The 66,666-nt window shown below is 44.0% G+C and overlaps 2 protein-coding genes and 1 long non-coding RNA gene across 3 annotated transcripts; 2 read left to right on the top strand and 1 right to left on the bottom strand.

Moving 5' to 3' along the window:
- Positions 1 to 5,995: 5,995 nt before the first annotated feature.
- LOC146268219 (sprouty-related, EVH1 domain-containing protein 2-like) lies at positions 5,996 to 20,894 on the bottom strand. Its single transcript, XM_084667151.1, has 7 exons — positions 20,675 to 20,894; positions 20,319 to 20,573; positions 13,362 to 13,563; positions 12,970 to 13,138; positions 11,750 to 11,811; positions 9,426 to 9,587; positions 5,996 to 9,272 (listed from the first exon to the last, which is right to left on the bottom strand). The coding sequence occupies exons 2-7, from the start codon at positions 20,342 to 20,344 to the stop codon at positions 8,490 to 8,492; spliced, it is 1,404 nt and encodes a 467-aa protein (XP_084523277.1). The 5' UTR covers positions 20,345 to 20,573; positions 20,675 to 20,894; the 3' UTR covers positions 5,996 to 8,489.
- On the top strand, positions 18,666 to 19,565 carry LOC146268220 (uncharacterized). The gene is made up of 3 exons (XR_014724665.1): positions 18,666 to 18,894; positions 18,988 to 19,071; positions 19,164 to 19,565. It is a non-coding gene; the product is annotated as an uncharacterized LOC146268220 (long non-coding RNA).
- An 11,565-nt stretch (positions 20,895 to 32,459) lies between the features above and the next one.
- LOC146268218 (GTPase IMAP family member 8-like) lies at positions 32,460 to 35,997 on the top strand. Its single transcript, XM_084710111.1, has 6 exons — positions 32,460 to 32,566; positions 32,914 to 33,594; positions 33,722 to 34,498; positions 34,773 to 34,913; positions 35,035 to 35,181; positions 35,313 to 35,997. The coding sequence occupies exons 1-6, from the start codon at positions 32,536 to 32,538 to the stop codon at positions 35,450 to 35,452; spliced, it is 1,917 nt and encodes a 638-aa protein (XP_084566237.1). The 5' UTR covers positions 32,460 to 32,535; the 3' UTR covers positions 35,453 to 35,997.
- Positions 35,998 to 66,666: the final 30,669 nt, after the last annotated feature.

The following is a 66,666-nucleotide window of genomic DNA, read 5'->3' as shown; positions in this document are numbered from 1 at the left end:
ATTAATCAGAAATTGTTGGTTGAACTCCCGGATGTGCAAAATGACGTTGTGTCCTTGGGCAAGGAACTTCACCCTATTTGCCTCGGGGGAATGTACCCTGTACTGTAAGTCGCTCTGGATAAGGGCGTCTGCTAAATGACTAAATGTAAACACTATGCCAGTGTTTGAGTAGGCCAATACATATTACCATGTTAGATTTGTAATATTTGTATATCTTTATCTATTTAAAACATGTATAATAAATCTGTTTAATATACATTTTCATACTAGATGTATTTGATGGTATTCTTTATTTTTGTACATTTACAGTTTTCACTCATTAGTCACAAACCTTATGAAGCTGAGGATATCTTCAAATCTCATGCTGGCTTTATATCATAAACATAAGTTAAATCCTGAGGACATTATTATGATACACATTCTCAAATAAATGACAGTTTGTGACTCCATGAGTTGTCAACATAACCAGGGCATTATCATTGTCAATCAGGCCACAAGTCAAATGAGATGAAGTTATTTTCTTTGACTGCAACACAGATTATTGCCTCCAACGGTCCTTGACTGACATCTTGTGGTCAAATGACCACAGATCCATCTGACAAGCTTGTCCATTAAGACAGCTACACCCCCTCCCATATTATAGGATATTAGTAGTTGTAGTAGTTGTCCAATATTTCTGTTTAATGTAACTTTACACTCAACAAACTTTCTTTTTTTTTTTTTTTTTTACAAAAGACTAGTTGTAGAAAAGAGTAGGCTATTTTTATATTTTTGTTAGTTTACCCGTGTTATCCTTGGTTAGTTTACTCTATAACATATAAATATTATCTTTAATGTTATCAGTTAAGTACTTTACTGAACATTTTGCTGATTTAGCCAACATAAAATATTCAACCTGCTACAAGCTACTAAAACATTCTCAGTAGAATTACTTTAACTACCTTACTGTATCCTGTTGACAAAACAGTTTGCTCCGTGCCATTTTTATTCATCGCATGGTGTTAGTCACTGGTTCAATCTATACTGTTTCAATCGTGTTTCCATCTAAGATATGACCAAAGAGTGACAATGTTGGTTGTTTCAAAATGGTTTCTTTATTGATAAAATGCAATATGAGTAATTGCTGGAAAACATTAGTAAAAGGGGAAAAGCTAATGGGGAAGACTAAGTCATCGTACAGTTTAGGACTATTTTTACAGTTATAGTTTTGAGGAAAGCACTCACAATTTTTCCAAAAATTGTACTTTGGTTCTGTAGTTCATATAGGCCTAGATTAAATGTTAGGCTAGCCTAATGCTAATGTAATACTTTAATAGAAAATATTTTCTAGTAAAGTAGCCTATTTTCATTTTCTATCCAAGTATTGCATTAGCATTAGCTTAGACCCTTAAAGTTGAAGATTGATTGATGGGTGAATATTATATTATTGGTTGAAAGTTTGCATAAGCATCCACCATTTTACGTTTCACGGGGGGGGGGGGGGGGGATTATTTTATATAATAATTCAAATAAATGTTTTGACAGATTAAATATCCGTACAATTTGACAGGTGATCTAAAAGGGTTCAAAAAACATTTTCATTTAATCTTGACTTAAAAGAAGATATTTATTGCCGCTACTCTCTGTCACTGTCATTAAATGTCACTCTCTTGGGTTTCCACTTGTTCCAGGGGTGCGTTTCCCGATAACGATATGGGTCGTAGCAACGATCGAGCAAAAACCTAAACCATCGATATTTCTTACGTGCGTTTCCCAAACATGCTGTAAGGAGTCGATAATCTATGCGCTTTAAAGAGCTACGAATTTTCAAGAGACACTTTAGCTTCGATGTCTTTGGGAACGGCCCGTAAAACTAAGATTTGTCCTACGATGGATTCTACGATCGATTTAGGCTTTACGAGTTACGACGCTTTCGGGAAACGCACCCCAGATTGATATCCTTGGTTTAACCATGATCTGACTTTCTGTTGAGCTCTTGCCATTTATTGAGGATCAAGTTTAGAGGGGTTATCTGCTCCTGAGAAATATGCAAATTACATGGCTGATGTACACCATACTGTATGTTAGATCAAAAAGTCAAAATGTCTGTTTTTTCATGGATTCTCAAAGTTGTTTACCATAATTTTCCCGTTGAATTTTACACTTGTTTACGACAGTATATATCAACACTTTCTCTTCGACTCCACTCCTTTTCAATTTTAAAATAATAACATAAAGGTTTGAACTGAAAAACAAGATATGGAGGGAAATGACATTGATTAGAGACCCAGCAAAAGTAGACAGCAAGAGTAGAGTGCAATTATAGAGTAGAGTGCAGATTAACTTCTGGATATTCGGCAGCGTTGCCATAACGGACCGAATGGCTTAGCTAGCATCTTTCTCCGCCGTCATTACGGAACTGCAACTCAAACAAGCGCACAACATCGACGTCATCGTTCTCAGCCACTCCCTCTGTTCGCTGATTGGACCGGTAAAAAGTTTACCGGAGACATCTGACTAATATTCCGAAAGCCCAGACGCAGTACAGAAGCACACAGAAAATACAATGTTTTAGTTTAAGGTGTGCCATTTCATGAGATTTATGGTACCACAGGCTTACTTTTGGTTGCAGATACAATTAAAAGATACACCAGTAGGTGGCAGTAGAACCCTATGGAGAAAATGATGTGGCTCATTTGTTAAAAATCATTTTGAGGACAGTATAAAAATAAGTCCAATGTTAAAGGTGTAGAAAAGGCAAGCAATATGCAATAAGCAATCTTTTCAAAATCCTTCTCTTCATCCACTCTTTAATACAATTCATTATGTTCCTCATTTAATCATTACATTTAATCTGGAGGGCAGTGGTGACTGAAAGGAGGGCAGTCTCTGTGGCCACTCCACAGAGACTGCCCTCCTTTCAGTCACCACTGCCCTCCAGTCTGCCAGAGCGGCTTCGAGGTCATCCGTCATCATTCTGCTGGACCTTTCTGCAGCGTTTGACACGGTTAACCACCAGATCCTGCTCTACAGACTTGGAGAGATGGGCATCACTGGCACTGCACTCCAGTGGATCTCATCCTACCTCTCGGGAAGATCCTACCAGGTCTCCTGGGGAGGCAAACTGTCAGACCCCCGCCAGCTCTCCACCGGTGTCCCACAGGGCTCCGTCCTTGGACCCCTCCTCTTCTCTCTGTACACCACCTCACTTGGACCAATCATCACCTCCCATGGCTTCTCCTACCACTGCTACGCTGACGACACCCAGCTGTACCTGTCGTTCCCCCCGACCGATCCGGGGATCTCTGCTAGGATTGAGGCCTGCCTCGCAGACATCTCCGCCTGGATGACCAAGCACCACCTCCAGCTGAACCTCGCCAAAACAGAACTTCTCATCATCCCGGCTAAACCCTCCATCTCCCACGACCTGTCAATCACCCTGGGATCTGCGACGGTGACCTCCTCATCCTCTGCCAGGAACCTTGGGGTTACAATGGATGACGAGCTCTCCTTCACGGCCCACATCGCCGCAGTCTCCCGGTCTTGTAGATTCACCCTCTACAACATCCGAAAGATCAGGAGATACCTGTCTGAGCACTCCACCCAGCTGCTAGTCCAAGCACTGGTCCTCTCCAAGTTGGACTACTGCAACTCGCTGCTCGCTGGTCTCCCAGCATGTGCAACCCGCCCTCTTCAGAGGATTCAGAATGCAGCGGCCCGCCTGGTCTACAATCTACCCAGACGCTCCCATGTTACCCCGCTCCTCATCTCCCTCCACTGGCTACCCATCAACGCCCGTATCAGATTCAAGACCCTGGTACTGACCTTCCGAGCAGTGAACGGGACTGCACCCATCTACATCAAGTCTCTCCTGCAACCTTACACCCCCACCCGTCACCTACGGTCTTCTTCAGACAACCGCCTGGTGGTCCCACCGCTCAAGACTGCCCGGTCCCAACACAAGCTCTTCTCCTGCCTGGCGCCCCAATGGTGGAACCAGCTCCCCAGCTCCATCAGGGACACTGACTGTCTCCCCACCTTCAAGAAAAGGCTCAAGACGCACTTGTTCCGGGAGTACAACGGCACTTAAGAATGCATGGCTGGATTTGTTAGTCTCCTCCAGGATCACTACGACTCTTATTGAGTGACTTGTTGCTATTGTAGGTTAGATATAACGAAGTTAAGTCTTGTACTTGCTGTGTAATATTTTACTGTTGATTGTTCTTTTACAGGTACAGTCCTGCACTTTTGTGGTTCATGTTGTTTTATTTTTAACTTGTATAACTACATGCTCTTATGGGTCTTCCCTTTTGGCACTTGTTTAGCTTTTTCACAATGTATGCTTCATGTTTTGGCTGCTTGCAATGTTTGGGACTATCTCGTTGTTATGTTCAGTGACCTATGCTCTTTTGTAAAGCTCTCTCTTGGAAGTCGCTTTGGATAAAAGCGTCTGCTAAATGAATAAATGTAAATGTAAATTACAGTTTTATTTTTATACTTCCTATTATTGTGTAACATGCTTCATTGGATGTGGAATGAATAGCTATGTATGAGCTATATGTATGTATGTATGTATGTATGTATGTATGTATGTATGTATGTTTTGCATGTTCCCTTTATGTAATTTGTGGTCAGTATGTCTGTATGTATTTATGTTTGTGTGATTGTGTGTACCCCTCTTGTAATATGTTATGTATACTTTTCCATCTGGCCCTTGAGTCTGCAAAATAAAGTTATATATTTAATGGACAGGAGTGAAACCAGATAGCATGAGGTTCCCCCATCTCTACTCAGACATAACTGGAATCTTAACTTTCAATAAATGCTCCAATAACTAAAGGAGCCAAATAACTAAGCAGACTGCATTGAGGTTAATGTTTTTCCCTAATTTAGGGTAGTGTGTGTCAATGTGACACCAAAAACTTTTTCATACAGAATATTTTGGGCCAAGTAGGTGAACTAAAAGATAGCCTAATGTTGTTCATAATTTTAGCCAACAAGTGACACCATCACATGTGCATGTACTGTAAAATGCACAAAAGTTTTCTATATGATCTGAAAGGGCCCTAAACAATCATGACTGCACTGGAGACTATCTGGATCAAGCGAGCCAAAGTTAAATTCAGTAACTCCCAAACTCTGATTGCCACCAAGGATCTGCTCTGGGATTTTGTGATGACCAGAAAGCACTGCTTTAGTAAAGTGGGAAACATTTAATAAAAATGAGATGTTAGGATAGTTAAGAGTCAGTAACAGGTTGGAGTGACTAACATAAAAACAAAACTAGCGTTAACTGGTAAAGCCTTAGGGAAGCACTAATCACATCGGAAACAGAGAGGCAATATTACATCTCAACTGTCGCGCCAAATAGAAAATAATGGATAAAGGTAAGCAAGCTGACTTGAGCTTTAGTAAACAGCCGGAAGAGGTTAATACCATATTGCACCTACTGACTGAGATGAATGTAGTTCTGGGAGGAAGGGGCTGGAATATGTTTCCGGTCAAGGTTGAATTGAGCTTGTTACAAGAGTAGATAATTGCTTGCACATGTGGACTGGTATATTGTTTGTAACCAGGTTAGCAGCTAAGCATGCCTAGTCTTCAGGGATCATTCTCAGTTCTTTGTTACTGTCCTTCTCTCCTCCATCTTCAGCACTGGTTCACCAGAAATTCTGAACAAAACAGCTCTATGATAGGTCTCACATGACACAACTGTGGAGACAGCCAAGGAAGGACAGAAACAATAAGACAAAATGGATTTAAAGATCCAAAGTGGGTTTTATATGTCTATCTATCTATCTATCTATCTATCTATATATATATATCTATATCTATATATATATATAGCACGTACCACACACACTTCAATTCATTGGACCAGTTTGCTTTAAAGTTAGTTTGTGATATTGTAGACAAATACCACACAATGTAGTCTGCATGGTAGACGTACTTCACATCATAACCACGTTTAGATTTCATCAGGAAGAATTAAGACAAGGTTTCACGGTTGTTGTCGTTTTGTTTTTTTCAATTTATTGGAGGCAGAAGGTAAGACACACATGACTTCCTTCCCCCGGGCCAGGCCATCGTTCTCTATCTAAAAGTACTTTCAGTTCCTTCTCAAAGCAAGAGCAACATCCATGTTAGAATCAGTTTACAAAACATCAACAAAACAATTGAAATCAAAATGTACAACATAAACTGGATTTGTGTGTGTGTATAAATATATATATACAAAAATACACACACACAAAATGTTTGCTCTTTTTTTTTTTTACATATTTTAAGTATTTGTTTTGTTTAAATACATAGATAAACGCTACACTTTTAGGCACTTGTAAATAGTTTTGGCGTGAGGAGTACATATATTTTTGCCCTGGACAAACAGAAGAAAGCTTTTCCTTTAATGAGTTTGATGATTATTACAGGTTGAAGACTAGCACAACACTTCTCAACCAATTGGTATGGACTACAGCCCTGTCTGAACAAAACCCTTTTCAAATCTAAGTATCTAAGGTTTAGGAGCCCTTCAAAGACAAAGGTAGCATTTCAGGAGTGAAAAAGGGAGTGATAAAACTTGGACATCATAGAGACAGAATGTACAAAAGAAAACAACATATCATTGGAAGTAAAAGCTTGGTAAAATTACATTTTCCCACTCATTGTTTTCGCAAAACAGTACTCAGCGCGAGTACACTTAATGCTATGTCTGGTATTTTATTACATTGATTTAGAGTTGGAAAGACTATGTAAACATAATGTTGTACCATTGTTGCATCCCCCACAAAACAACACGTAAAGCACTTGTTATTTTGTAGTGTTGTGCTTTTCAGTGGAGAGACAGGATTGGACAGCTGCAGTGTCATTCAGGAGTGTCACTCACGAGACTGTGGATGTGGGTGGAGCAAAGAAGAGTGAAGTGGGTGTGTCTAAAAATAGAACTGATTGTACATTGCAGATAGGCTGGAATCTTTATTCCCCCAGTGAGTGCAATATAAAACCGACTGTGTTTCATTTGAATCTTCTGCATTAGAGAAATACTTTTAAATGCTGCAGTCCGGTTTCCAGCTTTGAGATGGTCAAAAAGAAAGATTAAACAACATATCTTATAACCTTATAGTTAGTACCTTTGGCCTTAAAAACTGAGATTTCCACCAGCATTTTACTGTTTGTGTGGCCTACTTTGCAGTGATTCATCTGATTTTGTAAAATGTACAAATTGTAAAAATTCACAATGTGAACCGGACAACTGAGTTTGATGTCACTCATACAACATAAAAACATCAAACCTTACCCCTTCAAATCCTCCATCTCCAAAATGATTCTAAAATTGCCAAGGGATTTCCAAAAACTGCTGTGTGGGCCAGTCGGTACAGTGGATTTATGCACTGCTTTGATACAATAAATCATCCCACATCATTATCTCAAACCTAACATGATGGGATCATTGTGATTCACAGGACCCCTGCCTATTGTTAGATCAGGGATGAGAAAGTATGGACAGTATTGTAGATTGGCCCTGGTCACTGTTTTTCTATCAATACTATATACCAGGTCCATGCCTGCTTGTATCAGTGAACACTTTCATAGCACCCTCTGCACTCTTTGGCTGGTGTTTCAATTCAGTGAGATATCTAAATATAATATAAATTAATAACAAAAAGAAAGACTATCTTTGGATATTAATGTATAAAACCTTGGTGGGTTTTTATTGAACTCTGAACGTCAGTGTAGGCTGGTAAATGTGTTTTGGGCTGTTTCAATGGGTTGATTGTAGCTGCGTTTTCTGAGTGGATGATGATAATGCAATGGTGAGGAAGGCATCACAATGGCCTTGCAAGGCTCAGTGAAAATACACAGACTGTGTATGCATGCACAAGCACGCACACACACACATACACACAAACACACACACACAATCATACCACTGTTTTAGTGTTAGGCTTTCATCCTAGATGTTCAGCTGGGTTTTAGTACTTGGGGCAGAGTGTCAGTTCTGAAGAGTTGGATGTTGAGGAAGAAGGATCTGAGCTAGCCGTAGCTTAACAACATAAAAAAAAAAAAAAATACAACAATGCAACAAGGAAAAAAAATAATGATTCAAGTTCTTCGACACCGAATCAGTGTGTAAAGTATAAAGTACCTGCATATGTGATACATGACATTAATTGGCTATAAAAAAGGCCCCCTGAAAAAGAGTGTTCTCTCAATGCAAACACAGAAAGAGACAGCTATGTTGAGAGGGGAGGGAGAAAAAGAGAGAGGGGGAGACAGAAAGAGAAAACAGTACAGTACGGGATGAGCTTATCTTCAAGGCAAAGACCGTCCCAGCTTACTTCCATTGTCATTTTGGAATTTGTAAAAAAAAACAAAAAGAAAAAAAAACCTGCCCGGACGAAACAACACACTTTTCCGGTGCACTCTGCCTCCCTCCCTCCCTCCCCCCTGTGCTGGTGTTTGGGTTGGGATGTATTTAGCGTTCAGGGGTGTTTTTTCCCGGCCTGACCGGGTCACCACGCGGCTTTGTGCCTGCCCCCGCAGCACCCGCACGCCAGTCCTGCCCTGTGGCACGCGTGGAGCGGCGGGTAGAGGCACAGGCACGGCGCCACCAGAGACAGCCCCAGCAGAGCCGCCCAGCGCGTGCCCAGGCGCCCCCCGCCACCGTCGCCTCCGTCGCAGGAGCAGGGATCGGAGTAGTCCCCCTCGGGGTCCGACATGCAGTGGTACAGCAGGGTGTCCGCCAGCCACATGCAGCTGGCGCGCCGGATAAACGCCCGCACCGGGTCCGGGGCGTCCTGGCACCCGCCTCGCCTGTTGTCCGTGTGGAAGAACGTCTCTCCGCAGTACTCGCAGTGGGCGCGCTCCGCCCCGTTGCCTATCCGGCCCTTGTCGCCGTTATTGGAGGAGGAGCCGGGAAGCAGGGGACGTGGCTGGCTGGAGACCACGGAGCCGAAGCCGTGACTGCCGTCAAGGTGGCCCTTACCGGCATAGGGTCCGAGGGCGGGGTCCGAGTCTGAGTTTGTGAGGGCGGCGGGTGCCAGGGGGTAGTTATAGTCGTGTTTGTGAGTCTCGCTCTTGGTGAAGTCCACGTAGGACTCCATGTCGTCCGAGTGGATGAACTTGTCGCGCACGTTGGCGTGGCGGTAGTCCTCGTAGCCCGTAGCCGTGGAGCGCTCGGCGAGGCGGCCCGGGCGGGACTCGGACACGTGGCCCCAGGTGCACTCGCGGGGGTTGATGCGTACGATCTCCTCGTCTTCCTGGAAGGTGACGTGACGAGGGCCCCGGGACGGGGACTGTGAGGGAGGAGGAGGAGGAAGAGAGTGGGACACACACACAGGGACCCGGTTTCAACTCGAAATACTGACGCTGAGAACGTGCGCTCTTCACGTCAGACTTGCACATGCTGCCTTCTACTGCACGGATGACACTGTCATCCCACGACATACCTGATCCTGGAAGTAGTGGTCAGGTGAGAACCTGTAGGGGTCGTGGAGGTCGTGGCGATGTCCCAAGACGAAGTTGTGGCGGTGGGGGAGAGGGGAGGAGTCCAGCAGCTGCAATGACGTGTCCAGCCTCTGGGAGGAGTTTGAGGAGCTGTCTGTGGTGTTCTGATTGGGCAAACAGAAACAGGAAGCGTCAAACCTATGCTCTGATTGGATCCACTGAGGCGTTAATGCCAGATTCAAAATGATAATCTTTAAAGACCGGAAACGCAGGAAGAGAGGAATCTGCTGAAACAATCAATCTGGTGAAATCTGGTGTGAGTGCAGTAACAGTATCGCTGTGTTTCACCTCTGCCAATCTTTCCCTCTCTTATCCTATTTCTCCATCCATTCACCACCCTCTTGCTCTGCCTTGCTCTTTGCTGCATGTGCTCTCTCCATCAACAACCCCCCCCCCCCCCCCCCACACACACACACACACTCTTCCCCACTACTCTCCTCTCTCCACCGCTCTTCCTCCTCTCCAGATCCTCTTGTAGCCAGCATGCTGTATCCTGTCCCCTTTCCTCCCAGGGCTTGGCTCCAAGGTAAACCTTGGCCAGACACTAAACACACCCGCCGCCCTTGCTGCAGTGCTAAGACATATTTTAGACAGGCAAAGGCAGGGGGAGACCATCTCTGGGGGGGGGGGGGGGGCTCACAGAGAGAGTACTGGAAGACAGGCAGGACATGGCTCTTCCTTTCCGCTGCTGCAGCACACTGGCTGGCTAGAGAGTGTGTGGCTGTGTGTGAGTCAAGTTGATTCCTCCATGCAGTGGCCTGTGGGGTTCATTGACAGATTTCTGCGTTTCCCCTGATGTGTCTGCACGCTACGGACAACGTTGAATCAGGCGCAGTATGCGTGTGTGTGTCCTGCCTGTGGCCAGCGTTAAGCTAGCCACACACACTTATGTGGTGTGTTTCCCTCGGCTTTCTTAAAAAGCCCTCGGAGTGGCAGGCTAAAAATAACACAATGCAGGCTGCGCTCCAAGCCCCGCCTCTCGGGAGGATACACGGGAGCCAATGGCAGCATGTCGGTCGGCGCTCTCTGACAGCCCTGTTCAATCGCGGCCGGGCCTGGCCCGAGTCAGAGATGACTCAAAACCCAGATCCTTCCATTATATATATTGTATCTATATATGTTTTATAATCGTGGTTTGGATTGAGGGCTTTGGTTGGTGGTGGGTGTAAAGAGACGAGGTGGAGAGAAGTTGGTGAGGGGTAAAAAAGGTGAGAAATTAGGAAGGATGAAAGGAAACAGGGAGAGAGAGAGAATAAGGATATAGGAGCAGACATGCAGAGGAATAATAAGAAAAATGATTGTTCTCTCTCTCCCCGTATCCACAAACACAAGTCCTGGGTTATCCATTCCATTTATATGGTACACTTCAAAACAACTGCACCACACCAAACTGTGTGCTTCGCATGAGAATACTATCCCTCTCTGAACTGGCAAAGTCGCTGTGTCATGTAATATGACAGTATTAAGGAGGTGCAGGAGGACCTCTCCCTCGCCCTTCTCAGACGTTCCCCCCCTCAGCTAGCCTGTCTCTCTCTCTCTCTCTTGCCACTGTGCCAGAACTCCAAAGTGCTCCTGTTGGCCCAGCCCCCTAACAGACAGTTAAAGTCAAAGACGAGCCACGCGGTACTTCCTCTCGTAAATCACCCGGCCAGTAAGCTGGGGAGCAGCTGCCAACGCTAGTTTGGAGCTTGCATTAGTTCCAACCAGGAAGGGTGGTGGGGGGGTGGGAGTGGGGGATGGGATGGGAGGGGGGGGGTGGGGGGTTGGTTGGTTGGTTATGGTGGGGGAGGGCCGACTCAGGAAGTGACCCTGTGACCCTGCCTGCCGCTCTCCGTGTCAGGTTACTGGGAGAGGGTGGAGGGGGGATGGGGGGAGTGTATGCATCTGACAGAGAAGGCAGAGTGTCGGAGGGGCAAACAGCATCGGTTTGCATGCATGCCTGTGTATGGATTCACGCATGTATGCACAGCGCACATGCTGATATTGTAACACTGCCCATTTGAGCAAGCTTCTATACACATGGACTTCACATCAGGTGATTTATAAATTCAAACCTTTGTCATCTGGGCAATTTATTGAGAAATAGGCCAGGAAAGGAAATCATATTTTAAGAGTAAATGATTTCATAAAAATTCAGACACTTTAAAGACACTGTATGAAAGGAAGGACTAGTATGTTGGTTACGAAATGAGAAATTAGAAAGAAAATGAGCTTCGGGTTGATATGATAAATATGATAGTTTTAGACAGAACAAATTGGTGCATACCATGAATACATCGTCATCGCCAAGTTCAGCTTCATTTTGGAGCGTTGAAGAGGTCGTTGAGCCTAAAAAGTGCAAGAAAATAAATAAATATTAACAAGCCATATTTAGGCACATTCAACACACAACACATTACACAGCATGTACTTGATCACAGTGTGGTGATGACTCACCAGAACCAAAACTGCCTATTTCTGGGGAACCATTTGGTTTATGTTAGACTTACATATCACCAAAGTAAATTCCTTGTTTGTGTGCACTGACTTGGCAATTAAACTTTATAACACCAGTATGGTGTTAAACTATAATTAAATGACACCCAACAATGGACATCAGACAGGTCTGAAAAAATCTTAAAAGCTTAAAATGTCCTGTGTTCAGGTCTTCAGGTTGTTTCACAGACTGGGTAGTCCCTTACAAGTTAGTTTGGGCAGGATTAAGCAGAGGCATAGAACAGGGCCGTGCAGCAGGGATGTTTGATGTGGTCATCACAAAAAAGACTTTTCTAGATAGTTCTACAAGCATATGATATTTTCTATATCATATAGCAGGTTGTGGTGCAACCTACATTTTTCCACATATCAGGTTCACAAAAAGTGTGTATGCATCACAGTTTTCTATAGGAGTGCCATGTGTTGTGTGGCCAAAAACATTTCTGAAATATACCCCTAGATGGTGTGGTTACATCTGACTGGCTTCTTGACAGGTTTGTAGTCATAGTATAACAAAACCCTGTCATTGCTTACATTTCAGCTTCAATCCTATTTCAAACTCCAGCAAGCACATACTGCTGAAGTTGGGTGGAATTTCAATTTAAAAAAATAAGTTGCTGACATGGGAAGTTGTCAGTTAATTTTGCAACCGGTAATCTACTTTAGATGTCCAAAGCCAAAACTTGATAAGGTCTATGTAGCTGTCCCACACTATTCAAAGCTGGAACTTCAGAACTTCTCTATCTAAACAATAAGTCTTACAATTAAAACGTTTTATTTATTGCACAAAAATATGACACATTTTGACAAGTGACAAGTATTTTAGCCATTAAGGAATCTGCATGTGACTAGAATGCTGAACTGATAAACAAGCAAAATAAAAAAATAGATATATAAGCTTTTGATGCTTATAAGTCATGAAGAAAGAATTTCCTGGAAGTGTTATGCCAATCATGCATGCTTCAACCTTGCCATCTAACACCAGGTGGGCTTTCATCACAGGGACCGTACCTTCTGCAAGGTCCTCTATGGCTTTGCGTACACCCCGGTCGAAGGCGCGGGCATCGGCTGGACTCTGAAAGGACAGGCCACACCTCCTGTCCTCCACCTTCCAATGGTGGAAGGTGGGCGTGGCCGTAGTGTAGACCAGATCTTTCCTCAGGGGACACTCCAGTATTACCTGTCCAACACAACCGGCCATGTCAATCAAAAGAGACACCTTAGTAATCGACAGTTGTATCAAAGATAGTGTCAATCCACAAATATCGGTTGATCTGATCGGGCAGCTGGTTTCGCTGGGTAAATCAGTCAGTCTGTTTGTTTGGGTGGTGTGGCTCAAGAATGTCTTCACGTGTGGCCGTTTGTGCCTACGGTGTTGGCCTCAACCCTATCGCCTCGCTCACCTGTTTGTCCCGCTCTCCATGGATGAGGAAGTGGTTTCGGCTGGCGGGGGGGAGGGGCAGGGGGAGGGCGGGGGACAGCTCCTGGGGAAAGACCCTGCACACGCCGACCCTGCAGAGAGCCCCCCCGTCCTGGGCCAGCCAGCCCCCGCTCGAGTCGTCTCGCGTCATCACCACCGCTTTCACACGCACGATGTAGCTGTCACTGGAGAGGGGCGGGAGGAGAGGAAGAGAGGCACGACTGTTATCGTCAGCGTAATGGGCTGCTGCTACTACTGCATGCCTCCATTGACGATGGCCATCAGTCCTTCTTGGGTAAATGTTTAGTTGTTCTGGGTTTCCAGCTCATCGTAATAGCAGGGTAACAGGAAACAACCATTGGCCAGATATTGAACTAGTACCCCTGTACGAGTGAGGTTCCATGGGGGAGAGGTTGGCAGACATGGACAGATGGGTGAAAGAGAACGATGGAGAGCTAGGGAGAGACTGGGAGGACAGCGCAGGCGGATGGTTTACTCTCAACATTCACTTGACTTTGCTATGCAAACAGCCCACTTGGCACACCCCGCTTCCTCTGTAGTGCTTACTAAGCCAGAAACCAGCCATATATGGCAACCCAAGCCCTCTGTTCAATAACAGCCCTAGAGAGGGCCAGTGTGTGTCTGATTTTTGAGTGTGATTTGGCTCCATCCCCTAGACCCTGACTCGCGAGGCGGGAATAGAGACAGGACAAAATCCATGAGACCCTACTGTGATGTCAATATCATCCAATTTCCCCTCTTCTCTGACACACACAAGAGATCCCTGAGAATAACACCCAACACCTTCACCCCCACCTACATAAAAATAGGGTGAAAGACAAAGTGGAAGCATGGAAATTAATATGTGCAATCTCCATGCAGACTACCTTCATGTGCAATTCTGGAATTTGGGGGTGGTGGTGGGGGGGGGGCAAACTAGCTTTTTTTTTTACAAACTAGAGTTTTTGCTCGATAAAGTGTGTTACCTTCTCCTTCAGATCCCCATGGTGATGGAACACGGAGTTTGCTAGTCTTATGGCCTTAGCACTGTGACAGAATGTTTGCAGGCGTCTCAAGTCACGACTCCGGTCTGATCCTCACTTTGGTAAGGTGGGAGGTGTTGCATGCGGATAAGCGACACACACACACACACAAGCACACACGCCGAGCCAAATACAAACACAGGGAGGGGAGAATATTATCCTCAACAACAGCGTGCACATAGGGTAGAGTTTGTGTACGTGCTCAGGACGGATGACTAACTGAACAGACAAGAGGCCTATCCCCACAAGAGTTTAGTCTATCTGATTACATCAGAGGATACAATACAGAACAATACACCAGCGGACCACGAGTCAATACAGCCTGGCACAATACAATACATTCTCAAGAATGATCATAAGTGCCTCCGCCCTCCCCATGGCACGATGACTAGGGGCACAAACCATGAATGATCTGTGACAACAACAGGATGCAGTTTGTTTGCATTTTACAGCGGCATGGCAATTTGACAGAGAGTGTGAGAGCGAGTGTGTTTGTGCACGGTTGGGTGAGTAAGAGAGGTGTTATATAATTACTTTTGAGAAAGGGATTTGATAGCAAGCACCCCCCCCCCACACACACACACACACCCACACACACCCACACACACACACACCCACACACACACACACACACCCAAGTGGAAGAACTGGTTCACCTGCTCCCACCTACACACATTCACAAGCTTGAGGAAAAACAGAGAGACAGACAGACGTGTAAACTCAAATTGTCCAAATGCATTTCATGTCAGTCGCAGTGAGGAGTTTGAGATACACACACGCTAACACGCCCCTCTGCCAGGGCCAAACTCCGACAGACACTTATATAACATAGCCTGCAGGTGACAACTGTCCCCTGGTGGGGGAGGCACCAATGGCAGTCTGGTACTATTACTGGCTCCTTCTGCAGGGAGAGTCTTGTGAAAACAGAAATGTCTCGCAGGCAACATCCACAGACATCAGGACACGACACATTCTTCGTGTTGCTTGAACAAAACGTGGCCCCACATGACCCAACTGTCTTGTTCTCAGGCTACACCACAGCTCCTTATTAAGAACACGTTTCAAAGTACGGTAGACCAAACCGTCTTAGCTACAGGGCTGGAACAGGTGCGATGCCTACGTCAGTAGGGTTAGCGTTGTGCGCGTGGGTGATCATGAGGTTTTCCTTTTCTTTCAAGGCTTTTCACAAACCCTAACTCGCCACACTGCATACTTTCAACTCTCCACTTGAACAAAGACACTTTGGAGCAGCAAAGTCATTTCTAAACAAACAAAATTGCGTGGCTGAATTCAAATCTGTTATCTTAGTGCCTTTCTGGTATCAAACCTCACTGGGCCTTGCAGGTGCTTTAGGTTTGTTTTTATATTGGTCTGAAAGGCCAGGTGATTAGTAATGACCCTTCCATATTGTGTCATGTTCCATTAATTTCAAGGTATTCATGAAGGTTCTTTAAAAACATGTTAGACCTACACAACTGTTGTGGAGCTTTTCGCCAACAGTGGTTGACATTAGTAGTCCTAACGACCCCACTGAGAATACAGTCAAAGGTGAGGCAACTCCTTACACAAGCAACAATCCCCGCATTTTTAGGTCACCCCCAAAAATACTTGAGTCCAGCCCATCTACTAACACTACTACACAAACTAACTAGAAGCAGAGGGGAAGAGGGGACAAGTTATCAGGCTTGGAATCCAGCCTGTGTGTGATAATAAGGGCAGTATAGGGGACAGACCAACCGTGGGTGATAAGAGCTCACTCACTTCCTCTGATAAGGGCCACTCTGCCCCAACCCACCCATAAACCACATGAGTTGTCTATGGATATGAAATTGCCATGTCAGATGCTACTAAGTCATTTGTCATTTGGCTTGAGTCATAGTAGAGATGGTTATAGCTACACATTAACAGTGCATCAAACACACACTCGGATAATTGGTGGAGCTCGGGGCTGTCCTACCTCCTGCTCTTGTATCTAGCACCATGAAATAGTCAGTAGCTCCAATTATAATTGACGGGGAGTTAGAAGAGAGAAAGACAGTCAGCCAGAAAGAATGAGGGAGGGAATGAGACAGAGAGATGGGGACAGAAAAAGAATGAAGAGAGTGAAAGAGAAAGAGAGTGCAAGATGTATAGTCGTTAACTTGGGGGGTGGAAAAGGAAAGTTCATTCAGGACTATTGACAGTTTAAGGCCCCAGAGGGAAAGTTATTTATTGGCCACCCACTGTCCAGGCAGCTCTGTGTGTGTGTGTGTCTGTGATAGTTAACATCACAGAGGTAAACAAAGGTCACCCCACAGGACGTTACTAACCAACTAGTCAGTGTGAAAACAATTGTTTCCCTATTCTGTTCACCACAGCACACAGTGACACAAAACATTTCAATTGAAGAGCCAGGAGATCCTCCTCCAATGTATGATGGCTCCTGTGTTTTCTACACAGTTGCCTGCATAAAAAAGCAGACTGTTTAGTAACACAGCTCCAAAAAAACTTGCAACTGCAACCTTCCCCAATGAACAGGCCTGTATCTGTCAACTTAATACAATTCCACTCTTCCCAACACTGCCTGCCAGAGAGCACTCACTATAGATTCCCATTTGGGAAAGGGGAAAATTAACCAATTATAAACCTGCATTCCCAAGGTGACATTGTGTCCTCACCATCTACATGGGAGTGAAAATCTGATACAATCCACATTGAAAATAAGCTGCTTTAGTTTTAAACCTCTTACCGCCATGGCAAGAAGACAACAGAATCGATAACAAACTTTGTAATACGGTCTTACATCCACTTAAACACGGCATTAGAATACTTGTATTGCAGAGCTGCCTTGACAGAGAACTAAGTATAGTTGACTTCACAATCTACTGCGGATATTTGACTAGCTTTGGGCTGACGTGCCAGACATTAAATCCCAACTCACTGGTTTTTCAGACTATGAATGCTATAGGCTTTTCAAGGTTCACCTGCCAGGTTCATGTTTACACAAACCACAGACACACAGAGTCAGTTTTCACTCCTGAGGAAACAGACCAAACTTGAGATGAGCACTGGGGGCCATTACTATTTTCAATGTATTTGCCATACTTTTTAAATTTATTTTTGAGAACTCAATGTCTTAGGCAATGACTTTGTAGGCGTTGAGAAACGCACACCATCACAGTTTGCATCCCACTCGTTTGCACTCTCACAAATAGACTCTCACCCTGGCCTACCCAACCATTTTGAATGCCAAGCTTGTTCCAGACTAGTCTGCTGATACGACAGCCTTCCTCAGAAAACAGTCGACTATCCGAGGCTGTTGTTTAGCGTCTTAGATTATATTAATGATACAAATGCTTTATAAAGCAACCAGTGAAAAGGTGCCCTGGCTGTGGAGAACTTCCCCATGGTGGTGGGGGGCTAAACACAACATGATGGGTGCTAACTCTCGAACTTAGTGGTCTGGAAATTCATTCAACTGACACACTAACAACTTTTATGACTTTTTAAAGAACAAGTTTTCCACCCTAGCCTTATTGGTAAGAGTACCATTTGAGGCAGGTCATTCTAAATCGGTTGCATGTTCATCTGGTAGGCCTACTCAATCAAAAACCAGCCTACCGAAATCTAGAGAAGGTTGGTAAATTAGAAGATGCCGCCTCCCCTGACCCAAAACATGCGTCAACTTGACTATCTGGAGTGAAGTGGAACTCACATGGATTGTCTCCCGTCAGTGAAAGCCATTAAATGTTGTACAGTGGGTGTGAAATACAGCTGGTAACAATCATATTTAATCCAAGTGTGCGCAGAGATCTAGGATGATTCAATCCACATTATGCTGCTTAGTGTTGCCTAACCTATAACTACTCTGACCTCTGCTTAATGTCACTGAGCATCACGGTCTAAAACTGATAGTACAGAGCACATGGTTCAATAGGAGCCCATGCTACAAAAAAAAATCTATGCCACTTCCAGTGTGTGTGTGAGTGTGTGTGTGTGTGTATGTGTGTGAGAGAGACAAAATAGATTTAACTAATCCTACTGTTTGTCAAAAAGAACAACACAGAGAGTGACTGTTACAAACTTCCAAGAACCATACGACAAATTCAGATGTATGGTTTCACATGAATTTGCAATACCCTCTATTATTATATGGCAACGACGGTACGAGCTTTCTGATTGGCTAATGGGTAGTCATGCCAGCCGCATCTTCTTGAGTATATACTTATTGCCCTCTGACGTCATCTTCAAAATGAGCATATCGACTAGTCAGATGCTGAGTTTTACTATACAGATGATGCTGAAAATATTTGTCATCGAAAGTGAGGATGAAGACTAGACTATTTGATTCACTTGTGTCGTTATTTTGTGTTGAAATTAAAGCCATTTTAGCAGAACCATGTTGTCCGCTTTCTATCAAAAGTAATGAGTTGCTAGGCAACCCATGAAACACACCGTGAGAAGACTTGAGAGCTAGCTACAATTAGCCTAGAGGTACCATTCGTTTTCGTTTAAAAAATGAAAAGAAGCTAAAAATGCCATATAATAAACTACTTACTAACCTCGACCGTTCGGTCATGCCCACAGATTGTTCGGCTTTGCCGTATCAACCTCGCTCGGTCGATACGTTCCAGCCTCGGTTTGATATTTCCCGGCATGACCTCACTCTCGGTTAGTAAGTAGTTATTACATGCACAAGCACTGTATTCACGTCAACAATCTGGTGAATAAGGTGACCGTTTCCCATTGAAATACGTTCACAGGAATGATGTGCCCTCTTGACAAGGTAGCTGAGCGCAGAAGGCATGAATGGGAAGCGCTGAAGGTTACGGATTTATGAATGAGCAGGCGTCATGCGACTACCGCACAAACATCCTCTCCTTTGCCCTTCGCCCTTCCGTTCTACCGACAACAATTTGCACTACTGGCATTCTCCTTGCATTCTGCAGAGTCTATGCGTGGTATGACAGAAAAGCAAATGATTCAATCTGGTATATTGCTTAAGGTATTCGATGTTTGAAACAGGATACATGTTAAAATAGCATTTTTAATTGGTTCAGACGACAATATCCTCACAATAATAGCTAATAGGTACTATAGACGTTATATAGGCTAGGCTATTTTTAAGGGTCGGCGTAATTTAGCCGTCTTTATTGAATCAATGTTGAGAATTGAATTACTAAACTTTCGATAAATCACCAAACCTGTGTTTGAATTTATATTTCGACATACTTTAAGGCTATCTTTAGATGGAAGAAATTCATTAAGCCTATAGGTAAATAAGGGAAGGCTAACATTAATCTACAAAGTCTAAGCCTCCTTTGGATTTCAACCCGTTGTCCTCGATTGGCGTTTTTATGAATGAAGCGCGGTATGCAAATTAGGGTGATTCAGAAAAGAGATGGCGGATGGGGGATATCGGATATCACATATCCTGAAAGACTTCCCCCGCAGTCTGAAGCCAACATATTTAACTGGATTTCGCAGGTATCCATGCTAGTGTTCTTACTTTTTCGAAAATCTTCTGCATTCTAAGAAACGTGCACATCGTGATCGTATCTGGTAATGTAGGCTAACTGAGTTCGTCTGAGTTTTAAACTTCTCCAGGCCTGTTGTAAAGGCCTCGCTGCAAATCTCTTTAGAAAATGTTTCCGATCCACCCACGCTCGTGCCCCGCTCCCCCTCTTTTCCCTTCTCAAGAAGACAGAATCCGTAGGCTACAACAAGGCGGGGGCACTAAATCCCCCTTTATATCAGTTGTCATTCCATAAAACAATCTCAACCAAACCGTGCAAATGCATCATACAAAATAAGACCAACTGCCACCTCTAAAGATATGACTGTCTTATAGATCACATACCACAACTTCCAGAGCTACCTTTCTGGAAGAAAAAAAAAAACATTTTCATAGTGCTTACTCGTTTGGGTGTGTTTCCTCTATCATTTTCGCGTTTCACCGAAAATAATATCCCAAAGCGGGTGCATACTTTATGTCCGTCATTTTTAGCACCTATCTCCTACATCCATTCAATTCCGCATATCTTTCCCCAGCCTTTGTGTGATTGTAGCTCTGCTTCAGTCTTCGCCTGGAATAGATGCCTCCTTTCTCTGCTGTTCTTCGCGAGCCAACCAGTTGCGTGTACAGAACACAGTGGCCTCGAAAGTTGATATTCCTGTGGTGGATATAGACAGGTTAAAATTCCATTCTGAAAGCCTAGATGATAAATTCTGTGACAGTCCAAGTTCCGTAGTGCTAAATGCGCGTTGCTGTTACCGAGGGGTGGCCCCGCTAGAGCCCCATCTCTCGCTACTCCATGTTGGATTGTGCGGGCAGCCTAGCAGCCCTTAACCACCGACTCCGGGGGAGGGAGAAGGAGAGAGCGCAGAACAGGGCGGAAGCGATGACGTCATTCTCGTAACACATTTGGTTTTGTGGACTGGGCTGCAATGGCTAGCTTCTAATGCTTCTTTGGATAGAGAAGTGGCCCATACTTTAAAATCAAAGTCCTTTACTGTCACCGTCCCAGTGACTACATCCTTTTTACTCATTAAAGACCCCCGACCTACTGGCTTCTCCGTTTTTTCTTCTTCTTTTGTCTATACTTTTGTATGTATTGAATACTTTCGAACACGGTCAATCTATTTTTATGAGGTAATTGTAAATAATGCAAAAGCCATGCCAATAGTTTGAAATGGCTTATCCCAAAAACTTTAAGTTGCTTAGCAAGCATTTAATTTTATTGTAGGCTAATTACAGTGTAGTTTACAACAGGCCAACAAACTTGAGGGGATAACAATAATCTCATTTAAATGATCCTCTAAACTCACAAGGGGCATTACTGTAACACCACTGTTTACGTATCTCCAGTCGGCCACTTTGCAAATACAACCTTTATAGATAGAGCTATACTTATCACCTTTTGATCTGTAATGATTAGTGAAAGTCATGTGACGGTAGGCTTCTCAGATAGGTGTTGTTGCAAAACTCATCGTAATTGATTGTTATCGATGAGTTAATTCCTTCAGAAAAATCTTGATAATCTTGAAGACATTCCTGTTTTTATTTTATAGGTAGCCTCATAGTAATAATTGCTGTATGCTCATGTCTTCTGCTCGGCACTGGACTCACCATGAAAACAACAGAAGTTAAACAGAAAAGCTTGATCATGCAGTTTATTCGAGACTCCTTCAAAATGACATTACATCGCCTTCTTGTGGTAATTTAATGTTACTACCACAGCAGTGTTGTCGAACTGTGTGTGATTCATGGCATTTGGGATGAAGTAAAAGCTATGGTGAAGGTAATGGCATTTATTTTGATTCTCATTCACACTTTGGAGTAAATATCCTAATTTTTTTTCATTTAATATGTAAAATAGTGCTGTTTTGAGTAAAATGCTGTGAATATATCTGAGATGGATAAGAATTAATGATAGGGGGTAACACGTCATATGCAGTGGAGGAACATGGGGGGGAGGTTTGAACCCAGGCTACCCTGAATTACATATTTGATCTCCCTGAGGTTTCTGATAAAAAATGATTGTTAACTGTTGTGGAGTGTGGTGGGTGCTTCAACTCCAGAATACTGAGGAGGCTGTTGATGCAGTTCTGATGTTACAGCGCCCTCTAGATTACAAAAAGAAGGATTAACTCACCTCTTAATTAACCTTGGTCTAGGTAAATAAAGTGTGACATGAGTGTGAATGAGTAGAAGTAGACACCAACAAGAGTAAAGTTTGTGTTTAGGAATGAAAAGTAATGGGATAGATGTATGTGTGCTCAATACAGTGTAAATATCAAGTATCTGTATACTGGGTATTTTAACTTTAATTTAAAAGTGCAGTATAAGAATGAGAGGTGACTTTGATTATGGTCAAACGTTGGTGACAGTTACAAGGTAGTGGCCTCAGTCATTGATAGGGCATAACTATGCACATACACTGTCCCCGATACACCGCCACATGTTCACAGGTCTGCAGGGCCTGGCATTAAAATGTTTGCTCACCAGCCACTGTGGCTAGTGGTTTTCCAAAGTTACTAGCCACTCAGCAATTTCACTAGCCACAATTTTGTTGTTGGGGAAAAAAAGTTTTATTTGATTTAAGTTGACTACGGTTTGCTACAATTTTCTTTAAGAAATAGATTTACAACCCTTTCAAATGTAAATGACCATTGTAAACACCCAAAATCAAGACAACATCAAATGTATGTGTTTCCAAATCTTCAACTCTTATAAGTGTGTAAAGCTCCTTTTGTATGAAAATATGTAAACGATTAAGACAAAGACAAAAAGAGTAGCTCATTGCATATAACCGGGTGTAAAGATGTATTGAAACTATATGAACTTAACCGAATTTTTTTTTGTCCAGTTAAATATTTATAAACAACACAATTATTTTAGTCTCTTTATTTTCGGTTTCACTTTCATCACCAGTTTTTCAATTTTTGTGTCTGCCCTCCGGGTTTTCCTACACCTGTTATTTAGCCTACCGCCACATGCCTTGCACTGAGAAGGGTCCTCAAGTTTTATCAAAAGTTCCACGAGACGAGCTTTAGCGTGTGTTTGCGCGTCTATGTTGCTTTGCAACCAACGTACGTTGGCCGAGACTGTTTAACACAGGGGGAAACGATACGTGCTGGTTGAAATGCGTGCGTCTCACGGTCAATGCGTGAGGCTTGAGAACCATGCAATGAGTTTATTATTTTGTTTTGAGAAGACTACAATAAAAAATCTTATAGCGAGAGATAGAATTCCACCTGCCAAAGTGGCTAGTAAGAGTGACTGTTATACTTATACCCGCCACAGCCGAATTTTACCAGCATTTGGCCAGTGGGCGGATGCCAATGTCATGCCCTGCAGGCATCTCCAACTGGCAGGAATTTTTGTTTTGCTTTTTAGATACTAGTCGTACTCAACAGGGGGAGACAAAGACTAGTTTAGGTCTTCATTGGATGACAACACACACATTAACACAGAGGTCGTAGACATCACAATTTATCTTTGAACTTTCTTAACATGATGATACATGCTGGTTGTTTAAAGTCAAATATCAAGGATACAACATCTTTCGATCCTCTAAAACACAGACCGTGGACAATTGTATGCCTCAAATGTGTGAGTGGTACAATGTAAAAACATTCTAAACCAAATTATCATAATGAAATAGAATGCAGGTAACAGAATGTCATGTATTTTCTAACAGTTATTGGTTTCACTCTAATCTGAGTTAGTTCAATCAAGATCTCCGACATCAACTTGTAAGGCTGGTGCTCTGGAGGTGACCCCCCAACAAGCCAATAAAGTTCCTCCAGGGTGATTTGGGAATCGATAAACATTGACAAAATGTTATATTAAGGTTACATTATACCATGCAATACATTTGGTCAATCACTGTAGGTGCATACTGCTATGTCTGCTGGTAAGGCACTGAAATGGGCTATACTCTAGAGTCTCTAAACCGTTGCACAGCCTAACCATTCCTGTTTGTTCAAACCCTTGTTGGAGAACACTTTGAGAGGATTAAAGGGTGTTTCGGTCGCTCTTATCAAGTGTTTGAGCACTTGATCACAGAGGCGTGTCCTAATCTGAACATCGATGCAGCTCTATCAACACGCTCTCATGGAGCAACACGCCCGACAGGGATGGGCTGAGGAGACGCCTGCCAACCAGTTGAAAGGGCTACGTGCTCCGATCTGCTTTTTAAGGACATTTTGTTCCGTGCGTTGTCTACTTTGATAGTTCAAGCTCAACGTCTAATCTCAGAACCTTCACATGGGATGATCTTTGGCTTCATGCTCATGGATGGCGGCTGTGTTAGGGCAATGTGGTGTGCGGCCTCTTCTCGTTTCTTGTTTGGAGATCTGAGTGGGAGATTAAGTCAGCTTGGTCGATCACAAGAGAGGTTTGTTTACAGGAATGAGACTGAGATGATAAGCTGTTTATGTCAGACATGTCAGGAATAATTGCATGCTGTTGGGGTTTGTGGTCGAGTTGTTCTGTGTCCTTTGTGTGTGTGTGACATAATGTGCAATGTCCCCCACCCCCCGACTCTATCTGTTGGAAAAGAAAGCTAGATGAATTCCATATGCTTATGAAGGGTAGATACAAAATTATTTGGCATTTTGGAAACATTGCTTGAGTGTAGGCCTTCCTGTCAATAGCTGTCACTGTAAAATAATATGAGAAGGCCACGCCTGTATGTGTGCCCTTAAATCTTTTCAGCGGCGAGACCAACATGCTCTACAACTCTCTTTGGGGTCTGCTGGTTCCTTGTCAGGGTCGTAGATCATACGCGGATTAGTTTTAACTTGCGAGTGGCTAGTACACAGTGGTAACATTGAGGAGGGGTGTCGCGTTTGCTGCAGATTCTTTAGGAAATTGCTGTCAAATGCAACGGCTGGAGGTGAAGCCCTGGTGGATAAAGACAGGGTCTGGTTCTTGGCAAATGGCAAAGTGAATTTGCCATTTGTAACAATTACAGGTACATTGGAATCATTTGGTCCTACTCCTCTTGTAAGTGTCCCAGTCGCCCATCCAAACCTATAATACATAAGTTCTAATCCTTAATGAGTTACTATTCTTGCCAACAATATATATCATTCAAATAAAGAATTGAATAATATTCAACCTAACAACTAAGAACAACCTAAATGAAGAATAACAACCTAAATATATCTGTATCATTACATGAAAGAATGTTTCACATGAGAGAGAGCTCAGGTGACAGTATGTTTGTACGTGCACGTACCACACTGTGTGTGTGTGTGTATGTGTGTGTGATCTGTTTTTGTGTATGTGTGTTTGTGAGTGCAAGTACTGTGAGACGTCACACAGTCTGCGGTTTGTGCCCAGACGACACATGGCTATAAATCTAGCCGGTGTGGCATTGGCGTGAGCGGAAGGCTGGAGTCTCCTCTCCTACAGGGGAACCTCCAGACTAAACACAGTTGACCCCAGTACTGACCTCAGGGTCACTCCCAGTAGGATAGCAACACGTAGACACACACACATATGCACACACACACATCATTGTATTTTGTTAAAGATGCCATGGATAGAAAAACTATATTGGGCCGAAGAGAGTTTTGCAACACAAAATAGCTTGACAAAATATGCTTAAATACTTCATAACTGCTTTGGTCCAATGGGACTTCAGTTCCCTGAGAACCAATTGTTGTCTTTAACTGGGTGGAGATATGACAGTGGGTGCGCCCCACTCAGAACGCTAAATCAAAAGGCCATTTCTTTCATGTGAGTTTTAGCTCCAAGCGGAAATACTTCTTTATCTCTTTCTTTCTCTCCCTTTTTCATTTTCACCCCTCCGTCCTCACATTTTCGCTACAAAACTGTTGAAATTGGATGATAAAATACCTTTGCTTTAGCAGCCTGTCAGCTCTGAGGAGACGTGTGAAAAGGTAATACGTCCAGGTAATTTTTCCCTGGGAAAAAACCCTCCTTTTCTCTGCAACACTGACCGTGGTGAATTCACACTCGTTTTTCCAACCGCCTCAAGTCAGAAAAAGAAAGGGAGAAACACAATAGTGTTATAACACATCATTAGAAACCACTGCAGTAAGCGACAGTGGGTAGAAACCCAAAAGGGTGTGTTGACAACATTTGAGAGAAGTAATCTTCCCCTGTTTGTCATGTAGCCGAACCATGGTTAGTATGAGCAACTAACCCTGAAGTACGAAAGATGATGATGAAAGTTATTGTCCGCTCTTAAGGTATATCCACACCTTAGTGTCTAACTCTGCCACAAAAAAAAGATCTAAGTACCTGACCATTCCCTTCACTATACTCTATCTCATTACATCTGAGCTCCCAGGTCGTCCCCCTACAATTAAGCCTAATGGTGACGGTCGTTAGGCCAAAATATCAGAGAGTCATTAGAATAAGTGAGACCTCAGCTACATTAAGGAAAGTGTCAGGGTGATGTTCCGCTCTCTGTGACAGAGATCCTCCTCTATCCCTTCACACACACACACACACACACACACACAAATGCAGATAGACAAACACATACTTACACTAGCATAAAACACACACACACACACACAAACACACTCTTATGCTATCATACACGCACACACAAACAGCTCAATTTTTTTGTTGTTATTGCGAGAGAGAAAAACCCCAGCTCACTGTAATTGGTTACGATTTTATGCGGTGTGACCTAAATTGCATGAGGGTGGCTAATGTGTAAGTACTCGTCGGCCTTTCACAGTAAACAACAAGCAAAGGAGATTCCTCCCGGGCAAATGCTCTTCCCTTTGGAAATAGCAAGCACAGTGGAAATATTCCTTAAGCTTTTCTCTATCACACTTTCATGGACTTGGAAAAGGTTATGAGACATTGTTCATTTCGAAAATGGACCTTGAAAAAAGAAATACAAAGCAATACCTATAGTACAAACATTTGAGTTAGAGTGGAATTGTTATGTAATTAAATGATATTAAGTGTTAGCGGTATCAGTTATTACAAAAGTGTAAGAAGGTAAAGTATAGAGGAGGGATGTGAATGATGAGTGGATGTTGTCAAATGGGGAGTTGAAGGTTGAGTTTTGAGACAAGATCAATGTTAACATCCACTTACCCATTGAAAGCCTAACCTCCCCATACCGTGTTTCACTTGAGTAATAACTTGGACCACTAAACTGTGATGAAGTGTGCCTACATAGCATTTCCTATGTAATTATGGTGTTGTTACTATAAGTCTTGCTTTACAATTACACGGTAGTTAATGTTAACTTAGTTGAGCCAAAAATGTACAATGAAAATGGTTACACTGACAGATTATCACTGACAATACTGTATGTCCATTTCGTTCATGTGTTTATTAGTAATCTGTTTTTAAAAATTCATTTTACAAGTCATTAAATGAAACATTTAATTAACACAATTCTTACTTGTTTACAGGATGATTGTTCCTTTTGACAGATGCCTTGGTTTTACAGTGTCCCCGCCTATCTGGGAGATAAATAACAAGATTAATTACCACACACAGATTAAAAGAACCTGTAGGTAAACAAGTGAATGATTATATCTTATTCAACGGGGGACATGCTTTGCGTTCGTACATGCATCCTCCTGAAACCCTATATTCCCCAAGAGACACACTACTGATTACCTCTGCATGCAAATCTACCCTCTCAATGAAGGAAGAAGATAGCGGGATATTGTGTGTATCTGTGTGCACATGTGCCTGTTGTGGGTGTGCATGCATAGTGGAGAGTATACAGTGTGTGCGTGTGTGTGTGGTGTGTTTCTATGTGTGTGTTTACGTGTGTGTGTGTACTCCAGGCTCAGGTAGTGAATGCATAAAATGTCTCATCCCCTCGTGTCAGCACAATTAGTTGCTGAATTAAAAGCCCCTGTTGCTGCATTTTAATTAGGTAAACCGACTGAATTAGTGCTCAGTTTAAGTAAAATAAACAGTTCTGTTTGCCAAAGTAAAATTTCCCTGGAGTAAAACATTGAGGTTGTTCAGGGCAGAAAAATAAAGATATAGCAATAATTTACCCTGAAGCAAATGGATCTTGGTCTGGCTGTGAGAAGGTAAAATGAGGAGGATATAAACCATTCAGTGCTAAGTTCCTATGACTTTTCAGCGGTTGTCATGGGGCTCTAGACAAGATTCTTTCCAGGCTACTATTACCAGCACTGCTTAGGCTCTTAATAAAGAGAGAATCATAGCTTCCTCTCTTTTAATACTTCAACACTTGATTATACAGAAACCAGAGTGAATTTGCAATAGTTGCTTTTGACCACATACCACTTTGCATATTTTGGTGGCCTGATCAACCAGTCAACTGACAGAGTGAGCTATAGAGCTGCTGGTTACAGCTGTAAAGTGGGATTTTTGTTGTTGTTTTACTTCTGCAGTAAACTGCAGTAAAGTAACCTTTTAGGAGGCCTTATAATTTTGTGGCATTTTCTACTAATTGGCTATATGAAACAGAGTGGTGTGGTTATAAACCAGTGAAAGGAGAACTGATATGAGTGGTTTGAGGAAAGAATGAGAACGAGAACATTCAAAATCTTGATGTGAAAAGAGAAAGAGTAGAACCCTGAAATCATCCTCCCAACAACAAAGAAACACCTTCCAAGTCTTCTACAAGTGGAACAGTACAGTTGGAGGAAACCTGGGAAAAGCGGGAATGTTTGGACACATCCATGGTGTTTCCCCATAATAGCTGCTTTCAGAGTCTCAGCTGATCCCATCATGCTTCCTAACTCTTGACAGAGGGGCCCCTTCCTGTTCCGTCATCTTGCCTGTTGGGAAATCAGCTTTCCCAGAGCCACTTTCCTCTCCTTAACCCTCAACATATTATTCTCTGAGCCCAAACCCACCGCATCAAAAAACCAAAACAATACAGAAAGACAGACTGAGACCAACAAACCTAAAAAAATAAATAAAAAAAACATTGGATCTTGTTCTGAGACAATAAACACTTTCCCCCGTTTTTGGGGTCTTTTGTTCCAGATGCATCTTAAAGCATTTCTATTTTTGTTTTCTAGGCTCCCACTCCCCCCATGCTTTCTGCGGCTTAGGCTCTGGTGGAGTGAGAGAGAGAGGCAGAGGCAGAGGCAGAGGCAAAGGCAGAGGGAGAGGGAGAGGGAGAGGGAGAGGGAGAGGGAGAGGGAGAGGGAGAGGGAGAGGGAGAGGGAGAGGGAGAGGGAGAGGGAGAGGGAGAGGGAGAGGGAGAGGGAGAGGGAGAGGGAGAGGGAGGGAAAGAGAGGGAGAGATGGAATGGCAGATGTTTGATGAGCTGCACTCCTCTGAGCAGAGGAGAAACTATGTTTTGCAGAATGTCTTCTGAACAGACGCTGCTCTTACATTCACATATGGGGAGATGGCTTGTCTCTCCATTTCTCCTTTCCATTGGCACAGCACCTTTTCTTTCATTCTTTCTCTGTTTCCATCCATCTTTCTTTCTTTCATTCATTAGTAATAGAAAACAGACACCTGCCTTCTGATCTTTTTGTGGCTGTCCAATTGTATGAGAGCTGCAAATCTGTCCTATTTGGGCCCTGTCCATGTTCTCTTTCCAAGTTGCCCCTCCCTCCCTCCCTCCCTCCCTCCCTCCCTCCCTCCCTCCCTCCCTCCCTCCCTCCCTCCCTCCCTCCCTCCCTCCCTCCCTCCCTCCCTCCCTCCCTCCCTCCCTCCCTCCCTCCCTCCCTCCCTCCCTCCCTCGCCATATACTTTTTAAAAATTGTTTTGTTGGTTTGTTGTTGTACATGTCATTGTCAGCCATTCTCACCCCTCGGCTCCACAAGGACTGTTGGCCAGGAAGTGTCGCCTCTGTTCTAGTTTTGTTTTCTTTCCCGTTTCTTCTTTTTTTCTTCTCTTTTGCAACCTGTCTGTCTTGCCCACTCACTTCCCCTGTCCTGCAGTCTGTTTTGCTCCCTGGCCAGCTCATATATGTCATATCCATGTTTGATGTTGCCTCATATGTTCCATGGGGACTTGGATGATAGAATTGAGGTATGTAGAGAAACAAGGTGAATGTGCACATTGGAGCATGATAAAACATCATTTAAGAAATACCAATGAATGCTATATACATATTCTACATATATGTGTCAATTTAGGGTTTATGTCAAGGTGTGCGTGTGTGTGTGTGTGAGAGAGAGATTGTCTGCATTGAGTTTTGGTGATGCACAAGCTGATGGAGGATGCTGGTCTCACTTTGACCACTGGAGGGCAGTATAGCCCCAGCACACCGTTGAAAAGTCCAATACGAGGCCATTCTCAATCACTTTTCACAAGAATGAATGAAGGGCCCTGAATCTCAGCTGTCTGAACTACTGGGTATGTAGTTCCCCCAAAATGGACTCAACATCGGCTTTATGTCACAATTATCAGTAATCCATTATCCACTATGTTTTGAAGATGGATCAGTATACCTTACCATAAATAATTAATTAGAATGTGTGCAAGACCAACATACCTGAACTATATTAGATGTTAGTATTGTGCACAAAAACAGCTGGGATTTGGGAAAATATTCAATATTCTCACGAGAAGTTTGTAAATGTTGTGTTTGTTTTGTTAGTATCCTCAGTTGGATTAGATGCAATTACTATTATTCTGACAGACATTTGAGTGATGGGTAGATGTGTCTTGAAGTTTTGATTTAGTTTGAATGTGTTCATTTGTCAGTGTTCTAGCAATCAGGACATTTGTTTTCAAACTAAATTATTTTCTTGTCTAAGAAAACTAGGCCTAGGTGTGATTTGGGGAAGATACAGTTGAAAACACAGTAGGGACAACATTTTGATAAGATGCATTGCATAACATGCATAATTATTTCCTTTATACAGTGTAGGTCTACTTTTGGTGTTTTTACATAATTTGCATAAGTAGTGTATGAACATTAAAGTTTACATTATTGGTATTACCAGTGCTATTGTTGATGCAAAGTTCTTACAAACTAAATTGCTCGCATATTGTACGTTTATTCATCCTTAATATGTACCTTAGGCTGTAGAAATTGTCTTTGTGTTTGCTTGCTAACCAGCAAATAAGCAAGTATGTGTTTTACCAAAGTAGTCAAATTGCTACATTAGCTAGCTGTGCCAAATTATACAGCCCACCATCAGCTGGTCAACCATTATGCCGAAAGGAAACACACAACTACTATCTTGTATGCAACACTAATAGCACTATCTTGTTAGCTGTGACTTTGTCAGTTACTTGTATGTTGTGTTTTACCATTGGAAAACTGACAGCCTACCCAAATGATTTACGTAAAAGGGCTTATACTGATTCAAGCATTGCTCAGTTGCAGCTAGTTTGTTTTGCTAACTAGTGCTAGCCCGAAAAAAGAAAAAAAAATTACTGTATGTGGCACAGAAACTAAACTAGAAAGTTACTTCATTACAGTTGTCCTCCTAGTCATATGGGAAACAATGTTCCCCCACCAACAATCATAACTAGCAAGTCATAATGTTCTCATGTACCCTGTGAATGAGCTATTTCCTCTGAGATGTAATAGCTGGTCTAACTTTTAGTTACTAGAGCTTACTTTTGGTTGCTAAATATTTGTGTTTTCTATTACATTTTTTTGGCTCTTGAATCTATGAATGATATGGGAAAAATGAATGGCTAGGGAGATGTAACTCCCTCTATGAGAATATATAAAAAAAATATATGTCTTTCCTAGCATAATTGCCAAATATCTGTGTAATTGTACCAGTGCACAGTCAATACCTGTTTGATGGATCATCCAAAAAACGCCATCACCACCAAAGTGGCCATGTAAAGCGGTTGGTAGGTGCAATGAGAGACAATATTGGGACCATGCTCAATTGGTGCCATTGGAGTTATCAAACCCTTCGACGGTCGTTGTGTAGACTTGTATCAGAGACTTGAGTGCATTTAGTTAGGCTCCCCCTGAAATAATTAATTAATACTTGGCAAAGTCACTCCGAAATCGAAGTCGTTTGTCCTCAATGTTATATGTCTCTATGCACTGGATCAGTCAGGAGACTTGGGTAGACCTATACTGAACTAATATTGAATCTAGTGAAGGCCTACAGACACAACATTGTCTTGGTAGACACATCATCTTGGCAGTATTACGGTAACAGGTCTATGCCCAAGAAACCCAACTGAGACTCTGCCTTCACATCAGCATCATAGAGCTTAGATATCCATCATTCCTCTGACAGACTAGCAAGGACAGAACCAAGGGTGAAGGCTGGGGTGTGTGGTGGATATTCTGAGAATCAATCGTAAGAACATTTTTAAAAATGGCATATATTAAATAATTCCATGACAGGTGATGGAGGAAACAATTACAATTCTTAACATTTGTAAGGTATTTAGTGGTAATGTCAGCGAAGTATGAGAGTTCTGGTCTTACATAGACTGCATTGCTAATGTTGGTGCAGATGATTGCAAGTGCGCAATATGACGGTGACATTTCCGGCTGAAGCAGTGCCTTTCGGAGTTTATGGAATGATGCCAGGACACATGAGAAAAGTAGAATGTGAGTTTTCCCGTTTATCAGCTTTAACTGTAAACAGGTGATCAGCTTTCTTTTTCAAGCTCAGTCTCACACAAATGTTTTGATCTTGGTGTTTCAGAGTACAGTGCACCCTACTACCGAACAACTTTGAAAAAGCAAAATGTCGGGGTCTGTAATTTCTTCCTTAAATGGTGAGTTTCTTTAGAGACTTCTCAAACTTTGTTACTTTGTTTCAATCTGAAGTTAAATGATTACGTTTTATTTTAAGGGTTTTAAATGTCAGTGCCTTTCATTAGCATTCAGTAGTTCAATACTTTGGTGTGGTTGAAGTTTAGCAATTCTTTTAATTAGGTGGCCTCAATCTTGATGCCTGTGTTAGTTGATTGAAAATGAACTCATATACTTTTATAATAGTACATTTTAAAGTAGGATATGTTTTACCATGATAACATGTTGGTTTTAAATAGGTGTGCACCATTAAAAGATAGGAATGCAATGATGACCCTTCCCCTTCATTCTCTTTCGCTCTCTCACCCAGAGTTACGAGTGATACTCGTTAGACCAGGCAAATATGGTTCATACACTGTGGCAGATACCATATTGGGAGAAGAGGTCTTTGAGACTGAAAGAATCACTCTGAAGTGTACAAGTAAAAATAGGGAAGTGAATGGAAGGAAGATCTGTTTGGTCAAGCCTCCAATGTGGATAAGTGGGTATTTTCTCTGTGACACACCTAACCTTGTGAAAGATGAACTTGTTCTCAGTGTAACTCAGTGCCCACCTGGACCCCATGCTTTCATCATCCAGATTGAGGCTAACCTGCCATTCACCAACCTATGCAGGAGATCAGTACAGAATCACTTGGAGCTACTTGGAGAGAACGTGTGGAATCACACTTTAGTGCTTTTCACTCATTTGGACTGGCAGGACAACTACACAATTGAGCAGCACATTGAGAGTGAAGGGGAGGCCCTCCAGTGGCTGTTAAAGAAATGTGCGAACAGGTATCATGTTTTTGACAGTGTTCAGAATGACCTTCAGGTCGAACAGTTGTTCTGGAAGGTGGACGAGATGGTTACAGGAAACAATGGCCGCCATTTTGAAATTGACAGTGCACTGCTGAGTCGCACTGAACAAAGAAGGAGTGAAGTGGAAAAGAAAGCAAAGGAAAGACGTCTAAGATTACAAGAGGAAAAAAAACTGCCTAAAAGACAAGAAGGTAACTTTTTAGGCATTCATAATTATTAGTTATATAGTTATACATACAGTTATACATATAGTAAGCAGAAAGCACGATATACTTGACTTCCATAACCTAACCCAACATTTCTCTATTCTCTCTTTAGACTCAGACCTCAGACTTGTAATGTTAGGATGGGTCATGGCTGGAAAAAGTGCATCCGGAAACATCATCTTAAACATGGAGGACTTTGGAAAAGAGGGACACACAACAAGGAGTGTTAAATATTATGGAGAGGTAGAGGAACATAAGACAACCATTGTCGACACACCAGGATGGTGGAAGTTCTTGGGAGCAGAGTTCACATCAGACTCAGTGAAGAACAAGATCCTGGAAGGTGTGTCTATGTGTTCTCCATATCCCCATGCCTTCCTCCTGGTGATCCCTGCAGATGCATCCTTCACTGAAGAACTGAAGAACATTGTTCAAGACAACATGAAGCTTCTAGGAGAGCAAGTTTGGAGCCACACCATAGTGATCTTCTCTGAAGGCAAGTGGTTGGGTGACTTTACGATTGAGGATCACATTGAGAGTGAAGGGGAAGCTCTGCAGTGGCTGATAGAAAAATGTGGGAACAGGTATCACGTCTTTGACAGAGACGAGAAGGACATAAATAATGTCCCAGAGCTGGTGAGAACAATAGAAGAGATGGTGTCAGGGAACAGTCCATATGAGGCCAGCAGAGAGACGCTGAGCCAACTGGAGAACAGGGTCTCCAGAGTTGTCCGGAAGGAAGATGCACCACTTTTAAAGATGGTGGAAGTTCTCTACAGGGAATGGGACTGGAAAACCGCAGAATGGAATGGAATTGAGCATCAACTATGCATGGAATCAAGAACACCTCTTCCACAGGATGATTGGAGCATTGAGGCGCCACTAAATTGTACGTGAGTTTTTGTAACTTTTCTTTTAAAGACATTTCCCACTGTTCAGTGTTATATGATGTTAGAAGTGCATTTCAGCATTACTTGATGGATCAGAATATGATGGGTAAAAAAAATCTCTAGCCTCAAAAATGTGTGCTGTATTCTCAAACATTTGCTTCTTCAACCAAATCTAACCCCAGTCCATACCGCATAACAACCTGCAACCCATAACTTCACTATCACTGTCAATCCCTGTTTAATCATATCCTGTGATCCATTTGTTTTCTGCAGTCAGTTGCAATCACAGAGAGACACATCATAGAAGTGACAAACAGGAAAAGACAATAGAAACTTTGTTTGGCAAATGTTTTGGAAGAGGAAAGGAGAGCTTCTCTGAATTAATGGAGAATGCCTTGAATAACGAATCTTTGGGTAATAATTGTCATTCTTTCTCTTCTCATGCCTTTACTGTTCCCATACTGTTCCCATACCATTTATGTTCCTTTTATGTCTTGCTTTTAGGTTAACAGACCTTGTATTTTATTATTTAAAGGTGTTGATTCACTTGAGTCTGGTGAGACAGTACTCATAGCGCAATGGAAGAAAGCAATTGAGAGGGAGTGGAGTCGAAGAGATAACAAATTGATGTATGATGTCATACACAAATTGTCAGAGCGAGTGAGAAATACTGTTGAACAAGGTGAGACCATCAGTGTACTCGAGTCGTCAACATTTGGAAAATCCATTGAAAATCCTACAAACATTGACAATTTGTCTTGATAATTTAATACAAATAATCCATGTAATCCATGTAATATTTTAAATCAACAGATTGCACCTTTAATAATGATTCTGGAATAATGGCAAGATCTATATGCAAAGTTGACGCATGGTTAAGAACATTGAATGGAGTCAATGCATGGGAGAAAACATCAGGATATAGCTCTGCACTAATCTTGGACAAACAGTAGTGGCAGAGGGCTTTTGTTTTGAACTGTGGGGACTGAGTGTTTGTCAGCAGAAGAGGAAAGATTATCATAGAATTATGCTAGGATAATCATTCTGGTGTTTTATTATACAGCAACTGTTTTCTTATAATATCCTTACAATGTTATTAGTGAGATCAAAAAGTATAACTTGATTAAATTTGTCAGGAATAGTCAACATGAACTGAACACAGAGTTAAAATCAGCCATGTTTTGCCATTAGTTTGTGTTACTTGCTAGTTTGGGAGTCTACACCGTAGCTTGCTGTACATTTGCAGTCAATTTGCACTCACTTTTAGCTCAAAGTGCAAACACATGTAACCTTGACCTCATGCAACCACTGTTCATCAGTGCCAAATAATTAATTAAACTGTATAACTGCATCTATATGTAACATTTTATTGTTTGTCTAATCACTCTTTAGTCTGTCAGTCTAACAATTTATTTTGAAAAAATTAATAGATAAATAAATCATCTGTTACCAGTTCAGATCATTATAGGAATAGTTATTCATTTGATTATGTTCAGAACAAACAATGTATTATTTTAATAAATATGTCAAATACATACAATTTCCTTTTCCCTGAATATCTGTTAAAGCACCACACCATCATCCTGAATGGACATTTTTACGAGGGCCAATGAACATATGCACTCTGTAGTCTGCACAAACACAATGCAACACTTGCAGTCTTCCACTATCCGACCATCTGCAGGATGAAAATCAAACTGGAGGAAAACTGAATATCCCCAATTCCAAATTGATCACCAGTAAACGGAGTATACTTTGCACTTTGGAAGAAGAAGAGAGAAATGAAACCAAATGAAAGGCAAAGGATAGGATGGGTTGAGTGAGAGGAGGAGAACCAGTCGGGTGAGACACATCAGATACCAGCTGCGTGACATCAGAAGGGAGGAATGTGTCACAGTATTGTAACGTGAGGAAGAGGAGAAAAAAGAAAAAAGGAGTAAGGATATAGGTAGGGAAAGAGAGAGAAGAGGTGTGTGATAGCTCGTGGGTCTAAACAGAGTCATAAAGTGCTGCATGGTTAAGCCTGATGAATTAATAACATGGAGGCAGATGGGTCCCAGGGGCACAGTGGGAGCAGAGCAGCATGGAGAAGACTTAGATACACACACACACACACGCACACCAACACACACACACGCACCTCAGTCATGAGATGTAAATGTCCTCTAGAAATTTGGGAAAGGCAACAAGAATGATCTGTCAAGACACACACACACTACTACACTCAACTCCATGACCAAAACATTTGGATTCCAGACCAGAACTCAGACTGAGCAGCGTGCTAAATGAGGGCTCCGCTTGGCCTGTGGTGGTGTAGACACAAACACATGATGTCTACTGGCAGGTTCAAATGTCCGGAAAATCACTGAATTCAAACAAGGTCATATTGTGACACAGATAATAAAGTTGACCTCCTAAGGTGTTTTACAGTTTTACAAGTGCAATTCTATAAGTTGGTTATGCTGCATAAGTATGTGATGTTGTTGTGCATATGCTCTGTGGAGGAACATACTAGGGTGGAATAGAGAATGGATCACAAACAAAATACCTCTGCTGTAATTCACTGAGCCCTCCACACTGTGATATTGAGTGTTGGGCGCATGCTGATGACACGCTAAGATGAAGTGCCAGCTATGCTCGTCTTTTGATTTACAACAAGCAGTCGGGTCAAGGTTACAATGCAATCTTCTTTCTGATAGAGCCCTGTGAAGGAAGGGAAGTGTTGTCGTTTGTGTGAATGTGCACTGTATGTGTGCTTTGGAAAGAGTGAGATTAAGAGAAAAGGTCTCTGTGTATGTGTGTGTGTGTGTATACAAGTGTAGGACTACGAGGGTGTGTATTGAGTGTGGAATTTAAGGATTGTGATACGTGGCAACCATTTCCCAAGATTCACCTTGCCTTTCTCGGAACACAAACAGGTATTTCTCCGCCTCTCTGTCCGTGTCTCTCTTCGTCCCTCCCGGTCTTGCTCACCTCCCCCCCACCACCCCCACCCTTACCCCCCCCCCCCCTCCACCCCTGTTAAATGGAGAAAGAACTCTGAGCAAATTCTCTAATGACACATCAATCCCTTCAAAACAAAATATATATATATATGTATATATTTCATTGGTGGCAGTAGAGGCGTTTATCTTTGTCACAACACATTCCCGTTTAAAAGGTCCATGCGCTGGCGGCGCTCCATTGACGCTCATTTCCAAGTTGAATAATTAATTTTGTTTCTCTGCATGTCAGAGTTGGAGATAGAGTGACGAGTTATCCCGATGCTCGCCGGTTCTCTGGTAGGCTACTGTCTGTCTGTGTGTGTGTGTGTTAGCTTGAGTTTGACAGGGAGTTGTCGGATGCCTGTGCGATGGTGACAGTGTGATTTCTCACTTGAGTTATACATTACATGGTTATGGGAATGCTGCGATATACTGTTTTGCTTTTCACTCAATGTATCAGTATATGCCTGGATTTGGATGTCATGGGCCAATAGGTACATTACATAGACATTACAAAACAAGTTCATAAATGCTCTAGCACAAAATCATCAAGATGGAAATGATCTAAAACAGACCCCTTTTCACATATATTGGTACACACATTTCACATCGACCCCCAATAAATACACACGTAGCCCAAAAAAGACATACATTAACACACACATGCATGCACGCAGATACTGTTTGTCTGATCGAACCATCCACACTAGCTAGTGGTATGTGGTGATGCAAGTTCCTTCACTGCCAAACCGGTAGGGAGCAGGAACAGGAAGAGGCTACATGGTTAGAGGGCCTGTTTATTTATTCATTACCCAGCGGCCTCTGCGGTTTCAGAGGGGACATGGCAGCACTTGGCCCGGGCCCTTTAGCCTCAGTCTGTGTGTGTCTGACTGGGCCCTGCCAAAGCCTTCAGCTCACGGCCCCTCTCTCTCGCTGTTGATCTCTGTCTCTCTCTGTCTCTCTCTCTCTGTCCTTCTCTCTCTCTCTCTCTCTCTCTCTCTCTCTCTCTCTCTCTCTCTCTCTCTCTCTCTCTCTCTCTCTCTCTCTGTCGCGTATATCTCATTTCATTGATCCTATGGCCAAATTCGGAGTTTTCTTCCAATAAATACTTTCCTTAGAATGCAGTCAGGTCACTGTGACATGAAATATTATTTACGACAGTTCTACAGTGTTTTAAAAAAAATCCTACTTTTTTCCTGACTTTTATTTTTAACCAATATCATCTTGGAAGGCTGTGTAAACATTATCCTAATGTTTGGCCACAGAGAAAAGGAATAATGAAAAATGGGGCCTGGAGAAGTTTGGGAGAATTTGTCTGAAAAAGATGAAGAAGTCTTTGATGATTTGTTACAATGTGATTTTTTGGGAGAGATGTGAGCCTCACATCTGCAGTATGATGTCTGTACTTTGCCTGTCTTGTTACCTAAAGTGGAAATGTGCATATTTCGGGATCCTGGCTGCAAACCACCTTTACACAAGTACATTATGAAGCTCCTGTTGTCTGACTGTCTGCCACTGAGGACAGAGACAGCTTTATTTGGCTTTGGCCTGAGAACAAAGTATGTTTCTGCGTACAGACTCACCTCTCAGCAATGCCAATCAGTATGTCCACGTAAGTCATGTCTCATCCAGACAGGCACATAAAGTACACCTATCTCCTTTACAAATGCACAGGCACCTCCAAACCCAGTGCAACACCTGATCACACAAAATTGCACACACACATACATGCACACACATACATGCATTAACAAACTAGAAAAGATCACTCAATATATGGAGGACAAACTATTTCAAGTACACATGCACACACACACACACAGACAGACACACACGCACACACACAAGCACACACACTCATGCTGGGCACCTCACATGACCTGACTCGGGTAATCTTCCTCCTGGCGCGAGGGCATCGATTCCCAAAACAAAAGAACTGAAAGAAAACAGAGGGAGCTGGGCCGACCTCCGTCTCCCCCAGCTTGTGTTCCAACCCCTGGGAGATCAATCACTTCTCCACGGGATCAATTCCTCAAGCTTATGGCCTGTCAGATGCATTATGGCATGGCTGGGGCTGGGTGGTGAAAGGGGCCGATATGAACACAGGCTTACTGAGGTTTCAAAGCTCTTCATTTCTCTCTCCCCCCCCCCCCCCCCGTCAATAGAGCCATTCAAATCAAGATTCAGATTGGTTGGGAATGAGAGCGCAGTGAGGATGAGAGGGCTGGGTACAACAGGCCAATCTATCCAGCTTTGATTTGAGATGTCCTGATTCCAGGAGGAATCCACTGGTTCTGCTCTGGAGAAGAACCTTGGAACTTCCGATGGAACGTGTGCATTTGCTGTCCATTTCGGAGGGGACAACCAGCCATGCATCCCACTGCTAAAGGCCTTGGCAACACACACACACACACACACACACACACACACATGCATTCATGCATGTGCACAGACACAGCCACACAGGCAAGGAGGGCCGTAGCCTGCAGTGGGGTTGAGGGCCATGCAGGCCGGACTCGTGGGACGGCAGCACTGCCCACTCTCCTGACATCCCCTGGAGCGTCAGACACACGCGTTACTCACACCTGAACTGACAACAGGGTCACTCTGCAACCCAGCCGTCCTCTCACACACGGCCAACCAGCGAACTCACAACGCCACCACCGTTCTTCAACCATCACTTACAACAGGTCTTATGTGTGCATCCAACCCCACCACAACTGCTACACAGCAAACTGTGATGGTGATGATTCTGTGATGGGGAATCAGGGTTTTTGTTGTTTGGAACAGGCCAGGTGAAGTCGGTAGACATTCATTCATTTTGAGCTTTGACTCACTGTTGCTGTGGTTTAGTGCAGTGCACACAGCAGAATAACCACAGTCTGTTTTCTTCAATGACTCAGTTAAAATCTTAAATTAAAAGGGTGACAACCACAGTCCACTGTTGTGAAAACACAACAGTGGACTTTGGTGGTAAATGATCCCAAATAGAGGACACAGGAGATGTCCTCAAATGATTCCATAGTGCTCAGGCAGTTGTTTGGGAAAAAAATAGCCACACAAAGAAACTGGAATAGTAAGGGGAAAAAATGGAGGAGAAAAGAACAGGGGAAGAAAAGAAAAAACACACAAATGTATGAAATTTTAATTGAAAAATAAAAACGATGTCGTTCGTAAAAACATCCTAAATGGGCTTGGCGGGGCTGTGTAAGGCGGGTAGCTGCACAATGTACCTGCGGCACTGAGAAGTGATAACACAGAAAGCACATCAGTAAGAGGGGTGGTAAGGGGGTGGAGGGGAGCTACACAAGGGCTCAGACCATTCCTCGCATGATAATGAATGTGCTGCTTGCTCATGCTCGCACACACGCACGTGTGCCACGCATGCACATACTGCATGGTACACACATGGTACATACATGTTGTGGCTGAGACAGTAGGCTACTTTCTCAGTGTGTTATGTTCACGTCAAGCCCATCATCTATTCTGAATGTACACTATCTAAAGGACTCTATTGCTACAGCCATCTCCACCACAATATTTTCTGTCTTGCATTTATCTCATCAACGACCCTTGTGATATATATTTTTTTAAGTGTAAATATGATTTTCCCTTTTGGTTTCAAATCATTGTCTGCTGGTTGTGATGTGTGGAGGCTAAGCATGTGGATATTGTGGTGATTTATTTTTATATTTGATGCTTAGTATGTACTGTACACGTGTGGGCATATGTGCGGGTGTGTGTGGAAACACACAAACGCAATCATTCCGTATTAGAGAAAACTTGTTCTCTAATGGAGCAAGCTCCATCAGCCGCAGTGAGAGGAAAATATAGAAAGGAAAAAAGTGTGTGTTAGTTTAAATATCTCAGGGATACATCCCTTGCCTCCTGTCTGCTCGGTTGGAATGTCAAACCTCCCTCACTATCAAAGTATCTGGGAATAGAGGACACCTAGGACAAACACTGAGGCAGAAGATGACAGGAATGCCCTTAAACCATAACACACACTTGAGAGAGGAGGAACAGAAGTAAACACACAAGAGCTGCCATCCTCCCAGAGATGTGACAAAACCAGTTCCCCCTCCTTGCAAACACACGAACACACACACTTCACACACTCCCACACAAATTCACTACAGTAGACCACATCTTCCTGTTCTCATCAAGCCTGCAATGTGCGTTTCGTAGTCATGGAGTCATCTGTTGAGGCCTTCTGGCGGACCTGACTTCAACACACCTGTGCGCTTAATTACTGACACTCACCCTCAGCGCCCTGTATTTAACACGCTGGGATAACACGGCCTTTGAAAGCAAACAATGCTGAGACCTACCTCCCAGGTATAACCTAACCCATTATGGGTCAGTCAGTATCTGACTCTGGATCAGTGGTTTGAGGGAACTTTTACTCACACAATAGAGTGATCAGCAGCCCCACTGACACTCCGCCCCCCAGGAGTTACAATCCATTTTCCTTGTGAATGGCTTGCTGTCAGAATACTGTTGGTGAGCCCTGATAAGGCACCGGTGACTAACCCTAATATAAGGTGCTCCATCTGATAAAGGGTCTGATATTATCTTGGTGCATTGGGGCGGGTGCGGGTGTGGGGGAGATGCGGGGCCATCCACTCTGTGGAATGCCTGCCTGCCTCACCCCCCCCCCCCCCCTCCCCCCCCCCCTCCCCCCCCCCCCCCCTCACCCCCCCTCCCCACCCCACCCCACCCCCCGCCCTCCCAAGGGTCCTTTTCCCTTCATATATGCGACCACATACACACGCGCATGCACCGCACACTCCAGACCCCGCCCTCTCCGCACGCACACAAACACACTCCGTCCCTGCCCGCATCACCCGCAGATATTGACCGCAGCCTCTCCCTTGCTGCCCTTTCCCATCGTCGTAACCCCTCCGCCCCCCCCCCCCCCCCCCCCCCCCGACATCGAACACCCATCCTGTTTTCCGTTTGATGACTGTGGTTCGCGTTAAGAAGTCTCTCCCTCGCTCAGGTGGGTGTTGAGAGTGGAGACGGGGACGAGGCGGACCTTCGTGAGGTTATATGGCCGGTTGTTAAACGCCTGAGAGAACTGGAGGCCTTGGGGGACCCTGGAGAGACAGGGCCTTTATTGGAAATGTAATTTTCGTTGTCGGCAATTACCTTCCCACTCATTTGTTTTAGCCGCGTTGTTGTGTGGTTCTTAGTGAAGTGCAGGGCGAGGATTCTCCTTGGGACGGTGGTTATGAGTCTAGGAGTTTATTACAAATAGGAAATCTTTTATAGCAGATTGCTGCCGCTCTGTTCAGAGGTACGTGACCCGATCCAGACAAGCAGAGGTCGAGTCTACAGGGTAGAATTTACTGACAGAACGCAGCAGGCATGTTTGTTTCCGTGTGTCAGTGAGTGTGTGTACCAGCTATGGACTGTACTGTGTGTGGCGCACTTCCTGATTTGTGAGTACACATTCCTTATTTTGATGTGTGAATGTGTGTGTATATTATAGTGTGTGAGTGTGTAAGTCCTGGTCTCTATATATGTATTTGTCTCTGGATGCACATTGCACATTGTATTAGATGTGATACAAATCTTCACAAGGGGTGCGTTTTGTGATAGTGCAGTTGATGTGTGTGTGCGCTTAACAGCTAATCACTTTATCATTGAGGCTTAATGCCTGGATGAGGTCACTGCTCCCTGACCCTTGACCCCTGTAACATGGCAGTCCAGCTCCAGCTATTAGTCAGCCTCTCACAGGCATCCGCCATTATCACTCAAGGGGGAGAGGCAGTAATTTGATTGGTTGAGAATTAAGGCTGCTCCTGCTGAGGCATTATGGGAGTTCCTGGTCGGTCATTCTAGCTCCACTTCCTCCATATTTCTCAGCTTGATTAAAAATTGATCGGCGGCAGTAATGTGAATATATTATTGGGCCCATTATTCACCCCTGACAGATAATTGGATGGTACACACAGCTCTATTTTCTTAGGAGGGTTGTTCGATTGTTCATGTGCAGCGTGTTGGTCTCTTTATTTCTCTTTGGTCTCTCTCTCTTTATATTCTGGCTCGGTGTTTTATCTTGGTCACTCTGTCTGCTTGTCTGCCATTCTCTTTCACTTCCTCCGTCCCTCTCTCTCTCTCTCTCTCTCTCTCTCTCTCTCTCTCTCTCTCCCTCTCTCATATGTCATTAGCTTTATCCATCTTTCTCTCCTTATCTCTTTGTGTCTTGATCTCTGTGGTCTGTTGGCCGGATGGATAGTCTTGCTGGGAGGCATCCAAACTAAGCCTTAACATGTCAATTCATCCTTCATGGTTCTCTATTTCTCTTCACTGTCTTTCAGTCAATCACTCCTTTCCTCCCCGATCCCTTGGTGTCAACAACTCACACACCTGCTCACACAGACACACACATTCATGCAGTACACACACACAAAGCTTTAGGTCACTAGCCTCGCACAAAGGAACAGCAGATTGAAATATTTCAGTGTTGAAACAGTTTGAATTGGATAATCACAAGCCATGCATAGCTTCAGTCCTACAAGTCCTACATTTGATAAATTAAACACTTTGGACTTGATAATAACAAATATGGAAGGCGGATTTTCTTCAGTAACATTTGTGTCCATTTTCTGTCTCATATTGCACCCAAAACAGTTAAATAAATAGAGGACTAAAAAACGTTAAAGCTGTAGAGAATGTGTATGAATAAGCCAAGCTGATAGCAGTTTGCATAGAAAATGCCACCCTAGGATTCTCGAAAGAGTGGGAGGCAATGTCCGCCAAGCGGCTAATGCTATTTTCTATTCACCCAGAGCTTAGAATTTTGCCATTTTCACGCCTACTTAATGTCTTAGACCGCATGGAAAGGATATCGTTTACAAAACATGGCAAGTGTTCACACAAATTGCTTGTCTCCGGAAGTCTACAGACCAAGATTTCTGGATGGCCTGGAGAATGAAGGAATCTACTTAGTTTGCACACAGAGGAGTCCATGTCTACCGTCTCTCTCTCTGTTCTCTCTAACTCTCTTTCTCTTTCTCTGTGTCTCTGTCTGTCTGTCTGTCTGTCTCTCTCCCTCTCTCCCTCTCTCTCTCTCTCTCTCTCTCTCTCTCTCTCTCTCTCTCTCTCTCTCTCTCTCACACACACACACACACTGACCTCTCCTTTCAATCTACCGTATAAGGAATCTAATTAGGTGATCTCATTGAAGGCATGACTTCCTGGGAAATGACACGTGACCACAACGTTATTGCATCCATGTTAACACCCAAGGAAGTGAAGCCCAATGCAATTTTATGGACAAGTAACTTCCTCTCTGCTCTTCTCTGTCTTTTCCTCGCTCTTTCACTCAGCCACTTTCGTTTAACTCTTTAGGTTTTGTTTGCCTGTCTTTTTCTCTCTGCCACCTCTCTGCAACCCTTTATACCTTCTTATTGACACTTTCTCCATTTCTTTCCCTCTCTCTTTCTCTCATGCTCTCTGGCTTTCTGTGTGTGAAAAGAACACATCTAATTTTGCAAAAGCAAACATATTGTAGTTCAGAAACTATAGACATACTGCACTGCATTTACATTTACATGCATACGTACATACTGTTTCTTTTTCTTTATTTCTTTCTCTCTATCTCTCTCTCTCTCTCTTTTTCTCGCTCCGTTCAGAGGGGGGAAACACTGCTTTCCCTCACAAAAGAGCTTTTCCTCTCGAGTGGAAATTACCGGCGGAGATTAATAACGACATTAGGCAGTAATGATGCTGCGCTGAATGAAATATTTATTAAAGATCCCTCTGCTAGCAATTAGCATGGCATGTAATCGTTCAGCACAAGAAATCAAGATGATTGCGGCGCACCCCTACCTCCACCCACCCCTCCCCCTCTCCTCCCACCAATCCCTCCTCCCCCAAAAGAAACCGACCCCTTGCAAAGAAAAAAAACCTTGTCCCTCGACACTGACACCCCCTCCACCCCCCTCGCCTCTCACAGTCTTCTCGTCATGACAACAGTGGCTCGGGGGGGTCCAGAGCATCCCGTCTTAATTACAGTCATTCTGTCAAGGTGGGGAGAAGGTTCCGAATGCAATTATGTTGCCAGAGTGTCGGAATAGACCGCGGGATTCTTGATTGGCTTGTGAGAACCGGCGGAGTCCGACCGGAGACATTAAAACTGGCGGCGGAGTCCCATCCCTGTTCCAATTTCCTGCCAAGTTGTCCAGGGATGAAGTGAAAAGTAGCATTAAACAGTCTTTATATTTGACGTTGCGTACACTTCAGACCGCTTCTACCACCTGGAGGGACAGGTTGTTTGAGTTTACTAGAAACTCTTGTGCTCCCTTTCGCTGAAACTTCGAGGTGAGGCCAACTTCTCCAAAGTTTGTTGGGCAAAACCGTCATAACAGCAGCTCAAGGTTAGGTTGCCCCCTTTGTGGTTCTATGTCCTTGTCTGAGTTAGAGCTGACTATGGAGCGTGATGTCATTTCATTTTAACCATCCTCCCGAAAGGACAACTGAGACAGGGGTGGGTAGGGGAGAGGGGGAAGGGGGGAGGGGGGGGGGGGGAAGGGGGAAGGGGGGAGGGGGGGGGGAACGGGGGACGGGGGAGGGGGGAGGCTGGGCGTGCACAAAGGGTCATGGGTCAGATAATCAAAAGTGTCCCGTTTATTGCCCAGATCATCAAACAAACAGGGGTTGAGGTGCATCATCAATTGAGCTAGCCAGCCATGCTGCAACACAATCAGCTTGCATGTGTGTGTGTGTGTGCATGTGTTTGTGTGTGTGAGGGAATGAGTGGAAAGGCAGCTAATGTAATAGTACTTCACTTCGCTCACCAACAAAGGGTGGCGGATCAATTTGTAATATCGGTGGTCCCGTGGCGTCTGCAACAAAGACACGACATGAAAGCAAACGCATTAAGGTACGTTCTACTATGAACTCTCCAAATCAATATACATCAGGGCCAGAGAAATAGTTAAAAGAGGGACGGGGAGAGAACAAGAGAGCTAGTAGAAGAGAGTCAGAGAGTAACTGAGAAAGAGAGAGAGAGAGAGAGAGAGGTGGTAATGTGAGCAAAGATAGAAGGGAGAACAACGAGATGGGGGAGAGATATCAGAACATGGGGAGGGAGGGAGAGAGGGATACTGTGAGATAACAGCATTCTTGAATCTAATCAAAAGTAAAAGAGTTATTGTTTAAAAAACTTTCCTCTTTTTCATCCTGTAGTTAATTACATAGTTATCTTTAGCCTTTTGATAAATTAGATAACGCATTAATTAATCACTGGATCTAATTAACTGTCTTAATATTAATTGCTTTGGCATCATTGTTGTACCTTGAACTGCCATGGCAATAAAGTGAGAGATTCAACCAAGGAGATTGAAGGAAAGATTGAGAAAGAAAGGGATGGAGGGAGAGAAAGAAAAACGGTGAGAGCTATATCCAGAAAGTATACTGGGAGGAGAGAGAGGCGAAAGAGGGAGAGAGAGAGAGAGAGAGAGAGAGAGAGAGAGAGAGAGAGAGAGAGAGAGAGAGAGAGGGTGCCGGAGTTACAAAAGTGCAAGAGAGAAAGTGAGAGATAATGCAAGTGTCGGAAAAGATGAGAGGGCCTATGTTTTCCTCCAGTGAGGGGGAGCCAGGGAAGCGGGAGCCAGGAGAGGGGGAGCCAGGGGAGCCAGAAGAGGGGGGGTCAGGAGAGGGGAGCCAAGAGAGGGGAGCCAGGAGAGGGGGGGTCAGGGGAGGGGGGGTCAGGGGAGGGGAGCCAGGGGAGGGGAGCCAGGGGAGGGGAGCCAGGAGAGGGGAGCCAGGAGAGGGGAGCCAGGAGAGGGGGGGGGTCAGGGGAGGGGAGCCAGGGGAGGGGGAGCCAGGGTAGGGGGCCTGGTCACTGACACTGACACACCACACCAGTGTCACCTATCTGTCAGTACTGAACCTGCTGGTACCACGCTGGTGACCTGGAACACAGAGAGAACGGGGGATAGAGCGAGAGAGATAGATAGACACAGAGCTATAGAGAGAGAGACAGAGATACTCCCCTATGCACATACACCATACCAGCAGCAGCCATTCCAGCTGAGATGTCACCACACATTGCCAATCTTGAATGAAAGGACCGAGATGTCACGACACATTGCCAATGCAGAATGAAAGGACTGATAATTTAACAATGACTGTGAGACAGTGCCCAAGGCATGGGGCCAAGGTTGCTGTCTCTAAAGCCACAACGCTGTTTCAATTAAACACCCTTCCATATGGTAGACTTACAGTACAATACACCTGTTAAAGTACATTTGCAAGCCTCAATAACAAATTAATAATATAGCCACTTCTGTTATTACCATGGATTTTTTTGACAATGTGACTTGTCCAAATAAATATCCATGATCCCAATTCAGTCGGTTTCCTTTGGCCATAGGTGTGTGTGTGTGTCTGGGACTGGGTTTGTGTCGGTATTCTGGCGTGACGAAAGCTCTTGGCCAGTCTTTGATTCTCCTCCCAGACTTCCATCATCTCTCAACACACACACACACACATACATACACACACGCACAGACACCTACTCACGCACACACACACACACACACACACTCACACACACACACACACACAAACCACTCCCCACTGGGACCTGAAGGTTTCATTTGCATAGCGATGGAAGGCAGATTAGACACATTCCAGTGCACACTAAAAGACCTCCAGAATGAAGCACACAAATGTTGTCCCTCTTTTCTCTGTGCAGCTCCAGTACTGGCTCAAATACAATTGCATGTGTGTGTGTGTGTGAATTTAATTGTGGAGCTTGGAACAAAACCAGTGCACAGTGTAGAGTACCAATCCTACAGTTTACCCCCTTCCTTCCTTCCTTCTTTCCTTCTTTCCTTCTTTCCTTCTTTCCTTCTTTGCTTCCTTCCTTCCTTTCCTTCCTTCCTTCCTTCCTTCCTTCCTTCCTTCCTTCCTTCCTTCCTTCCTTCCTTCCTTCCTTCTTTCTTTCTTTCTTTCTTTCTACTACCCTCCCTCCCTCCCTCCCTCCCTCCCTCCCTCCCTCCCTCCCTCCCTCCCTCCCTCCCTCCCTCCCTCCCTCCCTCCCTCCCTCCCTCCCTCGAGAGAACAAAGGAGCGAGATGCAGAGAGAACCTAGACCTCGACAGAGAAGACAGGAGGAATAGAAGGCTCCCGAGTCCCAGGGATGGGAGGAGAGAGGGAAGAGAGGAGGAGAAGGGAGGGGCGTCGGGGTGGGGCATGTGTTTGGCAACACCGAGCCCTGACGGGCAGATCGAGGGACTAAGCTCATTTATAAAATCGACATCCCCAGCTGAGATGAAACCAATGATGATTTGTACTTTATCTTCAGGGGATAAAATCTCTTCTATTGGATTTTTCTGGGGCCTACTGTTGAGGGATTTCACCGGGTCCCAGTGTGGAGGGTTCTTAAAGGGCCCAGCATGGCAGTATCTCACGGACCCCAGTGTGTGTAGGGATCTTATAGGTTCCAACATGAAGGGATCTCATAGGTCCCAACACAGATGGCGAGAGAGATTTATTTTCAAGGGAAGGGGACTAAATTCCGATGCTGACTTGGAGAGTGCTAACTTGAAGGCAGTATCTAGGAAGGTCTAGTACAGGGGGCGTTTGGGTCTCTCTCTTTCACCCTTCTTGTTGGGGCAGAAAGCTCAGTCTTTTACATTGATAGAGCATAGGAATGAGAGAACACAGCAATTCAAACAATAAGGAGACAGCCTCGCTCTTTTGTTTCCAAATTGAGATTTCAGACCTAACAAGGGATTGTAATAATAATTGATGACATGGACTCTCAAAGTTGATAAACACAAAACCAATTATTTTTGCTCTGCACTTTCTGCACTCTCTTTGTTGGCACATTTGGGTCTTGAATAAGTGTTCTCACAACTTTTCAAAGCAAGACAGACCCCTTCTCTTTCACATGTTGATAACCTTTCTGCCCTCTACCGTTTGCACCCCCAGGTAAAAGAATCTGGGTCTGAAAAATGTAACAGCCCGTAAAACCTTCCTCACGAATTAAAAAGTAATTAATGTCTCCACCGTTAATGTACAGACCCAGCTGCTGCTCTATCTAATGCTCGGCCAGGGTACCTAAAAGTGGTTCACTCTGCAAGCCATGTCTGGAAACCAAGGAGCCACGCCGAGAGGAAAAAGACTCCAGATCAACTCTGCATTGCATTAGAGCAATTAGACCACCTTGGCCTAAATAATAAACTTCGAACCCCCTCTATGTTCAATATTTCATATTTTATTCAGGTGCTGGGAGTGCTGCTTTAGTGACTACACTTTCTCCCTGCAGCATTGGTCTGTTGCAGGTATATTTTCACAGGAGCCTTTTAGGGGGTTAGTTAAAGTAAAAGCCATCCCCACAGCCACTTGGTCCATTCCTGAGGTTTAATAATGAATCTTTTACCTGCATACTTCTCCCCAGTTTCCTTAGCATACTGCATGAGTGTTAAAATGGACTAAGGAATAACATTGACATGATTTTGATATTTTTCTAATCAGCCCCAATCCTCCACGTTCAAAGAGTAGGCTACTAATAGAGATAATAGTTAAGATAATTCTTGCAAAATGCAGACAAACGCGTGGCGTATGTGCCACGATAACTTGGGGAAGCTTAGATAACTATTGGGATTGGCAGACCTGTAACATATCTGCAATAGCGGAGGTTAGATTTTGTGGTGGAACAAGCGCACAAGACACAACAAAAGTTGAACAGACAAAACAAAGGAGTCAAAGAAACCTCTCATTAGAGGGGCCAGGATGGGCCATATAGAAGCCGTGTATCACCCTGCACGGTGTGACCAAACCAACATGGCGGTAATTGTCGTAGGAGGGTGCCCTGTTAAATTGAATTTAACAACACAGCAATCTTACTCAGTGAGAACTAATCCCGGACTCTGGAGCATTCTAGTTAATGGGCCTGAAAGAAAATGATGGCCTCTCAAAGCAAAACCAATTAACACAGAGTGGAGATGTGTAGTGCTGAGCTTTTCAATTCTCCTAAGATCTTGTGACTGCTTATTATATATGAATTTTGGCTCATTGTGAATAATGGAGGAGCCAGTGGAGCAGGGAAGGATAGAGCTATCACAAGTTCGGAGTCAAATGGAGGAAAGCAGGACTGAGTGTCGGCCAAGGATATTGAGCATTCAACTTGGTTTTCCCAAATGCTCCACAACTCCTCATAACACATGCAACAGATTTTTTTTTTTTACAATAACTACATGACTTAATTAGTGTTAGCCATTGTTGGAATTTTGCATTTGAGATCCACAGTAAATCCACGATAGACATGCGTTTTAAAGGACTGGATTCCCATAAATTCCTACTTGTCTTTAAAGATACTCTTGTCTTTAAATGCTGGAGTGCACTGAAGTGTATGTGTTGACATTGTGTGTGTGTATTTTAAGGTGGGGGTGGTGGAGGTGGTGGTGGTGGTGGGGGGTTAGCCTGAGCGTTAGTGGTGGGCCTGTTGAATATTGCCACGGTAACGGGGCCGGGTCCATATATCAGTGTAATTAAAGGCTGGAGTAATGATGCAGGGCCTCAGCAGCATGATTTCTGTCGGCCCTCCACGCTGCTTCATTAAGACCACTCAAGCTAACGAGCTGTGGCTGTAATAAAGTCCTCCCTCTGGTCTGCTCCAGTGATGGAGAAGCTCCCCAAAGCTAGTTGAGGCAGGACCCTGGAATATCATTATAATTGGAAATGCGGTGCTAAAGTTATTGGTGGATGGATGATGTTCGGAGCGGAGAGATTCGCTTTGTTTTTGTTTCAGGGATGTTGAAAACTCCAGCAACTGACAGACCAGCACGGTGGAGCAAAAGTCATTTTTCAAATCAACAGACACCTGGCAAGGTCATGCAACGTTAAGAAGTATTCTGGATTGGATCTGTAAATTGATTTCAGGTAGCTTGAACTGGACTGTGATTAAGGATTCGAGTCTCTTTCTATCTTTAGTAAACAATGGGCTATCCTCTGAGCAATTTGAAAAAGTTAAACTTTTTTCCCCCCCTGACTACTGTTAAATGCAATGTGTGCATTTTCATTTGAAATGAGTGCATGCTGCAGTCCCAGCTCTGGCTCTTCAAAACAACCGCTTTTTTCCCCTACTTTGGTTCGCTGAAGAAGTTAGCTGTGATTAGCCACACAATACAACATTAACCTGTAAATTAAAATTCTAGCGTGCAATTTTAAGGGTGATTTAATTTCTCCAGTCCTCCACCCCCTCTTTTTCCCTCTCCCCCTCCCTTCCCTCCCCCTTTCCCTTTTTCCTCCCGCCGTAGGCTAATCCCATTATGAATTCTTTATATAGCCTTTTCCCTTAATGATCAGTTGGCCTGCTCCAATCCTGATTACTATTGTACACTTAGCACTACATAAAGCAGGGGATTAATATCCCTGCTAGGTTTGTTGCTATGGATCCCCTCGTTGCCTTGGACATCGATGTTGCTGCGGCTCTCTCCCGGGTGTCCCGCCGCCTCCCCATGGCAGACATGGCACCGAGGAACAAGAGGCGAGGCTAGCACACACCCCCACCCCCCCCCCCCCCACCCCCCTACTGGTCCCAGACGAAAGCGATCTGTTCTATAATTCATGACCCGGCATTTCCCTCATCCATTCTTTCCCCTTTAAGATAATGTCACATGCTGTATTACACCTTTCCCACCTCTGTCACCCCAGTCTTGTTAGGCACATAAGTGGGCAGGCAAGCAGAGAGGGAGACACTCAGAGAGAGACAGTGAGAGAGGGAGGGGAGATAGAGAGCAGCAAAGAGAGAGAGAGAGAGAGAGAGAGAGAGAGAGAGAGAGAGAGAGAGGCAGACAGAGTGTGTGAGAGTGAGACAGAGAGAAAGGAAATAGAGAGAGAGGGTTTCCTGATGCATTTAGAACAGTACAAAGTAACAGTGGCGTTAGACAGCAGATGATGTGAACTGAGAACTGATGAAACGGGTAAGCAATGAACAGAGTGAGAAAGAGAAAGTGAGAGAGAGAGAGAGAGAGAGAGAGGGAGAGAGCGAGAGAGAGAGAGAGAGAGAGAGTATGCGTGAGAGACGGTTGCGGCCATGACTACCGGTCAGGATGAGGCTTGCATTGTCAACAAAAAAATTGACTTAGTAACCATTAAAATCATCTTGTCTAAAATCTCTAAACTCTCTGACAGCATCTTTGCATATCACGGGGGGCCATCTTGCCTAGTCATGTGATGGGGTGTATCGGTGGCAGGCTGGAAAAGCCAGACGGTGTGCCCACAGCTGCTCCTCTGGCCCAAGCCCAAATACCTCATTTACCCTGGGAGATTCCTCCACATGGAGCCAAGGAAGCCAGCCTGGCCACAACGTGTGAGTGTATGTGAGCAGAGAGATGTGTTTTCGTCCTCTACAGTCCAAACATATGTGATTATTTGCCATTCGAAAGGAAATGAAGTGTAAGAAACTGGAAGAAATTTGATTTTTGTCATGCAGAAACACCGAGTTCTAAAATGGTGTCAACGCTGACCAAGGTGGCCGACTAGGGTGCGTGAGAAACTGCACATCTATGAGAAATGTCCCCTCATGGAACGCTTCCTACGATAACTATGTTGTTGAAACAGATCCCCTAGTGGATGTGTTTTGAAAATAGCTCCCAAAATACAGAAACAACACTTCTTGAAATGAAAGGAGAAACATGCGTTTATCTATCTTGTCTGTCTTATCCTAAAAACACATTAATGACAGTAACATGGTGAATGTTAACACGTGGAACACATGGTCAGCGTGACAGTCAAATGCTGTGAAGAACCGCCAGGAGTCCAGAGTGAGTGGAGTTCAATCCAGAAGAAAACTACGAACCGCCCAGCAAAACGACCAGGACGGCAACGGGGGGAGACAGAGAGTGCTGAAACAGCGTCTTAATGTAGAGTCTACCAACAACGCCTGCATGCTCCCTCACAGTCTGCTGTATATTTAATAGGCACTCCATCATCCTGCTTCGCTCTCCCCTTCCCTCTCTATCCCTCCCCCCCCCCCCTCCAACATCCATGGGTCGCTCGAGCAGATGGAGATTGTAAGGCTCCATGGCACATTCCGGCATCACAATCTGTCTCTGAGCGCCCGTGCTCAGATATGGGAGAAAGGCCCACATTGTGCGCCGCGTATGTGGCACTTTAGCTTGTGCCTATGTCAGGGATATTAAAATCACTGGATCGTCTCTGAGAATGACAGCGTGTCAACAAAGACAGACAGACGGAGATATGGGAATAATTGTCTGAGGAATAATCAGTTGGGAATGCTTTTCCTGATGCGCTTCTGCGTTGATATGGATGGAAGGGGGAAAAAAAAAACATCTGCAGCCAAAGAAGGGTATTAAATATACACCATTACAAACATGTTTATCTTCATCCCCACGCTGTGTGCGTATGGGGTTAACTCTGTGTGACTCCAGTTCAAAGCATTGTCACATTTACCATGTAACACACTTATGCCTCTGGGGACTGTCCCATTGTCTGTCAATGCCCTAAATATTAACAGGGAGAGAATTGTACAGAAATAGGAAAAGTAAACATTGTACGGGTTCCTCTTAGTCAACGTCACCACTGTGACCTTTAACAAATCTGCTAAGACAAGAGGAAGGTTGTATATTTTTGCCTGACCAGTCATGTAACCTGACCAATTCGAAAGACCTCTTAGGCCATAAATGCATGCGCAACATTTTTTATACTTCACAGGTTGCATTAAATCCTGTTCCATGTCTACAAAGACAGCTCCCCAAATGTAGCTATTTCTGTTCAACCTTTCAGGCCACGAACGCAGCCCTCTCAGGTCATGATGACAAGCACTACTGAGCCTTTCAAACTTTGAAGTCAAAGACACAAATCCCACTATCGAGAACGGAAAAGCTGGTGACTCCGACACAGATGGTGCCAAAGTCAGCGATGAGGAGAAAAATTAACAACCGTCTCTGAATTTTTCATCCATTTTACACACTCATGGTGAAATAAGTGAGGTACAGCTGCACCAAGACGTGTAAAATGTGTTTGGGTCTGGCCTGTGAACACCACTGAGGAGGTCATGAAAGATGCATGGGGCCACAGGAGAGGTATAAAGAATTTAGAGATATAAAGGATATATGACAAATAAATCAGGATGCAAATCTCACCGGGTGCCACTGGGAGTTCTCCAATGAAAACCACCTGAATAATTGAACAGGAAGAAGAAACATTTCATCAATGAGTAGAGGAGTGGAAAAAGCTCTTCCCCTTTTTATTTCTTGCTGTTTTTCAGGACAGGAGTGGAAAACTTGAGTTTATGGAATATTTTCAAAGAGCTGAGCCCTTGTAGGGCATGTGTCTACCCTAACCTTCTTCAGACAAAATGCTTATGTAAGACTGTAAAGTTACATTCAAGCGATTCTTTTTACAGAACGGATGACGAGCTAGTTACACTGTATCATTTAACAGCAGAAAGTCAAGAAGGCAATGTGTAGGGTTTTGTGAATGAGGAATTAGCAGTGAAAGATAAACTCCTTGGGCCTACTTCGGGATAAAGCGAAGAAGTGTGCAGCCTGTTCTACATTTGCACAGACGAAACACTTGTAGTGAAACTCACTCTAGGAGCTGTGTATTTAGTTGAGAGACAATTATATTCGATCCCAGAGGCCACAATATAATGAACAATAGGACTAGCAGTCTTTCAAACAGCAACTTACTGTAATTGGCCTATTCTTCTTTTTAATTCTTGAACCAAACCTTACCAACATCCAACCTCTTCCACTCTCATTCTCCTCCCTTTCCTCTGCATCCCTCTCACCACTTTTTATGAACCCACCCTTCTGCCTTTGTCTGTCTTTCGTCCCTGACATTCCCCCCTCACACTTTCTCACCTCCATTCCTTTCTCTGTTTAGTCCTACTTTTCCATCGCCCCATATGCCCCTCTCGTACCTAACAGGAAAATAGCTAAAGCTGTGAAAATACTTATTTAATATAGGATATGCCATAGTAGGCAGAAAACACCCATTCTTGGAAATATATTAGGGAACTCATCGCCACGGCAGTCCTCGGTTGCCGAGCACAACCACTTGGGCTAAGTTGTTGCTAGGATTCAGGCTCCCTGTAGATCAAGCGTTTTGATTAGAGTTAGGGCTCACTCCAGAGTCCTCCCAACCGTTAAACACTGTCACTTTTGGCAAAGGAGGAGGTGAGAGGAAAGGGGGAAATGAAGGCCAGGGGAATTGTGGGAAGGACTTTTAGGGCTGGGTTCATTAAAGGTTTTTAAGAGCCTTTTCTCAGGCCACTCAGTATTTGCCCTCTTTCATCCAGTTAATGACATCATTTGGTGAGATAATGATTTGGTGTTTTATAGGTCTTAACACTAAAAGTGCCAACTTTAAATAACTTGAATATAAAATTCTTATAGTTCAGTCATCAAGCACTTTACTTTTAAATGTAGACAGGGAAATTAGCAAGAGGCTATTTTCATGTGAATAACCAAGCAAAACAATAATGTGACTGCTGCTCCAACCAACTCACCACATTATTTCAATCCTAATAAATATGCCTGCATGAATGACGGATCACAACTATACAAAGCCTCACTTTCACAAAGAAACAATGCCAACAGTATATTATCAGTCTCTATCATCTGTTATTCCAAAAAGGAACACTTAAATACACTGTGTTGCTTATGTTCCGCAATAACATAAGCAACACGCATATTTATATATCATTATTCACAAATATAAAAGCAATTAAGACACAAAGTGTGTGTGTCTGTATCATCAAGCACTGCGAAACAGGCCACGTCCATTGGAGGAGAACCTCGACATGGAGATGAGCGAAACATCCCCCCAGCAGACACGAGGACGGGGGGAGAGAAGTCAGGGAAGGGCAGGATGGAGGGTGAACAGGCGGAGGGTAGAGGCCGGCCAGGCGGGGGGTCTTTGTGAGCTCTGTCAGCGGTGGCGGCTCCCCTCAGGCCCGGTGGACACACTCCTGATTCACCCGACAACAGCTTTGTGTGAGCTGGGAGGGCAGCCATGAGCACAGTGCACAGGTTGTCGTGACAACTGTGGGGAGACATACATGTACAACACACGCACACATGAACACGGCGGTCAGTGTATGATTATGGTTCAGATTTAATACGTACATATCCCAATACTAATTATACAATGTCTTGGCAAATATGTACATTGAACATAATTGTATATTTCCAGAGTGAATGCTCAACTTTGTCAAAGTCACATTTAGACCTCAAACTATAAAATGTAGATATAGCATGTGTAAGACTTGGGTGTGGAAATACAAAAGACTGTTTTAGTTTTGCAACAAGGGAAACGCCCAAAGAATGTTTTACTGGCAACTGGTTTTGCCTGTATCATTCTACCTACAGCTTGGACTGTTTTGGAGAGAGAGAGAGAGAGAGAGAGAGAGAGACAGAGGGAGGGAGAGAGAGAGAGAGAGAGAGAGAGAGAGAGAGAGAGAGAGAGAGAGAGAGAAAGAGAAAGAGAGAGAGAGGAATAGTTGAGTGTGTGCCTGTGTGTTGCTCATGAACGTTGGAGTTGGCACATACCTAAACATACACGTTTATTTCCTCGCATGTGATCGTGTGCTCATGTGTGTTCGCGTGCCTGGGTCTGTCCCTCCGTAGTGTACGTGCGCGTAAATGCACGTCTGCATGCCCGAGTGAAGGAGGTCCCCTCAAATCGGTGTGCGTCTAACTTATGTGTATCTGCATGTCTCCAAACCCATTCACCTGGAGCAGCCATCCCAAAGGAATGCGGCCAGTGTTTTTTTTTTTGGTTCTTTCTTTTCTTCACTCCGCTCATCTTTCAACCCTAAACTATGCTGGAATCTCCAAGGAACAGAGCGTCCGTTGACGAGGGGAGCCCCTCCAAAGACATGCTTCTCATGCCCCAGGGAGGCCCCCTCCATCCAGAGCCGGAGCCACCTCTCTGCCCCTCGCCCCCTCCTCTCCCACGCCCGTGTTCTGTTGCAATCAAAAGACAGCTTCATTATCTGCTGACTAATTTTGTGCGTGCTCGCCTGAGACGACTCCCAGGTAATAGCAGTGCAGGTTTCCACCCCCTCCTCAACCTACCACCCTCACCCACCCAGCCCCCGACTACCCCCCCCCCCCACCCAACCCCCTCTTTCCCTTCATGTCGACGAAGCCTCTGCCTCTCCCCCTGTGAAGGGCCCCTCATTCAGGCCTGTGAGCAGTCCACCCTGGTGGTTAAGCAGTGCAGGGAGAGTGGGGAAGATGTGGGGAAGGGGTGAGGATGGAGGAAAGGGGGTTGACGGGGGAGATGAGTTTACCTTCCAGGAGAGGAGCCAGCACTGGGACAGGCAGTGATCCAGTGTCTGAATGGTACGAACAGAGCCACACCGTCGTGCCTCTCCAATGAAATGATCCATCTTACAATGCAGAGGCTTCCTGAAGTGACACCGCCATTGACTGTGTGTCGACAGTGTTGTGGGGACTGGGGATTTCCATCACTGCAAAAACAGATTAGTTCCCAGAGGGGGCAACAACAGCAGGACGATCTCTCTCATGCCAGTTTTGGGAGGATGAATAGGGATAAAAACAGGGTTGGCTGTTTAGGAGATTACTAAATGAGGACATTTTGGTTGGGAAAATAGTATAGAGAGGCCAGTTTTACGAAAGGAGAAAATCACATTCATTATTTAATAATTTTGTACTGTGACCATGCATAAACACCATAAATAATTGATCTACACAATTGTAAACATTTAACTATTTTAATTTAAAAGTCTATGATAGTAAAATGACAATGCATTCCAATAAATTATTAGACAATATCACCTTGGCATCACATATTATCTTGAATGCTTAGTGGATTCAGTTTGATGGATTCCCATGGCAGAGGAATGTCAAAGAACAAAATAATTATTTCCTGGGTAATTAATTTCACATAATATAGCCACAATAGTTCAGCTGGAATGTACCTGGTGCTTTCTAAAACCTTTCAAAAACTTGTGATGTAACACCAAAAACGGGTTGTGTGTGAAGATGTGTCGAGATTCTCCTTTTGGAGATTGGATACAATTGTATTTCTTCCTTGGCATTTTCTGCCAGATTGACATGTTAAGGTGACTGTGACATGATGAGTGCACAAAACCAAAGCTAGCTTGACACGTTCAAGCTCCAGCATGTCACAACGAACATCTCTACACAAAGAAGAGGGCGTCCGAGGGTGAAGAACATGGACGCCCTGAGGGCAGAGAAATAATTATCTGACACCTCCAAAAACATGTATTCCTCCAACTGACAGATCCAAATGTTTAGGCGAGGGAGGTATCAGGGTTTTGACGGCTGCAGTGTCGTGACTGGGCCTGTGTACAAAGTAGCTATAGTCACCACCACTTATGCTTTACGGGGTAAAACATTACTCGAAGAGGGATCCTGGATTCAATCACAAGCGATGACGAACCTTGGGCAAGGTGGCACAGGCGAGGTATGTCTTGATGCCAAACCAAACACAAACTCACGCAGACCGTCGTCTCCTCTTTGTCTCTTCTTGCAGAGCAACGTCAACACAGCTCACACCAGCAGTTCCATACTGATGAGGTTTTACATCATGTCTTGATCAATAAAAAAGCCTATCGTGAGCGAAAGCACATGGCAGCCATGTTGGTCTTCTTCCGTCATGCTAAGTGAATGCTGCTGAGTATCTGACGTACAATAAAACCAAATGTTATATTTGATGCAAGTACTTACTGCATAGTAACATTTGGATTATATCCAATGTAGTTCTGGTAGTAGAGGGTAAAATATGAATGAATAATTACTGGTGTTTGTTCTTAAACCATGAAGGTTAACCAGAGGAAAGGGTGGAAGAGATTTCCATCCTCCATTGTCTCTGTTTCTGGGTCAAGGCCTAATTGATTTTCTGATTAGTCGTCCATCAACCTTATTTTAACACCAATGGCAAGAAGAGACACAAAGAGAGACCATGACAGAATTAGAAAGAGAGTCAAGACGACCAACAGACAGTCAGTCTGTCAGTCAGACCGACGGGCAGACAGACAATTGATTTTTTTTTACTAGTCTTCCATTTTTTCAACATTCCTCTTTGACATGATGGTCCCGGTGGGTTCTATGGCCTTACGAAGGATAAAAACACATTGCCAGTAATTTCTGGATTTTCCTTGTTCCACTTTGATAGTCAAACCATCAACAACACCTACACTTCAGTTTTATTGTTGTCAATGTCACTATTAATATCCTTGTCCCTGCACCAAGCAGAACAATGCCATAACTGCAAAGGTCATCCAAAGATCTGTGGAGACTGAATTAGGCTCTTAAATACATGAACCTACTTGTACTGATGGATTCATCGATTGATTTATGAATGTATCAAAGTTGAACAGTCCAGAGGGACGGCCGAGCCAAAGGCCAAGCCAGATAGATACTATTCACACACCTCACAGTATAATCCACCCACTTACCAACATAGTGTTGAGCATGTCCTGATTGAGAGATGTTACGGAATGGTTGAGGGGTGTTTTCATTTCATGCTTGGATCCACATAAACACACACACACACACACACACACACACACACACACACATACGAACACCCCTCTCCATCCCTGTGGTCTGCATCATGAATACATTGAATATCCCTTACTGCTGAATGGGTCTGTGGAGTCACGCCACCGTGGGGTAATGCTGCCTCACATGCTTTCCAGATTGTTGCATCTCAGAAACATCTCTGAATGCAAACATTTAGTTGTAATAATAATAATTGTAGATTTAAGGAAGATTATATAGGCTGAGCGTCACATATAAACTTACAGAAACCTTCCTACATAAGCTCTTGGGCAACCCAGAACTCTGTTCTAACATATCCATTCAGTGATTGTGAGGGGCGCGCAAACGACTCCAACAAAGGCAAATAGGAGTCATACTCGCCAACCTAGACACATCATGGTGATGCTGAGGTAAGCAGAGTGGTCTCAGCATTCCCAATTTAGAACCACAAATGTTCAAGGAACACAATGCTCTGTGAACAGGGGAGGAACACGGCTATCTCTGCTATGGAAGAGGGTGTGCGCCGTGCGGCTCAACCAAGCAGAGAGCACACAAACACCATTTCTGACTTTTGAAAATTCCATGTAGCCTAGCCCATTTTGAATCTGAAGGTTTATCAGAATGAATATTTCATTAGACATCCATTAATTTGGTTGTTATCATGCCTTATGTATATCTCTCTTCCTATTACCCCCCCCCCCACACACACACACACACACACAAACACACACCCTGCTCATATCTTACTTTTATAGGGTTTCGTTAGTATTCACTGAAACCAAAAACCGCTCGAGGTAAAATGCACTTAAACTGGGGGAAAAACTCATTGGCTATGCAGCTCTTCGTGTTCCTCATTGGCCAATGAACATGTTCAGAAAGTTCTTACTATTCTCTACATTGGTGGAATGTTCATCCAGGTCTCTAGAGGTATGGTTCGTTCAATATAGATCTGCGTGCATCATGGCTGAAATGCAACAGAAGTACTGAAACACAACAATTCATGAGGTGAGTGTGTGTCTGTGTGTGTGCACACACACGTCTGTCTGGTTTTGTGTCTGGCTAAAGACAGGCCAACAGGCTTCTGGACTCATTGTTTGATCCCCGACTGGTAAAAGGATTAACTCGTGCTAGTGGGGTGGATGGACAGTAGTGTGTGTGTGTGTGCACGTGCACGTGTCAGCTGCCCATTCCCATCTCTCCCACAGGGAACGGGCAGGCCTTGAGGAGATGTGCCTTAACAAGCCCTCCAGCGCCCACAATGACTACAGCTAATGCTCACTTTGTCACCCAAACAGGGCAGGAAAGATAATCAATAGCCTTTGATAGCGACTATTAGGATTTTAACAAGCTTTTCCTCACGGTGCTCTGCTCCACTGAGGAGAAGAAGGGGGGAGCCAAACATCCCTTCATCCACCTCCCAATCCACCGCTCTTTTCTTCCCTGGAGCCTCTTCTTCCATCTTTTCATCTCTCTCCATACACCTTTGATTCTCACACTAATGCACAGGAGTAGGGGTGTAAACGCAAGTATACAATGCTGTCATGGTGAATCTATCTCTCAATCACGTGCTAACCTTTTTATTGAAAATTGTTGACCCTAATACAAGGTCATGAGATGCAGGGAACTAAAGTTGAAGTAGAAATGAAAACTTCACAACAAAGATTCAGTCGTTTCGGGACTTTGCCATTCTCAGTCTCCCTACAGTAGCCGGTAGGGGAAAACCTAGCTGACAACATTTAATTTGCTGCATCTGCGTTTGTCACATCATTAAAATAATTGTTCCCTCTTCAGCTGTTTTCCAGCAGTTTTTTTTCTCATTTTTTTCAATTTCACTCCCAAAAACCAAATGATCTGTTTCAGTGGCTCCTCCATGCTATTTTTTTATATAATTCTTCAGCCACTTTTCTCAAAACGACGTGCTCACTTAAACATGCTAATGACAATAATTAACCCAAAATGGAACTTAAGTAATTACACACCAAGAGGGATTGCTCATTCAGGATCAATTCATCACATTTGGGGCCTTATCAGTGTATATTGTGTTTTAATTCGACAACATTTAATCTCCATCTGGTGCTGAGTGGTATCAAGTGTGTTGGAGCGCCTGGTAGGTCACCTTGACAACAACGCAAACATGTCACAACCAAACGTGTTGGCTTGTTCTTTTGTCAGGGTGAGCCTCTCTTCTACCTGTCCACGTTCTGGCACAGGTTTGTCCGTATTCCCATGACCTTGTCGGAGGCGTGAGGGAGGTTGTGTCATGGATGTCGCCCTCCTGCCGTGGTGTGGGACAAACAGTATTGTGGTAAGAAGTGTTGCCGTGACCCAGGTGGGTCCAATCTCCCCCCCCGGTGAGAGCCAATGAAGGCCTTTCAGGTGGTCTGGAGCAGTTCATTTGGCAACGTCACAGTCAACAACCTTACTTCAGTTTATTATTGTTCTCTGGGAGCTATACCTAAGCTAACAGCGTTATTCCTACAGTAACTATACACACACCCGACAAACTTACACAACTTGCACACACAGCCCACCAGGTTTGTGACCAACCACAGTGAATGGAGCTGGTTTTGGTGAGTGTGTTTAGTTCAGTTTGGGGAACCGAGATGATCGTATGGAGATATGTGTCATTAGTGACCGCTGCTGGTGATGAGCTACTGTGCTAAGAAACGTCTTTATTCAGATCAGGATAACTTGCCAGTCAACTGTGAGTCATTGCAATTAAAGTTACAGTAAATCAGGCACAGTATTTCCGTTTCTTTCTTGGAATGTTTTCACTGGCACCCAAAGGAAATAATGTATTCCCGCATTATTCTTTATTACGCTCATGTTAGTCACTGAATATGATTTATCATGAATGTTGATGATATGATATTCACGATATATCATGAATGCAACCCACTTTAAAAAGTGAATGCAGTGAAAACACAATGTTGTTTGTTACGGTGGCCCTTTGCCCTTAGTCTAACACCTGTGGTCAACAGGCGATTCAGCTGACACAGTGACTAGAATATGTTCTGTGGTAGAGTCCTGTGACAGATCATTTCACCTCATACTGGGAGTCCTCACTGACCCTGAGACCGACTGCTGTTGATAAAACGTGGTCAGCCATCTTGTATGTGTTTGATGATGATGTAGTAGGGGTAGATGGGGTGAGAGGGACCCGCTGAAAGACTGGAGCAGAAACAGAGGCCGAGTAAATAGAATCTCATCCTTCTATCTGCGTTCCTGGTTTCCTCCTTATCTCTCACAACCCGGGAGAAGGGGGGGTTTGGAGGACATGGTTTTTTATGGGGTTTACAGTAATGCACAGAGGGTGAAATTATTTCTGGACCCAAGTTTAATTATTTCCTCTCATATCAATACAGTCCACCTACGTAATTTCCATGTTGATCTGATTAGAGAAATATTATATTTTGCCGAGCCCCGGGTAAATTGACTTTGGTGGTAAGGTCTTGACAAAAAGCAGACACGCTGCTTCATGCATCAGTAACAGCCTAACCTCATTAGCTCCGCACTGCTTCCTCTAGTGAAAAGTAAGACGCAAGGCTGTTTCAAATGAAGACAAAAGGAGGGGATGGGATGGGTGGAGAGTACGTGCAGGTATACATCTTCACAGGGAAGCGAGATAAAGCCATTTTCTCACTTATTTTGTTGGATTAAAGTGGAGAAAAAATGTACGTCGCTTGGGCAGCTGTAACCATGAAAATGACCAGTATTGATTTCTGAAGAAGCCAGCATGCATTGTATTGTCGAGAAAACACCTTTAGCCAGCATTTCACAGGATAACATCTCGTATGAACAGGGTTGACAACAAATGCATTAGACCAGGTAACAGTGACAGCTCTCTGTCATTGCTGAACTCAGCACGAGGGTCTTTACTAGTGAAGACAGCCATGGACAGGCAGGGAAGAGTGATGGAGAAAAGCCTTTACAGAGATGAAATGGAACAGAATCACAAAGATAGGGATTGTTAAAGGAGAGGCAATGTAAGACAGGAAACAAAGACAGTTAGTGTTGTCTGAGGAAAACACAAGGGAGTACGAGCAGGAGAGAAAGATCAATAAAAACGGGGGGGGTCAATAAAAAACGGTTTACGTACCATAAGAGATCAAAAGAGTAAGTTAAAAAGTGAGAGAGAGAGAGAGAGAGAGAGAGAGAGAAAGAGAGCGATAGAGAGATAGAGAGAGAGAGAGAGAGGGGGGGGAGGGAGGGAGGGAGGGAGGGAGGGAGGGAGGGAGGGAGGGAGGGAGGGAGGGAGGGAGGGAGGGAGGGAGGGAGGGAGGGAGGGAGGGAGGAAAGGAGGGAGGGAGGGAGGGAGGGAGATAGAGAGAGAGAGAGAGAGAGAGAGAGAGAGAGAGAGAGAGAGAGAGAGAAAGAGAGAGAGAGAGAGAGAGGGAAAGGGAGGCTAGCAAAACAATCAGAAGCATGCAGCCATGTGCTGAGGCGTACACCTGTGCCCAGAACAGGTGTTTTCCGCCTCACTTCAGTCTCCCTGATTAGTGGCCGCCACGCTTCCCTTCCCCCCGTCAAAGGCAAGCTTATCCCCCATCAATGCAGGCCCACAGACAAAAAAAGTAAGGGCTAATTAACCAGCAGACCCCATAGGCGCATCACTGAAGTTGATGTAACCTGGCTCCCCCCAACCACACACACACACACAGAGAGCTCTTCCCTAAACCTCCCACCCTTCTGTTCTTGCTTTAGCTTACAGGTTAGGGCAGATGAGTCTGAAGTGGAAAAGTTCAGTACAGAACCAAAACACAAGAAATACAAGCAATGCCATTAGTGTTTATGAGGTCAGATTTCATGTAATTGCCCGTCTTGTATTAGCCTACTATGTATTTTTACTATGTATTTTTACTGTTTACATACCATATATATATATATATATAGATACATGATTGCATAGGATGGGAACAAAGCAATGGGTGGACGTCTCTGGTTAACCTGGCCGTAAAAGGGAGAATCAGATAAGCAGTGTAATCATACTCAGCTGCAGGAGTGGGGGGGGCTAAGTGAGGCTACGTTCTTTAGGACCTAAACACTTTCACCTGGAGAGCAGCTGCATGCGTTACTCAGCGTTTAAACACTTTCACCTGGGCGGAGGCGGCAGTACCAGGCATTCAACTCTTTTACGTTACGTTTCATTGTACTGCATAAACGTGTAAACGTTTTTTCCCCTTGACTGTGTGTTAAGAGTTGATTGGAACTCTGCTACTCATTCTCAACTCATACTGTCAGTGAAGTAAGGCCTACGCAGGCCTGTATAGGCCTGCATCCAAGTTCCTTTTGAGATTGACGCCTGGGCAGATACTAAGAACAGAACACCGTACTGTATCTTAGGAATTCGATATTCTCATTCTTTCGAGTTCTTTTCTGTTTGACCTGAAAGGTCTCAATGCTGGCAGCATCGACGCGGAACACAGAAGGAGCAAGGAATATGCAACAAAGGGAAGAGCAGACGTTCAAAAATACCTGCTGGCTCAATACCGAGTCTCCATATGTCCAGCTCGAGCTGACTGCTGGCTGGGCAGCCTGTGTGCCCGTTCCTTCCCATGTCTGGCCCCCCCTCCTCCCTCTACCCCCAGCCCTCCCCCACCTCCTCCCTCTCCCCCCAGCCCTTCCCCCTCCTCCCTCTCCCCCCAGCCCTTCCCCTTACACACACGCTTCACTGGGGACAACCTAGCAAGAGTAATCCTGGCCTACTTTCTCTGCCCGGAGCAAACTGTCGTACAGTCAACCCCACCACCACCATGCCCAAGTCCGGAGAGAGATGAAGAGAAGGAATGGAGAAGAGACTGAGAGAAGAGAAGGAGGAGGTGATGGAAATATCCAAGATAAGGAGTAGGGTTGAACAAGGAAGAAGAGATCCAAACGGTTGAAAAGGTTGTAGGTGGTAAGGGGGATGGGGAAGACAATATGGGAACACATTGTTGCTACCAGGGCATGTATTTGCTTTAATGAAAATGATAGATAGGTCTTACCTGCGACCTGCGTCTAACATCTGGTTGTGTGTTTGTGTATGTGTGTGTGTGTGTGCGTGGAGGGGGGTTGTATGTGTGTGTGTGTGTTCGTGCGTGCATGTCTGCACGTGTTTGTCAAAAGCAAAGTAATGGAAACCATGAGCAGGGCAGTGGGGCTCCCTGCCAAACCAGGAGAGGGGGATTTACAGTAAGGTCTACCGTAGAAGACAAGCTGCTGTCTCTTTCCAGAGGAGTGCATTGGTTAGCATCACTTCCTGTGACCTCAGTCTTCCTGTGGTCCGTTTCAATATCACAACCTACAAGGGAGCATTTTAACACCTGTGTGCTCCTACTGACAGAATTATACCCGGAATATGTAAATAAATGATGTCAGACACATATTTGACTGGACTGACACATTTGTATTAATTTCATTTGAAAATATACAACTCGCCACCAAGGTTTTGTACTTCTAAATTGATAGAAAGGGTTGTCAGGGTTTTAGTTTTGAATGACTCATTGACTAAATATGAATGTAACAATGCAGTTGGTTAAAAAGCACCACACACCCCTCTCTGAATTACTTCATTGCTGTTTGTTTAGTCATACCTACTTTATGTAATGTTGATGTGAAGGATTCCTGGTTCCGGCAACTCATGGTTTTTGGCTTTCATTATACAGTATTCTATTGA

This window comes from Hypomesus nipponensis, chromosome 11, assembly GCF_054491055.1.
Source record: "Hypomesus nipponensis isolate SF chromosome 11, ASM5449105v1, whole genome shotgun sequence".
NCBI classification, from domain to species: Eukaryota; Metazoa; Chordata; class Actinopteri; order Osmeriformes; family Osmeridae; genus Hypomesus; species Hypomesus nipponensis.
Note: the sequence above shows the minus strand (reverse complement) of the source record. Positions and strands in the feature narration are given on the sequence as shown.

Coding starts and splice junctions, on each gene's coding strand:
- LOC146268219 (XM_084667151.1), bottom strand. CDS start 20,344: ATGATAGAGGAAACACACCCAAACGA. Junction 13,139..13,361: donor ATGGAGAGCGGGACAAACAG/GTGAGCGAGGCG, acceptor TGTGTTGGACAG/GTAATACTGGAGTGTCCCCT. Junction 9,273..9,425: donor ACCACTACTTCCAGGATCAG/GTATGTCGTGGG, acceptor CCTCCCTCACAG/TCCCCGTCCCGGGGCCCTCG.
- LOC146268218 (XM_084710111.1), top strand. CDS start 32,536: ATGTCGGGGTCTGTAATTTCTTCCTTAAATG. Junction 34,914..35,034: donor CTTGAATAACGAATCTTTGG/GTAATAATTGTC, acceptor TATTATTTAAAG/GTGTTGATTCACTTGAGTCT. Junction 35,182..35,312: donor GAGAAATACTGTTGAACAAG/GTGAGACCATCA, acceptor TTAAATCAACAG/ATTGCACCTTTAATAATGAT.